Raw genomic sequence first — 72,089 nt, 5'->3', positions numbered from 1 at the left:
ATTAACCAAGTTTCAAGCCCAAGCACCTATCATATCGCCCTTCAGAGAACTCCTGAAACATAACAGCAAGTTTTACTGCGACATTGGAACAACTCTTCCAGCAATCCAGGGAAACAATCCTAGAAAGCACCCGGGGTGGCAGTCGAACATTTGAAATAAATCGCCCAACATGTCTGACTACAGACTGGAGTCGAACAGGAACAGGATTTACCCTACTCCAAAAACATTGTGTATGGGCGTCCACAATGGACCACCTTTGTAGGGCAGGACATTGGAAAGTTGTATATGCTGGTTCCCGATTCACTAGACCTGCTGAAAACCGGTATGCACCAATTGAAGGGGAAGCTTTAGCTATAAAGTTTGGATTGGAAAGCTGCAAAATGTTTGTTTTAGGTTGCCTCCACCTGATACTTGCTATTGACCACAAACCCCTTGTGCCGATATTCAATGATCGTAGCTTGGACGAAATAAATTATCCCAGGATTTTAGATATCAGAGAGCAGACCCTGATGTACCAGTTAAGGGTCATATCAATACCAGGCAACGCCAATGGTGGAGCAAATGCCATGTCTCGTATCCCTACACCTACCACCAAAGTCGCAGCAGCTGAATCGGACAGCATGGGAGAAGCGTTGCAAGCTGGAATAGAATCCTGATACAACCAAGAAACATCTCCTATCAAGATGGAACGCATACAGCAAGAAGCCACGATGGATCACCAATATCTGAACCTCGTGGAAACAATAGAAAAGGGATTCCCTGAACACAAGGATCTTCTACAGCCAAATGTTAAAGATTCTGGAATATGCAAAGCGACCTATACACAGTTCAGTCGCTAGTATTCAAGGAAGGCCGCATATGAATTCCAAAAAGCCTACGTCGTGAAGTCATTAACTAACTCCATGTTGGCCACCAGGGGGTCAACAGTATGAGAAGCAATGCCAGACAACGTCCCCCCCCTGGTATGGGAGCACAATTGCAGGAAAAGTGCAATCAGTGCAAGCGCTGTAACGAAATCGCCCCATCAAACATTAAAGAACCCGCAATAGATCCTGTCCACACAGACTACCCTTTCCAGTCGACAGTAACAGATATTTTCAACATGGCTGGACGGAAATATTTTTGCATCAAATTTACTTTTTGTTTGGGGCTTTAACACAGCAACGGAAGTCGTCCACTGTGTTGTATTATGTTGATACAGGTGTATGTGACTCAATTGTACAGGGTTAGTGAGAACATTGAGAGAAGAGAGACATACGTGTGAGCGTAATAGAAACTTTATTAACACTGAGAAAGAGTAGTAGTTTTTACTACTACAATATACCACGTGATTCTGTTGTGGGAGGTTGCAGGCAATGGTGATGGTGGGAGTTATTCCAATCAAGGGGAAATAACTCGTATTACTCGATGTATATAACATCTTCGGTTTTTTACTAAAAATAAAAAAGTTTTTATTCTTATTTTTTTATATTTATTTCATTCGTATCTGTATCTGGCTGGAAGCCGAATTGTTCTTCCTTTCGTTGTGAAGATTGTTGTTGCTCTATTTTACGTGCCCGTTTGTGGTGCGGCTTGTCTTGGACTATTTTCTTGATTGAATATGTTTTCATAGTCGTATGTAACTTTGTGTGTTGGATTTTCATTTGTTTTTTTTTAAGGCGATGCCTGTTAAGTCTTAAAGATTTTCTTTGTTCTGTTTTTGCTAAATACGAACAAAGCTCTTTTAGTTTTTTTTAAAAATTACCCTTTCAAGTTCCATTTTCCTTGGGAGCAAATACGAACCGTGTCATCTTTGCTTAGTGTTGGTAGTTCTTTAAATTTTTTGTCTAACTTATGCCTTTTCATTGATTTATTATGCATGATGTTAGGAAGGTTTGTTCTAAGCGTTCTTTTTATTAGTTGTTGGGCTGACGACGACGATTTATCTTTTAATGGGGATGTCCGTTGTCGTAACATTAAAACTCTCGTGTTTTGTGTTTAATGTGTTGTTTAATTACCTTCCTTTGTTGTGTACTCTTTAGTATTTACTATTAGTTCAGTAAAACCTTTATTCAAGATAAACGTGTATTTTGTTCTCACCTTACAACAATTTAATGAACTAATCAAAAAAATAGATATATAGACAAATTTTTAGCTCCTAATCTTCTGAATATCTCTCCTAGATCGACCGGTGCAAACAAAACATTTAAACATTGGCTTCGGACTATATTGTCTCTCATATGAAGAACAACTACCGAGAACATAACCGATCTTGACAGTTTAGACATTTTGATAAATCATGTTTCTCCCGACGTATACGAATACATCGCAGAACAAATGACGTATGTCTCTGCTCTGAATCATCACAGTGATTCATATATAAAACCCACTAACGAAATTTTCGCTAGACAAATGTTGTCAACTCGAAGACAAAAAGACAATGAAAACATCGACGAATACGTAGAATCGCTATTGTTGTTAGCTAAAGATGGAAACTTTCAAGCAGTTGTGGGGGTCGTCAGGCCTTTTTCGGAACTAACTTCCTCCACAAATAAATAAAAATAAAAAGAAGACTTACATGCAAAACAGAGGTTTATTCACAGAAACCAACCATTAACAAATAAAGTATAATTCTCTTTATAATGAGTTCAGAAGTTATTTTTAAGTGTTCGTATATAAAAAAGGAGAATGTCTTTTTTGTTGAACTGTTCATATGTTAAAACATGGTAAGAGAGGCAATAGGTAATGTTCGCCTGTGAAATTGTATGAAGCGCGCGGAGCGGTGAAAATGGAAGAGTGATAGTAACACGCATTGAACGTCCGAATGAAAATGCAGATGAGAGAGAGATTTTATGTTTGTGTGTGCTTAAATACTATTTGGACCGGCTCCCAGCGAGCTTAAGAAGAAAAGTTTAGAAAAATGTCCTTGGAGAAATCCCATTGGACGGAAACATCACGTGGGGTGCCCTGTACTACGTCCGCTCGTTTTGAGTCGATTTAATATATAAGGCCATGCCGGAATTTGCGTGGGAGTTATTTTTTATATTTCATGCGCCAACATAATCATAATCATACTGCGCGCCTAAATTGTATTTATTTTTATAAAAAATATTTATCCGAATCTTAACCGTGTCAACTGGCACACAGTTAATGCTATTGGAAACAGAGACGCGTGCGTCACGGACGCCTTAATTACTGGTTTACATTCTAACTCTATCCAGCAGAGATTGCTTGAGAATAGAACAATTGATTTAAATATGACCGTCGACCAAGCTAGAGCTCTTTATTCAGCACAGAAAAATTCCTACACTCATTCAGAACCTTACACTCGTTCTTATGACACGGTGGCTACTGTTAACGACCAATAAAACTATGATAATAAATCCGAGGATGAATTTTGTGATACGTCTGCTTTTATAAAAACTAAATCTACTTGCTATATTTGCTAGTATTCCATACACGATCGGAAATTTTGTCCAGCGAGGTCCGCTATTTGTAAAAAAATGCCATGTTAAAGGTACAGTTCACGAGGGCGTGTCAAAATTCTCAGAAATCTACATCTGTTTCCATTCAATCTCAAGCCACCTCAGCATCTACACAATCACACAAGCTAATGCCCATATTGTCTGATCCTCCAACAAATACAAACAATTTTTTTGAAAATACATCTGCTTCTTCTTCGGGTAGTTTAGAACCAACTTCTGTATACATTCTAGTCGGGAAAACTGAACCCACAGCTATGACAGACACTGGGAGCTCTGGATTCTTAATCCCGGAAAACTTTGTTAAGAAAAATAAATTGAAAGTACAACCAGCTACTGGGAAGATACATATGGCCTCCTCGTCACTTAATGCTCCAGTGAAAGGACAGTGTACCGTCAATATCAATTTACAAAGTGAGCAGTACGCTAACACAAAATTTGAAATTTTATCGGATCTTTGCAGTGATGTCATTCTCCGCCAAGACTTCATGAGGCAGTATTCTAGTGCTTCTTTTAACTTTGGTGGTCATAAGGGAAGTCTCCAAATCCTTAGCTCTGTTTCCTGCAATGTACAGTCTGCTGTAGTAGAAACACCATCCCTTTTCGCAAACCTTTCTCCGAACTGTAAAACTATTACCACTAAATCTAGGATGTTTGTAAATTAAGATAAACAATTTATACGGTCAGAATGAGAGAATGCTCCGGGAAAGAGTAATTGAAGAAAGTACCTCACCTTGGAGGGCCCAAGTTTTAATAGTTACTTGTGAGCGTCACAGAAAAAGATTGGTTGTTGATTACAGTCGAACAATCAATAGATTCACATCATTAGACGTTTAAACTCTTCCAAGGATGGATGATCTTGCTGCTGAAATTTCCAAATATAAAATTTACAGCTCTCTGGATTTAAAGAGTGCATATCACCAGATATCCATTCGAGAGGAAGAGAAGATCTACACTGTCTTTGAGGGGAACGGAAAATGATACCAGTTTTATAGAATTCCGTTTGGCATCACTAATGGTGTCGCTTGTTTCCAAAGAGTGATGGACAACATCATCAAGCAACATAAGCTGCAGGGAGTTCATGCATATGTTGACAATATAGTTATGGTCGGGAATACCTAAAAGGAGCATGACGAAAATTTTGCAAAATTTGGAAAGTTGCTCAGGTCTATAACCTGACTTTGAACGAAGCAAAGTCCAAATTGTCAACTACCTCAATAGATTTCCTTGGTTACAAAATAACTTACGGAACAATTAAACCAGATGGTGAACGACTACAACAACTCAAGGAACTACCTTTTCCGAAAGACAAGGCTGCTATGTGGCGAGTCATTCGATTATTTTCATATTATTTGCAATGGAGGTCAAAATGCTCAGAGAAAATAAAACCTCTTATTAACAATGATTCTTTTCCCAATCAACACAGAATCTAATATAACATCTGGGAGCAAATACCACAAACACCATATCTTGAACTGTAGGTATCTCCAACGCGCGCCACAGTTTTAGCCCCCCCCCATATGTAACACGATGTAACTGTAATTGTAATTCAATATTATCATCCTAACCTTTTTACCATTGAAAACAAAAAGCTGCAAATAAACTGCTAATAGTTTAAAAAAAAATTCACAGCACACAAAAATAATGGAAATGCGAAACAAAAATCGTGTTTACATTATCGACGCTTTAAAACAACGTTCCTATGAAGTGACGTTTTTTTTTACCCATGTCTTAAAATTCTAGTAAAAATCAAATAATATTCAAATTTTCCTGAAATTTTCGATATTTATTCATTATTAAATAAACTTACTTAATAAAAGTAGGTTTCGTTAAATATATTAGAGGAAATATATATTTTTAGGTGTTCTACCCCCCCCTCTATTTCAGTGTCCGAAAACTAAACAAAATAAATGTGGGTCGATAAAATTTTCATCACTTTTTAAAGCTGGAAAATCAATTAATTAAAAAAATACTAATATATATATATATATATATATATATATATATATATATATATATATATATATATATATATATATATATATATATATATATATATATATTATATATATATATATATATATATATTATATATATATATATATATATATATTATATATATATATATATATATTATATATATATATATATATATATTATATATATATATATATATATTATATATATATATATATATATATATATATATATATATATATATATAATCATGTTATTTATCTTACTTACCTCAATGTTTTAAATAAAATTGGACATAAATTCAATATTATGTTAAAAAAAAAAAACACTTTTTCTTGATATTTTTTCTCTGTAATATAATTTTTTTCGAATTACAACAACAGCAAAAAAATAAAATTCTAAAAAATAATTATTTTTAAAAGGCTTTAAATGATATTAAATTCAAATATTACGTGATATGAAGTTTAAAAGTATTTTTTAAATAACAGGTTTCCAATAATAAAAAAAATATATCTATATAAGAGAATATAAGACTATTGAGATAATAAAAATTGTAAATCCAAAATCGGCTTAAAAAAAATTCATTTTAACTTTATTATTTAAATTGATAGAGGGTGGCCCTTATGTTTTGCGCGTTCTTTTTTTTTTTTTTTTCAAAAATGCGCGGGGGCTTGTAAGGAAAATTATCTTAAAATACATGTGTCAGCAGAAGACGTTAAAATTCATTTTATTTTATTAGTCTGTGTAGTTCGTTAATAAAAATGTATTTGTTTTACAAAAGGAAAGTTTTATATTATTATTTATCGATAGCAAGAAAAAAAAAATTACTCCCATTAACAATTATAACGCGAACGCTTATCCATAGAAATTGACACAAACACGCGAAATGATAGCAGTATCAGAATTTTTGTAGGAATTTTTGACACCCCTAACACGAAACTGCGAATACAATATAAAAATCTCGGAATTTCTCTGTTAAAAGTGGGTTATTTATTTTCTTTATGGATTATACTTCCAAAATAAACTATTACAGTTGTTTTAAAAGTAATAGAAATATTTTTTTTTTAAACAGTAATGAATTTTCCGAACTCAATATTTTTCAATTTTTAAACTCAATATTTTTCAATTTTTAAATTTTAAAAATCTATCAAAATTTTTCTATTGATTCTATTTTTACGATATTTTCAGGGTCAATGTGAAATTTTATGTTCTTTCCAATAAATCGAATATAATATTTTAGACAAACGTTTTTTTTTTTAATTCACGAACCCCCCCATACCAATTTTTAAGTGTCTATTAAAAAGTAAATACTTAATTTAGTAACCCGATGAGTACATAATTATTTACTCACAAATTGAAGAGAAAAGGTCAATACATAATATATTCAAATTTAAAAAAAAAAAAACATAGTGTTCTTTTAGAATTTTACCTGTAAAGTTTGAAGTTTAAAATCTTTTTTTTTTAAACCACGTTATTTGTTTTTTCTTCTTTTTTTTTTTAATGGAACCTTGGTCCTTGCTCCTTTAATTGAAAAAAAAAATTAGGGCTTGAATTACATTTTTCGAGGAGTTATAAGCTTGGAAAGACAGGGGGTCGAATAATTCACGCCTCCCATTTTGTAAATGTCTAATAATAATTAATTTAGAACCCGATGAGTACATAATTATTTACTCACAAATTGAAGAGAAAAGGTCAATACATAATATATTCAAATTTAAAACAAAAAAAACATAGTGTTCTTATAGAATTTTACCTGTAAAGTCCGAAGTTTAAAACCTTTTAAAAAAAAAAACACGTTTTTTTTTGTTTGTTTTTTTTTTAATGAAATCTTGGTCCTTGCTCCTTTAATTGAAAAAAAAATTAGGGCTTGAATTGCATTTTTCGAGGAGTTATAAGCTTGGAAAGATGGGGTGGAATTATTCGCTATTTTCACGAAATTTCTGACACTGCTAAAATGATAACGTCAGTATTAATGTGTGCAATACTGACGTTTTACACATCGCCAAGGAGATACCTATTAAATTGTTGTCTGCTTTAAGTTAATATCAATTTAACGAAGATGAAGCCTGTAATCTTTTTTCCCCTCATGTAAATATTAAAATGTCGAGATGAATAAAATAGTACTAATTTTATCCGTGATATTCACCAAAGATATGTGTTCTATTTCGAAATAATTTTCTTTTTAATTTTCCTCTTAAATTTATTTCTGCGAACTTGTTCTTCCGTTCGCCATCTTGAATTTTAATTTCAGTTAGCAAAGTCATTCACTTCCTTTATGAAAGCAGTTAAGGTCAGTTGAAAGCACATTATAAAACAAAAAGTAAGTATTACTATATGAATTTAGTATCGAATTTTTTTTTTTTTTTTTTTTTTTGCGCATTTGCAGAATATGTTAAAAAATGTAAGGGAGATAATTACATTTACTAAACGAATAATCATAACCTACACATCTTTTTTTTTCTTGGAAATTTATAGTTTTCGATTGTTTTTAATGTTTTTCTTTTTTTAAATAATGATTAAAAAATTAGAAAACAATAACTATTTTATCATTTACTTAAAAAATATATTTAAAATCTTTAAATGAAGTAACTAGATTTCCCACTGTTTATTGTCGAAAATTCTCCGACGCCAAAGGAAAGTAGGTAGATTAGAGTAGGGCCGGGGATAACGGTGGCGAAATTTTGCAAGATCACGACACGACCCCCAAAACACAAGGCCTGTGTGTCGGTACTCTTATTATTGGTAACACATGACGTCTACTGAACGTTTCCATCATTTAAGCCGCGCTGTCCCAATGGAAGTAATACTTTAAATAGTAAGTAACAAGCGTTCCTATGCAAATACTTTCATCAGGAGCAGCACTCAGCAGTAGATATAACAAGAGTCTAACGTTCACTGGTTTTGTTTAACCCAAAACGAACCCGACCCCCCTCCGCTCACCAACCCCTTCTAGTCCCATAAGTTTTACTTATTTTTCTCACATTGTGATTTAAAGTAATTTTTAATAGTAAAAGAAACAAAGCAATCGACAGCATCAAACCTCAAATTAAATAATAATAATAATAATAATAATAATAATAATAAAACATTTAAATCTGGTGCTTCTACACTTTATTGCCGAAATTGGAGACACCATTTTATTTTACGCACCTGCTGTGCAAATGTAAGGGAGACGCCGTTATTTTAAACTATGGCCGAAGCATGAAATAAATAACAAAAAAAATTAAACTTACGGAAAGAACTATGAAAAAAGTGAATACATTACTGAAAACGGGAAATGAAAAGAAAAACATTTATCAAAATATAATTGTAAAAACATTTATTGAAAAGTTTTCGTAAGAAAATATAATTTTAATATAATATTGTAATGAAAGCAACATTGGATTTTTATAAAATAGCTGTTGTTTTGTTTTTTTTCGAACAAATAAATAATTTTAAACGTTCCTGAATTAAAGCAAGTTTGAAGGGTTAACAACAAATTAATCAATAACATGTTTAAAATTATTTATTTGTTCGAAAAAAAAAAACAAAAAAAAAATTATTTTATAAAAATCAAATGTTGCTTTCATTACAATATTATATAAAAAATTTTCTTACGGAAACTTTTTAATAACGTTTTGACAATCATATTTTGATAAATTTTTATACAATAAATGTTTTTGTTTTCATTTCCCGTTTTCAGTAATTTATTCACTTTTTTCCATAGTTGTTTCCGGAAGTTTAATTTTTTTGTTATTTATTTCATGCTTCGGCCATAGTTTAAAATAATGGTGTCTCCCTTACATTTGCACAGCGGGTGCGTGAAATAAAATAGCGTCTCCAATTTCGGCAATAAAGTGTAGAAGCCCTTAAATCTTCCCAAGCTATTTTTTTTTCAGAGCAAAACAAACTCGTCAACAGTGGAAACAAAAACAAGAAAAAGGAAGTGAGAGGGAGATTCTAAATAAATAAATAATTTTTTAAACTAAATAGATTTAAAAGAATAATTTAATAATTTGTGTACTTTTTCAGCGTTCAAAATTGTACTTACCTTAAAATCTTAAAAAAGAAAATGTACTTATATTATCATTGCGTATTTAAATATTTATGCTAACGGGCCTTTTGTTTTTAGGGTTTTTTTTTTTTGTTTTGTTTTTTTTCTAAACATTTGGTAAATGTGCGCTAGTTGACCACCTTTAAGAAGTTGGGTATTTGTTGTCAAATGTATTCTGTTTTTTTTTTTTTTGTTTTTTTTTTTTTTTTTGTGAATTATTTAAAACCTGCTATTTAACACGAAGAGGAGGAGGGTTGTTTTGTAACTATTCTGTACTCTAATCTAACAATTTAATCCCAAATTTTTAAAGGTAAATCTCCCAGTGGTTAACTAGCGTTTTTGTCGTGATTCTAATTCTTTAAAAGAAACGAATGTTCCTTACAATTGCTATAGAAGGAAATAAACACCCAGAACCTATGTTAACAATGGCGGCTTCTAGTCTCCTCAACTAGATAGCAAATTTTATGTTATTTGACTTTTGTCAGGTTCGAGGTCACCAAAGCCATTATATGAAGGAATGTTTTCGCTTGTTTGACTTTTATGTATTTCATTTGTTTTAAATTGAGTCTGCAAGCTAGAATTTATGTCCGTTTTAACTTGGCAGAAACAAGATCTAAGATTCATTTTTTAGCCCATCTCAAGTGCCTTTGCTCGTCATCAAGAGTTAGTTTGTACTTTTTGGGGACTCATGCACTTATTGATCAGTGCTGAAAGAATAACGTTATTATTTAAAAAGCCATTCTTAACATGGGAAGGGGGGGTTGTTTGTATCTATTCTGTAATTTAACCTTACAATTGAATAAAAAATATATCAAAAAACTTTAATTAAACTTCGAAATACGATTTATAAAATAGCGCAGATCAGTAAGTGCATTATCACCTTTTTCGGTATATTTTTTTAGAGTTTTTTTATATTTTGCTCTATAGCTTAGCGATAGAAACAATTAAATTATATTTTTATATGTTGTTACTATAATACTCACCAGAGTAGCAAGCGTCCGCATATTTGGGCATTGTGTGGATGTGCGTGCAAACGGTGGTGTGACGGAGGAAGGGTGGATTTGCCGCAAGGAAGTGTTGGGTGAGAAAAGAGAAAAAAGATGGCGCCTGGTGTTTTATAAACTGTGGTCTTGCGAGATCATGAGAAAACAGAGGGCACACATGCAAATGAGACAAGGTGAAAAACTGCATAAAAAGCAAGCTTGAGTGAGAGGAGGGAACTGTGTCGTTTACAGTCACGAGGTTATTGTGTTACTATTGCGAGCATTGGTGACGATTGAAGTTGAATTCGATACAAGCTATCTCGGCTATTGCTGTGAAAAATGACCAACTCAAAGTTTGATCTGAAACTGATTCCAGAGTTTGATGGGTTCACATTTGTTGTTGACTGGGTTGAGAGGTTCGAGTTGACCTGCAATCTCTGTGAAGTAAAGCGAGTGCACACTGTGATTCCCCTGAGATTGGCTGGGGGCGCTCTGAGTGTGTATCATCAACTTAGTGCCACCGCGAGGGCTGGTGTGACCGCTATAAAAAATTTGCTGTACAAGGCATTTACAATGGATCCTTGCACAGCTTATGAAAGATTCACCTCCAGGAAGCTCATGCTGGGAGAAACCGTGGTTTTTTTCTTTTGCAGAATTGAAGAAACTTGCTGTGCTGTTTGGCAATGGAGTGTCGGAGAGGACATTGGCATATGCATTTGTGGCCGGCCTTCCAACCCGTGTTAAGCAATTGTTGAGAGCCTCTACCAGAGAGACATTCTTACTGGTTCTATGCAGATATAGGGTCCAGATCCCAAAAGGGCATCTTTGCTATAAACTTCAACAATAAAACAAAATAGTACTTGACGGTGAGACAACACCTATAATTAAATTTCTCAGAAATGCTGTGTGATCTGCATGCACAGAAACCCCCAAGACTTGTGTATCAGTGTCATTGTTAGGTCCAACTATGACAAAAGTGAGTTTATCCAAGGGCTACAAAAATACTACACCAGAGTCGTTCAGTGATTAACTATCAAGATCCTTCTAGTAATAAGTTGAGTTGTATTGATGGAGTTGTTCACATTGTGTCAGATCCTGTCAACAATGCAGCTGCTAGTCCATACAATGACATAGACGCTGTTTTGGTGAAGAATCCACAGGGAGATAGAAAATGTAGTTCAGTATATGTACAGTAAGGAAACTCCATAATCCAAGCTTAGTTTCAATTAATTTAATACCATGCCAAATAAAAAATGTTCATCCAGCATGCCAAAATGATGAGTCTATCCATCACGACATTGCCTCTTTAGATGATAAAGCCCCATCTAAAGAGGCAATGTCATGATGGATAGACTCATTATTTGTACAAACGACCATATGCAAAAAGTTCCTTACTGATACAGTAAGTATTTAGGGCAGGAGGAGTTCAATGATGAGGAAGTTTTTTAAACTACACTGTTAATTTGTCCAAAGGTTAGTAAAAGATAACACCAGAGTTTTTCAGTGATGAACTACCAGTGTTCCTCTGGCACTGTGTCAAGTAATATTGACTGAATTATTTGCAGCATGCTGAGTTGTGTCGACAGAGTTGTTCTGGATTATACCAGATGGTATCGAGGGAGTTCAGGATCGTGAGAGGTAGCATCTAAAAAGGTGTTTGAGATTGTGTTGGGTCACATCGATAGAATTGGTTGGGACTATGCTGGGTCATATTGACAGAATTGTCTATATCGGGTTGTGGGTGACAAAGTTGTTATGATTGTGATGGGCTGTATCAATGAAAGCGTTTGCTGCCATGTTGGGTTGCATCAATAGTATTGTTCGGTTTACATTCGTTGTTCAGTTTACTTGAGGTTGTCACAGTCATACTGCTGCCTGTGATAATGTATATACTTTTTTGAATTGGGTCCGTCTATCTTCCCTCAAAAGTTATATGCTAAAACAATAGAGTTTGAGAAAATTTCCAACTCAACTGCATAACTTCTACTCACTTTCTGATATAGTCTGAAATTCCTTCTCCTCCCTCCCTCTTTCTGCAGCAAATCATTCCTGCATAGAGAAAGAAAAGTGAAAGATTTCTTTTAGCAAGGGAGGTTTTCAATATTTCTGTTTACCAGAAGAAAATCTGTCTCACACAATCAAAAATTAAAATGTAAAACTACTGCCTATGTGGAAGGTCAATCATATGGCAACAGAGTTACCCACTTAACTTCCTGGAAGCTGGAAAATTTATTATTGCGGTGAGGTTATAGTTGAAGTCCTAGAGAAGATGCTCGAGGAGACAGATGCTGTTAGCTTTTAATATTTCACCTTCTATGGAGATCTGCGCATATGATTAAAAAACAAAAATGTATCAAGACACTTCAAAGTTAAATACATGACTCTTCTTACAGAAAAAAACTTTAAAAATGACATCCCATGTAGATTTAATTGTTTGTTTGCAGATGGTCTGATCACTTTATTTTCATTCATTAATTCTGATGGTCACATGAATCTCAATTGATCCCTCTGAATTATGAGGCAAAGTTGAATTCTCATCATTCGGTTTTTATACTGAAAGGAAAGTAAGTTTTGTCTTCAATTCAATGATGACATATCTCCAAATTTCTTTTAAAATTTTTATGTTGGTTCTTTATTTTTAATGTAAGAGTAAGTATTATTTCTTAATGACGTCATCACTTAATAGGAGGAAAATCTTTGAAAAAATAATATTTAGCATGAGTTATAGCTTCGCCACTACTAATTGTCAGTATACTTAAAATTCTAAGTGAATCTTAAAACCACAGAAGCAGATTGTTCTTATTCTGTAAGCCATGAGATGTTTTCTTTGTTGTTATCGTCTGTCATTATTGACTGAACATTCAATGTTCATTTATTTTGTTATACATAACAATAATTAAATGTCAGTAAATATTATTCGAGTAAGATAGTCTCAGAAATAATATAAGATACATACTTATGATTTTTTCATTCAGTTGTCTCATATTTTTACTCATTTTAAACTCTAGAGCCAAAACTGAAGAGCCAGTGCTCAAAACAACGAGATATTATAAAAAGGCTGACTGGGAAGCCATCAGAGATCTTATCAGAGATGCCCCATGGGGGAATATTTTTTCTCTTCCTGCTGAACAGTGTGCAAACAAGACCACTGAATGGTTCAAAACTGCAATCGAAGTGCATGTTCCCATGCGGAAATTCTATAGCACGCCCCACTCTCCCCAATGGTTTACTTCGACTTGCACAACTGCCATTGCTCAAAGGCAGCATGCATACCGCAGATTTAACTGACATAAGTCCAGTTCAAACAGACAGAAGTACATAGAAGCTAGCAGTAACGTTAAGAAAGAAATAGCGACAGCTAAGAGAGAATTTACGGAAACCACTAAAAAATGCATCAAAGCACAAAAACTAGGAACTCGTGACTTCTGGAAAATCCACAATGGTGTAGTTAATAATGGGCAATCAACAATTCCCCCACTAACCAACAATCGCGAGGTTGTTTGCTCAGCAACCGAAAAGGCTAACATGCTTGCCAGTCGGTTTGCCTCAAACTCCACACTGAACCCTTCCAACCACCCCCTACCTGAACTTCCTATGCGGACAGACGCCACGCTAGACGATCTGGAAATCACCCCTGCTCAGGTGCATGCTATCATAAAAAACCTTGACACTTCAAAAGCATGTGGACCCGATCTCATCCCAGCTGTGCTATAAAAAAAGTGGTCAGCCGAAGTAGCTCCAGTTCTCTCCAAACTCTACAACAAATGCCTTAATGAATCTTGCTTTCCGGCTGTTGGAAAACTGCTTCTGTGGTACAAGTATTCAAGAATTCTGGCGAAAGAACTGACCCATTAAATAATCGCCTCATTGGCCTCCTCCCACTTTTTGCCAAAATATTTGAGACCTTAATTAACCATGCTCTAGTCCATCACCTTACAGATGCTAAACTTCTAACTGACCAACAATATGGATTTAGACAAGCCCGTTCCACAGCAGACATCCTAACTGTAATCTCTGAACGTATATACCATTCACTGGACAAAGCGGGAGAGGGCAGAGCGGTAGCTCTAGATATATCTAAGGCTTTGGCAGGGTATGGCATGAGGGTCTCCTCAGGAAGATTAGATCATACGGTATCACTCGTAGAATACTTAACATAATTAAATCCTTCTTAGATAAGACAAAAATCCAGGTTGTCCTCGACGGTCGTACATCTAAACAATATGATATAAATGCGGGAGTGCCCCAGAGGTCTATCCTTGGACCTCTACTGTTCCTGATATTCATAAATGACCTCCCCGACAAAATTGTCTCTGAGATGGGTATATATGCTGATGACACCACACTCTATAACAGGCACGACAGGAAAACAAATGAACATATATCTAAAGAAATGGCAGAAACACTAGAGGGTAACCTCCAATCAGTAGTGGAATGGAGACAAAAATGGATGGTCACGTTCAATGCCGCCAAGACTAAACTAGTTTCCTTCAATAATTACAAGAAACCTTCTCTACCACCTATAGCAATGGCCAACGACTCTTTATCTGAGAGTACGTCTTTCAAACTCCTTGGCCTAACGTTCACAGGAAACATGAGTTGGAACAATTACATCGAGGGCATTGCCAGGGCCGCTGCAAGGAAGGTGGGCTCTCTCTACCGTGCTAGAAAACTACTAACACCCGAAAGTATCCTGTACCTCTATAAGGCAACCATTCGCCCATGTATGGAGTATTGCTGTCATATTTGGGCTGGTGCATCAGCTACTAATCTCTCGCTCCTTGACAAGGTTCAAAAGAGAGTCGCAAATCTGATAGGCCCTAAACTGGCATCTAAGCTTCAGCCTCTGTCCCATCGACGAAGCGTTGCATCCCTCTGCCTGTTCTACAAGTATTTTAATGGTTAATGCTCTGATGAACTGCAAGCATTTGTGCCCCCACGATGTGAACACCCTCGACAGACCCGACAAGTTGCAAAATCCCACCCCCACACTGAAGAGATCCCTAGATGTAAAAGATCTTTCTACTCCAGTAGTTTCTTCCCCAGAACTGATAGACTTTGGAATTCTATTCCAGGTCACTGCTTTCCCAACTGTACTGACATGCAGAAGTTCAAGTGCAACGTTAATCAACATCTTGCTGCCCAAATCCCTACATAGTACCCCAGTAGTTGTTGCCCCTGATAGTAGCCCCCTACACCAAAGTGGCAATGTGCCTTGTTTGGGGTGAAAATGTGATAAAAAATTAAATAAGTAAATAAAAAATTGTGTAGTGGAATTGGCAATAATCGAAATGGTGGGAAATAAAGAGCTTATCTCGGATACGCCTGTTGTAGTGTTGCAGGCCGAGGGGAAGAGAGTGGAAAAGAGTTCCAAGATGGCGTCCGTGGGTTTTTATTGGCGTTGCCCCCATGCAATTCTCGCAGAATCGCGTGTGCTCTTGCACGAGTATGCAAATATATAATTCCCGGTCGCTATAAAGGCAGGATGCTGCGAAGCAGTCAGGCAGTGTCCTGCAGATTGTGTGTAAGTGATACTGGCGGTCGAATTGTTCTTTGTGACGAACCACAAATCTGCGAGGAGCAAGTTTTCTTCTGCCTTTTGTTCTGTCTCCTTTTTCTATGGTCATTACAGCCAAGAAATCCCTCTTTTCATAGAGGTGGGCGTTGCAGGGCGAAACTGACTATTTTCTATCTTTGTTCCTGATTTTTGCCTACTACATTTTGCTACAAATTGATATTTAATTGAGTTTTTAATTCAGTTTTTCAATCTATTAATCCAATCAAATTATCTAATTATTTTTTTTATTTTTAAAGTTTTTTCTACTTTTACATTTATTTTCTTTTATTACTTATTCACTTTCCTTTAGTTATTCTTTAATTTTCATTGATAGTTTTATTCGTGTCTCTTAATTAATTTTGTCATTCATATTTTTATTCATTTCATTGATTCATTTTTGCAATCATTCAATTTTTATATTTTAGTCATTTTTTATTTATGTTTTCATTCTTGTTTTAAAATTCATTTCTCCATTCGGTGGTTTTTATTCATTTTTCTGTTAAGAGTTTTCCTTTATTTTCTTCTGCCGAGATAAAGAACTTTGTTGTTATTTATGAGATTGTATACAAGAAAAAGTATTAGCGTTGTTGGGGAGTCATAAAAATATGACATTATTACCACTATTTACATTACACTTGATAGAGCAGTGTTTAATATTTAGATTGCCCAGGCTATAGAACATTATAGTATTTTTTAATACAAGAAAATATATTTAGTGTTGTCCGGGAAACAGGAGGATAATACACTATTATTTCTGGTTAGTGATATATCTTAATATGTTGAGATTCAGAGAAAAGTAGATATTATGAATTTATTGAGATCTTTTGTTCTATTTGGCATAGTTTAGGATAAATAATTCTAAGATTATAGCTTTACGTTTGTTAACTTATATATATAATAAATTCCCTTTGGAATAATATCTACATTTACGTTATATATCTTAAGATTTTGTGATGGAGGAAGAATTGTATTCTACTTTGTAGGATTTATTAATTATCATCATTGTTGAAATTTTTATTTTAACCAAACTTTTTTCAGCCCATTAAATCAGTAGAATAGATTGGGCTGAAGATAAAGTCATTGTTAAACAAGGCAGAACAATAGAGGGGAATGAAAATAAAATATAGACAGAGGGATGGAGAGAGCAGGAAAAATAGAAATTTTAATATAGATATTACATGTATGACCTACTTTGTTTGATATTACCCGAAAAACACTGTGTAGCCCTGCTAGTCTATAATAAAATCAATAATCCTTTATGTAGAAAACTTCGATTTAATCGTTTTCTTTTAGCAATTTATTTGTTTTTATCTGTGGATTAGTGATCAAAATTCGAAAAAATTATATTGCAACTGATACTGAGTAATACAAACTACAATTTGTTTAAGAAGTAAACGATAAAAATGTTATATTCTGATTGTTTTGCAAAGAGTTATTAATTAGAAATGTTGCATGTGTAATAATTTCACATGTTTGTGTTAAAAATATAAATTATATTTTACAGCTGATACTTAGTGATACAAACTACATTTTGTTTAGAAAGTAAATGATAAAATGTTATATATTGTCTTACAATCTTATCAACACTAATGTAATGATACACATAGTCTTTTAAGTTAACATTTGGACAGATACAGAAAAAGAAGCTGTAAATAATAGCACAATTGAGTATAAGTAGAAAAATGGCCAGCAATATAAATTAAATTCGAAATGGCAATAAGTAGAGAAGTTGAATATTAAGCAAGATTTTTTATGACAAGTTATTATGGAAAAATATAAAACAGAAATAGAATACAAAAGATTATTCTTTACATAGGCGATTATTTGAGAGTAAAGCCTATAAGTAGAAACGATAAAAGATTGTAAATATTAGAATAACTTATTTTAATCAAGAACAAATTAGTGAAATTTTAATAAGTATATACATTATAATTGACTCGTTCTATATGAAATACATTTAAAAAAATATTTTCTATTTGCAGAATCTGCATTAACGAAAATAAATTCACTATTTGAGTTGATTGCATCTACATCCCATTAATGATTATGAACGTCTAAAAAGATTTGGAAAATTTTCTGAAAGCTCCTGAAGCAGGTGACTTTTTGTTTATTAAACCAATATGATAGAAAATATAAAAAATTAATCTCCTTACATGTTTGTTTTCTTTAGTCATTTTAAAAATATAGTTGGAATGTGAAAACTGCATGCACACATTAAAAGTCCAAAAATTGTATACCTACAAGGTGAGGAAAAAGAAAATCCTGTTAAATATCTTAAAAGAATAGACATTTTGCTAAGTAGAAAAACTGCCATCCGAGTCATATAAATGATAATAAACTTTGATAAAAAATGATTAAAAAATATTCTTGCCATGATTATGGTTTATGCAAGAAATATGTTACATATCAAAGTAAAAGAAGAACTTGAAATCTGAGGCTAAAGAAAAGCCATATTACTGGGACTAATGTGGTTTTTCTGTTTCAAAAAACCAAGAGTGAAGTAAAAACAAATATATTTAAAAAAATCAATTTTCTTCTAGTATATGTTTTTTTACCTCATATTGACAAGTAAATTTTTGGTATATTACAAATATACATAAGACTAAATATGGGAGACAAACCTCATTCCTGTGAAGTATGTGGTTCTTCTTTTATATGGAATTCAACTTTGGTGAATCATATGCGAACACACACGGGAGAAAAACCATATTCTTGTGAAATATGTGGTTTTTCTTTTACACTGAAGTCAAATTTAGTGCACCATATGCGAACACATACGGGAGACAAGCCACATTCTTGTGAAGTATGTGGTTCTTCCTTTTCACGAAAATCAACTTTGTTGCGCCATATACGAACACATACAGGGGAGAAACCACATGCTTGTGATATATGCGGTGATTCTTTTTCACAAAAGCCACATTTGTTGAAGCATATTCGAACACATACAGGCGAAAAACCACATTCTTGTGAAGTATGTGGTTGTTCTTTTAGAGGGAAGTCAACTTTGTTGCAGCATATGCGAACTCATACAGGAGAGAAACCACATTCATGTGAAGTATGTGGTTCTTCCTTTACCCAGAAAGGCAATTTACTGCAGCATATGCGAACACATACAGGAGAAAAACCACATTCTTGTGAAGTATGTGGTATTTCCTTTTCACAAAAGCCACATTTGTTGCGTCATATGCGAATACATACAGGAGAGAAACCACATTCTTGTGAATTATGTGGTTCTTCTTTTACATGGAAGTCAACTTTGTTGTGTCATGTACAAAAACATATGGAAAACAAAAATATATGAAATATAAGAATAATTTAGTATTCAAAAATAAGCTTTATGCAAACATATACATACGCATGTCTCTGAAAATATAAATATTATGCCGGTTGTGGTAGGAGTTACTGACTTAAGAAAAACATTCCAAGAAAAGCTTAGACATAATAACTTGCAGACCAGGGTGTAGTGAAGTACAGATAGCAGATATAAAATGGAAACCTCTATCTTAATTATAGGTCATCAGATATTAAGCTGCATCATAAAGAAATCGAGGTTTTTTTTTCCAGGAGGTCTTGTTTTACTTAACTAAAATAAGAACAATCTGTGATTGTCGGTTATACATGGAATAAAAGACATGTTCTTGTGAAATGTGTTGCTTTTTTTTCAGAAAAATCAAGTTCAGTCAAATACATTTAAAGAAAACTGCTATTAATCAAGTAACCCTCTAGTTTGGAAAATAAGACACTGACAGGTTAGGCATTGAAACAAGAAAGATGTTGACATGACAGAATAACGTAAAAAACAATCTTTTTTTTGTAAATTGTGTTAATAAAATATCAAAGCAAATTGAGTTTTGTAGTCTGTTGAAAATAAAAGAATATTGCATAAATACAGTATCATACATGAAAGACATATTTTTCAAATATAAAGAAAATATTGATTTTATTTGCTGCTTATCAAAATTGTAAAAGCAAGTAAATAAATTTTTTTTATTAATAAATGTTCAAGAACGATGTTTGTGATTTATTTCATTACGGACGTTCACACAGATACTTGTTGAGGATAGGATGGCCTGATTATGTTATAGACGATCTCATCCTCATATAGATAATGAATCGTAGAGTGATTGAGAAGCAAGGGTCGCATAAGGAAGAGACGAATTACCAATATACGGTACAAAATATATGTAGATTTATTTACATAAAAGTATATGAGGTAGAGATAGAAAGAATAAGAGCTTGTTGAGAAGAGAGTGGCGTTATTTGCGGTTAGTATTTGATGATAGGCTGACAGGTTAGTCAGGAGTATTGGTTGGGCAGGCCAACCTGAGCGTGTTATCATCACATGTTGACTGGTTGAGGGTCCAGCGAAAAAGAGATAGACATCTATAAAATAGGAAGCGACGTATGACTTGCCCTCTGGTGGCCAGGCATGTGTTACAAGAGTTAAAGAGCGAAAATTGGCTGGGAATTTCAATGCCCACATACTCGATTATGAATGATCTAATAAATTTTATAGGCGTTTTTTGATGATTGTTATGAATCTGATTAGAGATATTTCACATTCCATCAACTACAATCATGTTTTTACTATTACAATAAATGAGACTGGTGACCGTTTATAAGTGTCATATTCATTAGAAATATTCCACAATGGCAGCTGCTGTTACGCATTCAGAGGAAAATCTGCTCGAAAACCCATGTTGAATACCTTGCAAAATATAAGATATGTTCTGCTAGGTGTGTCAGAATTTTTGTGAAAATAGTGAATAATTCCACCCCATCTTTCCAAGCTTATAACTCCTCGAAAAATGTAATTCAAGCCCTAATTTATTTTTTCAATTAAAAGAGCAAGGGCCAAGGTTTCATTAAAAAACAAAACAAAAAAAACGTTTTTTTTTAAAGGTTTTAAACTTCGGACTTTACAGGTAAATTTCTAAAAAACAGTTCTTTTTTTTTGTTTTAAATTTGAATATATTATTTATTGACCTTTTCTCTTCAATTTGTGATATATAAGACTTTGGTACATAAATGAATTATTTACTTTTTAATAGACATTTCAAATTGGGAGGCGTGAATTCTTCGACACCCTGTCTTTCCAAGCTTATAACTCCTCGAAAAATGTAATTCAAGCCCTAATTGTTTTTCAATTAAAGGAGCAAGGACCAAGGTTCCATTAAAAAAAAAAAAAAACAAATAACGTGGTTTAAAAAAAGGTTTTAAACTTCAAACTTTACAGGTAAATTTCTAAAAACACTACGTTGTTTTTGTTTTAAATTTGAATATATTATTTATTGAACTTTTCTCTTCAATTTGTGAGTAAATTAATTATTTTTCGGTGAGTAAATTAATTATTTACTTTTTAATAGACACTTGAAAATGAGAGGGGGCGTGAATTTAAAAAAAACAACGTTTATCTAAAATATTATATTCGGTTTATTAGAAAGAACATAAAATTTCACATTGATCCTGAAAATATTGTAAAAAATAGAATCAATAGAAAAATTTTGATAGATTTTTAAATTTTAAAAATTGAAAAATATTGAATTCGGAAAATTCATTACTGTTTAAAAAAAATATTTCTATTACTTTTAAAACAACTTTAATAGTTTATTTTGGAAGTATAATCCATAAAGAAAATAAATAACCCGCTTTTAACAGAGAAATTACGAGATTTTTATATTTTATTCGCAGTTTCGTGTTAGGGGTGTCAAAAATTCCCACAAAAATTCTGATACACCTAATGTTCTGCATGTATCCATGTCAAATGAGCACGATCAACATCATTCAAGCCATACCAGACCAATAGCAGACCCACAAAATACAATAAAATGCTACTTATGTATGACAGGCAATAAATTATTCTTTCACTGTTTGGACCCCCATAATGACTCAAATTTATTACGCTCATACGAAAATCATTAGAAGCAGACAAAAAGTTCGCGAATAAAAATTGTAATGAGCGGTCGGTTTCAAGAAAAAGAGTGACGCCTTAACTGATGTTATGATTTTATTAAACACAATAAAAAAAATTTCACTTCCCTCCTGTGTTCTAAAATCTTAATCAGTTCTTCCAATGTATCTTTTGAGCATTCTGATTTAAGCTTTATCCTAGTAAAACGCACATCTTCTTTAAATCTCGAACAAACGCTAATTAGCTTTCGTCCAGAAGCCTTACTTTTTGAGATTGTGTCTTTTGAGGATCTGTATTATTGGCTTCAGACAGTTTTGGATGTCCCATACGTTGATAATTATGCTCCTCTTGTTTTAAGGAACCACGTGTCCATTTATTATTGTTCTATTGATAATAACAATTATTCGATAATCAAAAAGAAGGGGGGATTATTGAACTTGATGGGGCTACTATAGAAATATTAAATATTCAAATTTATTTTAAGGTTTTCTAGACACAAGGCGGACGTTTAAAATGGTGATACATTAAAAATATATATTTGCATGAATAATTCAAGAAACCATAACACTTGTATAAATGATTCAAATCACTTGAAAACACAAGTAAATAAATTGTTCATGATTACCTGTTCAACATCGACGTTTGTGATTTATTTTGTATGCAATTCATATTCCATATTAGAAAATATTATGGACGTTTACACGGATACTCGATCATGAATGATTTAATCATTTTTATTAAGCGATAATTGATGATTGTTACGAATATGATTGGAAATATTTCGCATTCCATCAAATACCATCATGTTTTTACCACTACAATACATGGCATATCCACTAGAAATATAATGTTTTGTAGGTAGCCATTAACCTTCATGCCGAGTAAATGCCGATTGGAAAACGTGTCATCATGCTGATTTATATCTTACAAAAAAAATTTATTCTGTATATTACCAAGCCTAGTTAACAATTATGCAAGGAAATGCCTTAGAAAAATATATTATTGTAATTTTTTAAAGGTTTGGGGACACTGTTTTTACAATTTGTCATTGCTGTGAAGGATGTTATATAATGCTAATACAGGTGTATGTGAGTGAATCAGTAACAGGTTAGTGAGAATATTAAGAGAAGAATGACATACGTGTGAACGTAATAGAAACTTGATTAACACTGGAAAAATGAGTAGTTTTTACTACTACAATATACCATGTGAATGTGTGGTGGGAGGTTACAGGCAATAGTGATGATGGGAGCAATCACAATCAAGGGGAAGTAACTCGTATTATTCGATGTATACGACATCTTCGGTTTTTTACTAAACAAAAAAGTATTTATTTTTTATCCTTTTATATGTATTTAATTAGTGTCGGTATATGACTGGAAGTCTAATTGTTCCTCCCCTCGTTGTGAAGTTTGTTGTTGTTGTTGTTGTTGTTGTTGTTCTCTTTTCCATGCCCGGTTGTGGTATGGCTTTTCTTGGACTATTTTCTTGATTGAATATATTTTCATAGTCGTATGTAACTTTGTGTGTTGGATTTTCACTTGTTTTCGAGAGGTGACGCCTATTACGTCTTAAATATTTTCCTTGTTTTGTTTTTGCTAAATACGAACAAGGCTCATTTAGTTTTTGTGGTCAGAAGCTAAGAAATACCGAAGTCTTACCGTGGGTGTGCAGCGAGTGAGTTCAGGCCAAGGAAAGGAAAAACAAAGATGGCGCCCAGCATTTTATTACGTGCGTTCTCGCAAAATCTTGTGTGCGTGTGAAGCTGGAAACTACAAAATGAGCTTCATTTTTTGGTGCTGCAGAAATTTCCAGATATGGCAGGAGAGTAGGTGCAACGGGAGTGGAGATTCTACTTTCTCAGATTTATTCCCTTTTGTGTGTTTGAGGTGAACCTGCCCCTCGGGGGCGCAGTTTTTTTTAACAAGTTTACCTTTCAAGATCCCTTTTCCTTGGGAGCGAATACGAACAGTGTTGTCTTCGCTTGGTGCAAGTAGTTCTTTAGACTTTTTGTCTACTTCATGCCTTTTCATTGATTTATTATGCATGATGTAAGGAAGGTTTGTCCTAAGCAATCTTTTCATTAGTTGTTGGGTTGGCGACGACGATTTATTTTTTAATGGGCATGTCCGTAGTGTTTCGTCGGGTCCCTGTAATTTCTATGCAACCACGTGGTGACCGCTGCTACTACATTTAAGAGGAGGAAGGAAAGAACCAGAAATGCGTCCATTCACATCAAATACTTTATTTAGACTCCCCCTGATATTAACCAAGGGCAAGTAACTCTTTATTATTACACATCTCCGTTTGTCGAGATCCTTTTTTTTCCTTTTTATCCATCTTTATTTACAAACAGTTTTAACCTTTATTTACAAACGGTAACATTTATTATCTTTGCAAACAAAGTCTTTCAAGTACTTCGTTTTTTTTATAATCGTCCTCTGCTTGATACAGTTGTCTCCTGTTTTTGCTTAACTTCGCTTCTTCTGGAGGAGTTGTCTACGTTTTCCAAAATAGGTAGTAAATGTTTTCTGTTCCTTTTTAGATTTTCTCCAGGGTTCAACTTTACTGTATATGTCCTATTTTTCTTATTTGTTGCTGTGACTATACCAGTATTCCTCCACATTTTCTCTTCATCCGTTTTCTCTCGGATTCTGTCTCCCACTATTAGTGGTTTCAAGTCTTTATTCCATGTCTTTTTATCGTAATTTATTTTACTTTTTGTTTTGTAAACCCCATCTTTTACTTTTCGTAAATTTGGCCATTTGGGTTTTAATTTATTTGGATGACTGGGTAAAGTTGTTTTAATTTTTCTACCCATCAAGAGTTCTGCTGGGCTAACTCCCGTAGCAGTTATTGGTGTACTACGGTAAGCCATTAATGCGAGAAATATGTCTGGCTGTCGTAATATTCTTTTCGCAATTTTCACTGCACTTTCGGCAGCTCCATTCGCCTGTACATGCGCCAAGTACATAGCTGCTCGCATCCGCACTAATCGTGATGGGCTTTTTTGGATCATAATAAGTCAATATCGGTGCCTGTGTCAATAGTTTTTTAACGCTTTGGAATGACTTTTCTTGAGATTCATTCCAAGTCCAAACCGTATCTTTTTTCAATAATTCCAGCATTGGTTGTAATGCCGCTGCTAAGTTAGGCACGAATTTCCCTAGATACTGACTCATTCCCAAAAATCTTCTGAGCTCTGTGACTGATGTAGGGGCAGACAACTTTTTTTTATCGCTTCTAACCGTTCTTCAGTGGGTTGTATCCCCTTAGCTGATATGCTGTGTCCGAAGTATTTTATAATACTTTTCCTGAATTCGCACTTCTCTTTGTTTAATTTTATTCCTGCTTGCTCTATTATTTTTAGTGCTACTGTAAGCCTTCTATCATGTTCCTCCATCGTTTTCCCATGAATTAATATGTCATCTATTATGATGTGAACACCTTCCACATTTTCTAGAAGCTTGAACATTTTCCGTTGAAAATTTTCCAGTGCTGATGATATTCCAAAGGGCAATCTTTTAAAACGATATCTCCCGAATGGGGTTATGAAAGTCGTAAGCAACCGACTCTCTTTTGCCAATGGAATTTGGTGAAACCCACTGGCTGCATCCAGTTTCGAAAATATCACTGAGCCGTTCAATTTGGATGATATATCATCCAGATTCGGCAGCATATAATATTCGCGTTTTACTGCTGAATTTATTTTTTTTAGATCGACACACAACTGTACTTCTCCATTTTGTTTTCTCACCGGAACGATTGGACTGCACCAATCCGTTGGTTGTGTGACTTTCTCGATCACACCATCGCTCTCGAAACGCCGAAGTTCCTTCTTTACTTTTGGCATAATGGGAAATGCTATACGTCTTGCTGTCGGGGTACAATACGGTTTCACACCGTCTTTTTACGCTATTTTAACTGGGTCTGTTTTCATTACTCCAGTTACCTCCCCTTTGTTTACATTAGACACGAATTTAACCAAATTCATTCGATACGCTGTTTCTCTCGATAGCAAGTTGTCCGTACTGCTATCAATAACATGTATTTCGAATGAGTATCTGCTATCCTTATGTCTTGTATCAACCGTAAACTTCCCTATACAGTTCAATATACCTCCGGGGCTTTTGTATATGCAATATGCTGGTTTCAAAACAGGGGTTTTTCTCAAGCTACGAAACGTTTCGTAACTGATAACATTTATGTCTGCTCCGGTGTCGATTTTAAAAATTAAATTATTTCCACATACCTTTAACCGCACGTGCCATGGGTCTATTGCATTTTCTCTGAATTCTTTTCTTTTATAAATCGCCCCAAGAAAGTATTCCTCTATCGTATGTTTTTCCACTTGTCTGACATTATGGGATTTGAATCTGCAACATATCGCGAAGTGATTTATTTTGTCACAGTTTCGACATCGTTTTCCGTTCGCTGGACAATAATCTTGCCGTTTGTGTTTTTTTGTTACATTTTCCACATCTCTGTTGCTGCGTTTCTTTTTGTGGATAATTTTGTTTCTATTCGTTTTGTTTTACTGCGTCAACCGATTTTTCCTTCATTTCAGCCATTTGCTGTCTCACTTGTTCGTAGCTGTGTGCTATTTCTATAGCCTTTTCCAAGCTTAGGTCGTCTCTAAGTTGTAGTTTTTCGGATAGCTCTCCACTTCTTAACCTGATGACCAGCCCGTCTCTTATTTGGTCATTTTTTTGTGGAAAATCAGTTTTCCGATAGTTCGTGAAGTACCCGAATAAATTGTTTTATCGATTCGCTTTCCCTTTGTGTTCTGAGGTGAAATTTTGCGCGCTCGTGCATAATATTTTTTTTCGGCATGAAGTGGCCGTCAAATTTGTTCAGTATCACGTCGAAACTCTTTTCATCTGCCTTTTTCTTGAAAGAGAACGACTTATATGTCTGTTCGGCGTCCGGTCCCATACAATACACAAGCGTGCTAATTTGTGTATCGGGCGACTCTTCATATAATTTTGTCGCACTCCGAAAACGTTGAAATCGCTCTCGCCATGTCCTCCACTGGTTCGGTTGCGTAAAGTCAAAACGCTCTGGGGGCTGAAGTCTAAACATATTTCTTTTTGAAATAGTTGACGTTAATCCTTTTTTTTCCTCGTTATAAGGTTTCCTTACCCAAAGAAAAAAATTTATCCCAATCTGACACCATGTTTCGTCGGGTCCCTGTAATTTCTATGCCACCACGTGGTGACCGCTGCTACTACATTTAAGAGGAGGAAGGAAAGAACCAGAAACGCGTCCGTTCACATCAAATACTTTATTTAGACCCCCCCCTGATATTAACCAAGGGCAAGTAACTCTTTATTATTATACACGTAGTGCTAATATTGCTAGATATGGGTCTTGGTTGCTTTCAAATGACTTTATTAGTGTCCTGTTTATAGTTTGTATATTTCTTTCCAGTAGTCCATTATATTTTGAATAGTTCGGACTTGTGATGTGTTTGAAATCTTAATCTTTAACAAATTGTCTAAATTCTGATGATGCGTACTTAGCCCATTGTCGCTGATCACTATTTGTGGAATACCAAATTTTGCGAAAGTGTTTTTTTTTTATTTTATTGATGACTGCGCATGATTTACAGTCATCAAGTTGTTGGATATCGATGTGTCTGATTGTGTAGTCTATTATTACTACATATGCTTCATAGTATAAATAAAAAATGTCTGTCGAAACTTTCATCCATGGTATTACTGGTATTTCATGGTTAATTAGAGGTTCTGACGGTTGTTGGCTTCTACGATTTAAACACTGTGTGCATGTGCCTTTGGGCCAATATATGATTTCCTTGGCTCGTGTAATACATTCTCTATCCCTAAGTGTCCAGTATAGATCTTTTGTAGGGCTTCTCTTCTTAAAGAGGTTGGGACTACTATTCGTGCACCTTTTAGTACTAGTTCTTTGACGACCGTTATTTCATTTCGAACTGGAATGTACCACGCTATTGTGAGTGGTAAGTCTTTATTTTCTGGCTAAGTTGGTGTTGCATATTTTATAAGCATTTGTAATGTTGGGTCTGCCCAGTCTCTTCTCAGTAGACAAGTTTTTGGTCGCTCATAAGGTATTGTTTTAAGATCGTATGGATATATTTGTCCATCGCCATATCAGTCATCTCTTGTGTGCTGTCCGATATATATGCACGCGATAATTTATCACCAATTACGGATTCTCAGCCTGAAATATATGATACTTCAAATTCATATTTTTGGAGTGCCATGAGGGATCTTTGTAGTCTCAGAGGGCTTTTGGTGATTGATTTTTTAAAAATCTGCCTTAATGGTTTATGATCGTTTTCAATATAAAATTTTCTTCTATAGATGAATTGGTGAAACTTGTTACAGCCAAACGTTATGCTAAGTATTTAAAATTCAATAGGACTAACTTTGTTCAGCAGCAGTTGTTGAGCGTGATGCGTATGATAGGGGAACAATTTTTCTTTATGTTTTTGTTGTAGAAATGCGCCTAGGCCATGTTTGCTAGCATCAGTGGTGATTGTTGTTCTTTAAAACGATTGTTATTATTTGTTTTCATTTCTCTACAGCCTCTATTTAAGGTTTATCATATGATCAGAATGTATTGTTGTGTAGGAGTTTTCTTAGCAGTGTAACTACCTCCGAATATTACGGTATAAATTTACATAGGTAGTTCGTCATTCTCAAAATCGTTGTATGTCTTTTTTATTACTGGGAAGAGGCATGCCTATTATAGCCTTTGTTTTGGAAAGATCCGGTTTTATTCCTTCATGAGTGATAAGATTACCTAAGTATGTAAGTTGTTTTGTTGCAAACTCGCATTTTGCTTTATTTAGTTTCAATCGAGCTTTGTACAGCTGGCGAAATACCTTGTCTAGTATTTTCGCATGTTCCTCAATGGTTTCTGACCATATTATTATGTAATCCTGGGAGTTCTCCGTTCCTTTTATGCTTTCTATTATCTTGGCTACTTGTGCTTGAAAAATTTAAGAAGCACTATGTATTGCATATGTTATACGTGTGAAGGAATATCGACCAAATGGAGAATTGAAAGTTAATAGTTTGGAACTTTCTTCATCAACATGTATCTGCCAATATACATTCGACGCATCTAGTTTAGTAAAATACTTTGGGTTTTTTATTTCCTCGGCAGTAAGGAGCCGGTGGTGTTCCTTTTTTATGGCTTTGTTTAGATCTCTGGGATCTAAAAACAATCTTAGTTTTCCATTTTGTTTCTCCACTATTACTAGAGAGTTTACTCAATCTGTCAATTCTTCAGTGGGTTTTATTATTCCAATTTTTGTCATTTTCTTTAGTTCTTTTATTAATGAGGGTTTCATGCAAAATGGGATTTTCTTGGGGGATTTATAACAGGTTTTCTGTCTAGGTTTATAGTTATGTGATGAGTGACTGGTAATTTTGCGATGGCACCAACGCAATCGTTGTATCTTCATGTCAGGGCTTCTATATAAGTCTTATTTATCGCATATATTCTTATATCAATCCAAGATTTTTCGCTGTGTTTGCACTAATTACTGCATTTGTATTAGCATATGCTACAATGAACTTGGTAGTTATTGTTATTTCTATTTTTTGTACCCGTATCATGCAGCTTCCTATCATGGGACTTTTTATACTATTGTATACAGTTAGTGTTATCGTTGTTTTCGTTAATTTAGGTTTGGGTTTTATTGCTTTGAAAATCTTTACTGATTTTTTATTCACTTCGGCTTCTGTTTCAATTTTAAAATCAATAAATATTTCATTACCTTGTAGTTTATTTTCCACTTGTCAGTGCATATCTTTTTCAATATGGCGTCCAAGTTGAACTGGTCTGGCGCCTCGTGGTCTGAGTTGTATGATTGTCCGCATTGTATAATTTTTTCTTTTTTGTTCGACACATTTCTGCATAATGCTTTTTTTCCACAGTTTGTACAAGTTTTGTTGTATACGGGACAGTTGTTTTTTCTGGTGCGAGCCGGAGCAATAGGTACATTTTTCGATCCAATACTGTGTTTTTACGGGCTTTTTGTCTTCTTGTTTAAATATTGCATGGGCAGACATCTTGTATTTTGTTATTTTGTTTTTCTTCATGCCCCGAATTAGCGATATATTTTGTGTGTCAAATGTCCATTATTTTAGAGTGTCTCTTTGTTTCTTTAGCACTGAGCCCTGCTTGGATTGCTTTTTCTAAATCAAACGACGGTTCTCTTAGCATAGTATGTTGTCATTAATGCCACGGATGAGGATGTCTTTTATTAGTCTCTCGGTAAGCTCTCCAAATTCACATTTGTTTGCTTTTTATCGCAGTTCGGTAACATATTCGTCAAATCTCTGCGTTTCTTTTTGTTTGCAAGTCAAGAATTGGTATGTGAGAAAAGTTAGTTTTTTTATTGGTTGGCAGTGCAAGTTGAATTTTTCTATCACATTTTCCAAATTGTATTTGTGTTCTTCGTTCTCGAAATTGAAAGTGTAGTAAATTTTTATTCCTTCATTTCCTATACAGATCAATAGTATCGATGTTCTAACTTCTCCGTTTTTTATCTGACTGTTGCTTGTAAAAATAACTGGAATTTGTTTTTCCATGTTATCTATTCTTGTCCGAGATTGTCGGATGAAAAGTTTAGTTCTTTGGGGTGCAGCAGAAATTCCATAGTTTTTTTTGCTTTTTTTTAGCTGACGTTTCTAAGTGTTTAGGTTCGCAATTATTTTCTGACACCATGTTATATTATGTTGATACAGGTGTATGTGACTGAATAAGAAAAGGGTTAGTGAGAACATTAAGAGAAGAGAGACATACGTGTGAGCGTAATAGAAACTTTAATAACACTGGAAAAAAGGAGTAGTTTTTACTACTACAATATACCACGTGATTGTGTGGTGAAGGCTGCAGGCAATGATGATGGTGGGAGTAATTAAAATCAAAGGGAAGTAACTCGTATTATTCGATGTATACAACAAAGGAGAAAACTCTTTTTTCATCTCATAAATTTAGAACGATAATAATGCTGTTAATAAGTTTTCACGAGCAGTTTACAAAAACATATTTTATGTTTTTCCTTCTTTTTGGAAGGGGGTAATCAGTTATAAAACTTGTATAGTATTTTATCAGGTGCTTCTGAATCAGTCTTTTTCAGTCTCGTAAATGCATGTTAAAAAGGTATCTGCGCTGTGGACAAAAATCCTGACCTGATAAATAAAAAATAAATAGCATAACTGAAAGGTAAAACAGTAAGATTAAGCAAACATCAATATTCTAAACGTTAAAAAAGTTAATTGCACTGTAGACAAAAATCCTGATCTGATAGGAAAAAATGAATATCATATATGAATTTTACGTTCTAAAATTAGCCTGAAACGACCTATTTCGTCTAGGATACAAAATACTTGTTATGCAGTGTTATTTATTTGCATACAATTTTTTCGACTAGAATTTGTGTTAGTTCACTTTCCCTCACAATTTTTTTTTTTTTTTACATACACAGAATTTTAATCTTTATCTAGTGATGCATTGATACTAATTACAACACTATAATATAATTTATTAAGCTTTTATCAGACTACCAGAAGACATTTCTTGCTTCCTTTCGGATAAAATGTCAAAACGTCATTTCGAGTCTGGTGCAAATCGGCTAATTTGCAGGAAGCATAAACACGGTCATAAAAATGGTGATGCAGGTTAATGTTATGCAGATAGGAGCCAGCATATCGACTTCGATTGGAATGATCCAGGTTTATGTCCACAAATAAAGAACATCTTTACTGGGTCGAAAGGGGACCATTTCGTGAATCTGGAAATAGAATAAACTAAGAATTATTTAAATATTTAAATTGTGAAGTTTCTTGCAGGATGACATCTAGCAGTTCGTAGCACTGTGGATCGATTGTTTCAACCGAACAATGGAATTTGAGGAGGGTTGGGCGAATTGTTAGGAAAGTACAATTCATACCAAGAAGATTATTTACAACGAATAAAAAACGAAGAAATTCATGATCATTACTTGGGCAAAAAAATTCAAAATGAGGTAATTAATCTAATCTGTGATGTGATCTTGAAAGAAATTATAAATAATGTACAAAATTCGAAATATTATTCTAACACTTTGGACTGCACATCTGATACTGATCATCAAGAGCAAATGACTCTGATTTTGAGAATATGCAACATTGTGAATACACCAGTAGAAATCAATAAATATTTTGGGTACTCATAGCTAGTGTAAGGGATTGGTCGATATTCACCGATGCCTGGTATCACAGCCATGGCGTGAGCATAGATAAATATCTCCCAACTCTTAACAAAAAAAAGTGTCAGTAATTAGTAATATGAAGATCGGTTTCAATATTTAATATAGTAATTTATTGAGGGATGCATCATTTTTATGCATGTGTGCTCTGTCGTCGTCCGAGAGGAGAAATGTTAAAGTTTGTTTTTGATTTTGGAATTAAATGAGAGAGTTTTTCTGGACTGAGGAAGTAATGTTCCTTAAAAGATAAATAAGGCAAAAAGAAATTAAATTTCTTCTTAGAATAAATCAGATCCAATTTATGTCAATGCTGTCCATGTAAATATGTCCGAGTCGATTGTCAGATAGTAATCCTGCTTGGTTCAAAAAAGTAAATTTGAGCGGCGAAAACACATTTTTCCTTTTAGATAGGTCGTACGTGTTTGCGCCATGTTGCTTGAACGACAAGAAAAGAGAGAAAAAAGGCAGTTGATTTTCGTGTGGTGTCTTTTATACCCCTTGGGTCGCTCTAGTGAGGCTGTCAAAAAAGATTTGGTAAATGTACTTTTCTTTGAGCGCTGATTGAGTAGAAAGTCGATACCCTCTGTCACATGGTATGTTTTGTTTTACCTCCGCACGAAAAGACAAAGTTTTACTTTTTATCTCCACAGAATTTGCGTGCGTGTATACGGCAAATGTGCGCGTAACTGACATGCTATTTATTTATTTTAATGTCTCTGGCGTACCGCTGCTACACTGGTTTAGGTCTCGCAGAAGCATGCTTAAAAGGCTTTAAGATCTGTATTTATGTTTCCAGAACTGAAGAGGCCAAGGGTATGATAACGAAGTGAATATGAAAGGCTACAATCCAAGTCAAACAATTTCCAAATTTACCCCGCAAAAACAATATAAAACACGAGACCTCGGCACGATACTCACCTCACCAGAACATAACAGCCGAGAGAAATTAGCGAACACTATTTTAAATGGTAAAATGAATAATCGTAAAAAGTGACTTATTAAAAATATTATGGGCTTATCATTATGGTTAAGACAACAGCATATTATTTTCATTGTTTTGACTCTCAATCTCTATCTTATATGCTTTTATATAGAGTGATATGGTTCTCCGTTGAATAACTGTGCCTGTGTCGGATATATACTCGAAACAATGGAAATACAAAATAATGAAAAGAATATGCTGTTGTCATAGCCCTACTTATCATTATCATATCTTGGGTCGAAAACTTTTTAATTGCTACTGATAATATTAATGCACTAAACAATATTAAACCCATGCTTATGTCCGGGTTCGGTATGAAAGAACTGAGAAAACGCATTCATGTAAATATTAAATGTGATTAAATGATTTTATTTGTGAGAAACCTGTTTTCCATGGCGTGTAAGATCTCGTCAAGATAAAACGGGTGAAGAGAAAAAAGAGAAATGACTGCTTTTTATATGCTTGCTCAATATGCAAATGAGAAGCGTCCGCTTTGATATAAAAGAAGAGCCTGACTTTTTCAGAGGAAGTAGATTTTGGACTTGACTATTGAAGTGGCGAGTTGTGTCAGCTGTGCATTGTGTTTTACAGTTGGGGTTTGAGTTAGAATTTCTTGATAGCAGAATGTAGAGTGTTAGAAGTTTGACATCGTTGCGTCTTGATTTGTTTTTTAACACAAGGTATTTCGGCTAACTACTGGTTTGTAGACCAAAGAAATATAGAAAATATTGAAAGTAAGCGGGGACACGCTGAAAACTTTCAGTGGGTAAAGAGCTCTAATGGCCTGGTTGGCAAAACTGAAGCTGGGAGTAAAGCTACAGAGGATGTATGACATTGCACGGTTTATGCTCTTGTATCTCCAGCTAACAGAGGACGATAAGCGAGGTGCAGAGAAAACAGAGGTTAAACTGGCGGCTTTCACAGAAATAATATTTCTATATATACAAATCTGATGATGATACAGTGGAGGGGTGAGGCAATCGACGTGTATACAACCAATATGCAAAAGTTTAGCCAAATTAGTTGGATTCGAGAGAGCAGGACGAGAACAGGTGGTGAGGTTCACTATTGTTAATGCTTTCCCGAAAAATATTTTCGGGGCACTACAGCAGTTAACAAATGTGAGAAAATTGCCGATCATCGAACTAATTTCAATGGCCAGGGTGCTCACAGCCACACAGACTCCGAAAGTGGCATCAGTTGTTAAACGAGAACAAATTCGAGTACCTAAACATGGTGATGAAAGACTAAATATAAGGAAATCGTTAACTGGCGAGTGTTATAATTGTAAGGGTCATTACCTGGCAAGGGATTGTAACAATCTAAGTATGATAACTTGTTATGGATGTGGAGAACCAGGGCACTATGCAAAATACTGCTAACAAGAAAACAAAAATAGGGCAACCGATGCGTCAGCAGTTACCTCCTTACACGAGATAATATGAACGAATAGCATGAGCTACACAAAGTATGAGTAGAAAAAACAATTTATCTAGTGCAGAAAGAGTAAATTTGTAATTTAGCGGCGTAAATTATTATACAAACAAAAAATTATAAAAACTATTTATTTTTATTTAAAAAAAAAACATTATTAAACCCAAACGCTAAAATAAAACCAGAAAAAATCATTTTTATTTTATTTTCATCGTTTTTTTATTAGATTAAATATACGCCATTCTAGGCCGCTGTATTGCTTTTAAAAATTGGCCTTTCTAAAATTTAAGAGAGTGGCCTTTTTAAGGCCAAATTTGGTCTTTCTTACCCTTTTTCATTACAAAAAAATATTGCAGCCAAAAAAAATGCAACGGCCTCGAATATCGTACACGTTAATCGAATAAAATAAGCAAATAGATAAATAAAAATTAATTTTTTTCGGGTTTTATTTTAGTCTTAGGGTCTAATAATGTGTTTTATATAAAAATAAATAATTTTTATAAATTTTTGTCTGTCAAATAATTTACGTCACTAAACTAGACATTTGCCGCGGAAGGTCTACCTTGAGATGACGAGAGATGGTGTGCAAAAGATGGTCAGAAACTGTGAGCAGTGTCGGACGATCACCCCACCACCAACTATTCATGAACCAAGTGAGGTTCAAATAACCGCCGATTGGATGTGTTTGCCTATTGAGTTCAAACGCTATAGAAGAGTATACATATTTATTGCAGATTGGAATCCAGGGAGATTTGGCATTTGGAGAGATTCAAGCAGACAGTGGTCATCATCACAAGAGAATTAAAAAATATTTGTTGAGCATGGGCCAGTAGAAGTGCTGATGGACAATAGAGCGTCGCTATATTCAAAGATACTTCGGAAAATGTTGGATAGCTGGAATTTCAGAGAGTATTATAGAGTATTCAGCCGAGCAGAAACACTATCATGGAACGGAACCATAGACTTATAAAAACTAGCGTGGAGAGAGGGGAATATCACCTGCATAACCAGGATTTTGATTCAATAGAACTTCTCAATGTGGGCAGCTTGAGGAAACAGTACTGCATGGTGCGATATCTAAGTACCTATGGCGACACCCTATAGTTAGAGCATTTACAGAAAAATCTGACGAGAAAAAGTCTATACGAATTAGAAAGGTGTGGATTAAACTGCCTGGGGTCCACTGCACAACAAAATGGGCAAAACACAGTCCCATAACAATATCCAGGTGAACTGTGTCTTAAACATTTTTTTATATATTAGATTGATTGGGGGAGATTCAGAGAATGAGCGTGACAATCAACAAAAGGAAGCAGACAAGAAACCCAACGAAGATCTTAAAGAGAGCGACATGTGTTGAGATGATTGGTAGACTACATACCATGAGTGATTCAAAGGATCAAGGGACGTGTGATTAAATGCAAATGGATTCTGGACTTGTCTAGTCAGTGGTGAGTTGTGTCGGCTGTGCATCGTGTTTTGCAATTTGGAGGTACTTGATAGCAGAATGTTGAATGTTGGAAGTGTGATTTTGATTTTTGATTTCCTTTACCTCAAAATGTTAAGATTAATAAAATAATACTAATTTTATCTGTGATATTCACTAAAAATATCGGCTCTATTTCGAAATGATTTTGATATTAATTTTTTTCTTCAGTTTGTAACATCCACTATAGATGACCATAACAAATCTTTGGCACAGACATTCTAATAGCAATCACCGTTTGCAACACGCACACATATGAAGTATGTGCAAAAATACACCGTTGTAATGTGCCCATCCGCACACATGCGATAAACGAACTATGTTATGCCTTGCACGCAGTAATACAACAAATAGTCCAGAATGTTCTAGAACTCTGTTATATAAGCTTTTGCACATGTAAATCAAACCGGATGCAGTTTTACGAGTAAACTAAATTGCTGCCTGACTCCGTCCTTGTGTGACGTTAAATCACCAACATGACTTCATGCGTGTCATGCACCTAAATTATCAGCATAAAAACTACTTTATTGGACGAGGATTAATTCTTTTCAACAAGTTATTTCAAACTACTGTTTTCATATTTAATGAACACATACACGCACGCATTTTCTTTCCCCCAGAAAATAACCACGTGTGTTCCCTCTCAAAAATGAACATTCCTTAACATGAATTTAACACTGAGACATTCAGATAGCGAACCCTTTTCTATGAGCATTTCGTTACTTTGCAAACTTAACGTCGGGAACAGTTTGACTTAATATTCGTCAAACACGATCATAACTGTTGTTCAATTTATATAAATTCATCATGCAATCTCGACACTCCCCGTGCGGTTTTCATAAAATTTCTCATTATGAGTTTTGTAAAGAAAAAGAAAACAAAACAGGAAATACTTAATTTGAAAAAAATAACGTGTGAGCTAAAAAAAAAAAAAAAGGTCATATAACCTATATCTGGTGACCCTCCTGAGTTCAGAATCTGACAGACACTTTGATGAAATATGATTACACATTTTTGCCACATGCAAACTCTTTTCAAATCTGCATGTAAATCCGGAGACTGGGGACTACTGAGCACAACAGGATCGCTCATTTTGGAACAACCGTTCCGGAATACATAACCCCACTGGAATTCAGTAATCATAACTTCTGCAGAATACGGATTGCGATCAAGGAATTACCAAACGACAGTAGCGGACCAGAACACTCATGCATTTTCCCTCCAGAAAATAACCACGTGTGTTCCCTCTGTTCCTGAAAATCAGTGATTATAACTTTTTTCTCTTTTCTTTGCGACACACATTACCAAAGACTGTCTAATAGATATTTGTTACAAAAATCTTGACTTAAAAATGATTGAACTTACTTTTTCTAATACATGTTAATACAGCGATCTAAAGTTCTTATTTGAATGTCGTTATTTTTCTGAAGTTATTCACGCCTTTTAAATTTATATGGATGTGGATGTGACTCGGTAGCACCCTTCTGTTAGTCAGAGATCTCGCTAACTTTATCTTTAAAGGTCCCAGTGATACTGTACCTCTTTCGACTTATAGATATCCCTCCACCTGCAACCATGATCTCTAATATCGACAGATCCCGATTGCAAATTGGTCTTCCTACCGAGCCACATTTCCCTCAAGTTTATTTCTGAGAACTTATTCTTCGCCATTTTGAATCAGCTTGCAAAGTCATTCATATTTGAAAAAAATAATTTCCTGTATAAAAGCAATGAAAGTCAGTCGAAAGAAGATTATAAAACATAAAGTAAGTATCACTACAAGAATTTAGTATCGACTTTTTGTGCATTTGCAGAATACATTAAAAATGTAACGGGGATAATTATATTTGGCACTTCTGTACGACAGTGGCATAAGTCGACTGAGACGAGTTATCGACCCCTGTTCTTTGAATGAGAAACGTCCACTACCGGCGGTTCTTTGAACCTCAAATATAAACAAGTGTCTCCGAAAACGCAAAAATATATAATAACGAAATAAATAACACAAAATATAGGAAAAGCGAAACATTTATAGATTTTTTTTTTTTTTTTTTTTTTTTTTAGAATCATTTGGGGGGTTTTCCTGTTAGGTTGTATGAAATGTGGCAACATATAATTATTATTTTTTTTTTCACAATAAGATTGTATAAAAATATATAAATATATAATTTTAGTTTGTCAATGCAGCAAAATATAATTGTAAAAACATGAAAAATTAACAGAGGTTTTTGCACAAACTTTTAGAAAGGTACGAGTGATCGACCCCTGTTCTTTGAATGAGAAACGCCCTCTATCGGCCATTCTTGAAACTAAAATACACACATTCGCCTCATATCACTGTCGTAGAGAGGTGCCTTACATTTACTGAATATATAATAATGTAAATACTATAAACTAACACAACTGATTTTTTCTTGTAGGGTTTTAGTTGTCGATTGTGTTTTAAGTTTTATTTCGTTTTTAATAATCATTGTGGTAAATATTGTTAGAAATTTAATTCTCACAAACTCAATACTCTCTGGCAGAGGCAAAATAAATCGCAAATTACAAAAGCCATACCTTAAAACTCAAAATTTATTCAATAATAACAGAAAAGAAAAGTCATTGATCCTGGTACAGTCCATTGCAAAACGGTGAGGAAGTTTTGCCCCCTAAACAGAGAGTCATTAGTTATACTCCTTTTGGTGGAGTGGTAGTTCACATTTTCCTCGAAAAGATCCATGATAATTCATGGTGTTCTCGACAAGAATGTTGGCGCCTATAATTAGGCATCGAGTCGCTTGGGGCTCTAATTGAATTGAGATAAGTTCCAATATTTAGTAAATATAAACATGAAGAAAAGTTCAGAGGATGTCATTCTGTAACTAGGATATCTTCGGCAATATAAAGGTGTCTCTGCTTGTAGAGATGTAAGTCATTTGTTCACCAACAGTTTGGTGAAATAACATGAAGAAATAGTGGCGACTCCATTCATGGCAAGGTTTTTCCTGGGAGCCGCTCTTGTGAGTCCTTTTCCTGCCGAGTAATTCACGTGAATTGAAAAATAAAAGCATTATACAAAAAAGAGCGCCAAGCAATTCACTTGACTTATTCAAACTAACCAATCATTGGCCGTCTACTAAAACTGTGTAGACAGCTTAAGAAACAAGGCGGATGTAATGGAATTTTTTACAATATAACAATACACTACAACAGAACACGGACCACTCTAATTTGTTTTTTTTAGATGTAATCGAAGTTGCTGACAACGAATCTGATAATCACATGGTGTACGAATCTTTTGTGGAACATTTAAAATTATATGTGTGGTGAAATCAGAAGAACTCTCCCATCAACATCCGTTGATTATCTCCCTTTTCCTACTTCCTGTACAGCCCCCCTCCCTTTACCTGATTCCTCTTTTTTCGAGAGTCTCCTCGTGGTACGCACGCTTCTCTCATGGACTCCTCATGTGAGGATTTAGTTCAATAAAGCCCACTTGAGCAGTTACTCCACTCTTTGCCTTATTCTGTTCTCGTTGGTCTCTCTTTTCATCACAATTTATTGAACTAAATCCTCTCCTCACTATGGAGAAATATTTAAAACCAGAACGGCTACATCTAGATCCCAGCCAACCCGACGCCGCAGATATCTGGACACATTGGAAAAAATCGTTTGCCATCTTTCTCGACGTTGCCGGTGAAAGTCAACAAACTCCTCTGACTGACAGGCTTAAATTCAGCCTCCTCGTTAATCTCGTCTCACCAACTATCTTCAAGAATATTTCTGACGTGGACTGTTTCAATTCCGCGATGGACATACTGGACACCATTTTTATTCAGCCTAAAAATAGCATCTTTTGTAGGCATCTTTTGGCCACTCGCCGTCAACAAACGGACGAAAGCATCGACCAATATTTACAGTCGTTAAAAACCCTTGCCAAGGATTGTGAATTTTGTGCCGTCTCGGAGACGCAAGCGAGAGATGAATACGTTCGAGACGCATTTATAAATGGAATGTCATCGAACTATATTCGACAAAGACTTTTAGAGAATGGGTCGCTGGACTTAAAAGCCGCTTACAACCAGGCACTCGTTATGGAAACGGCTCAGAAACAATTAGCGTCCTATTCTCGAACGAATGCCGTAAGCGCGTCTACCCGAGCCGAAGAAACAAACATCACCGCAACCGCATCCTCCACACCCGAACGGATAGTAGCCGCTGTCGCATGCTGTTACTTCTGTGGAAGAGGGAAGCACAACAGATCTGAGTGTCCCGCGCGAAACGCCTTCTGTAAGAACTGTAATAAAAAAGGGCATTTCGCACGTGTTTGCAAATCGTCCGCCGTTGTCGCCGCCGCCGCTGCTACCAACCCCGGTAAGTCTATTATCGCTTCTCTCTCTACTCATAATTTTTCGGAAAGCCTGTCTCGTTCGACATTATGTGGGAGAATAAGGGGTAAAACGGTAAAAATACTCATAGACACTGGTAGCACTGAAAACTTTATACACCCGGACCAAGTTAAGAAGCTGGGGCTCGCTATCTCGCCAAGTACTGAACGAATCTTCATGGCTAGCAGTTCCCATTCATCCAGTACCTTAGGACATTGTATAGCATCCCTCCGTTTGAAAGATAGAGAATACCATAAGGTGAGGCTTTCTGTTATGCCAGACTTGTGCTGCGATGTCATTCTCGGGCATGATTTTCTATGTCGACTTTCTTCAATAGAAATACCTTTTGGGGGATCACTTACTCCCCTTACTGTGTGGAGAATCTCGCTCCTCCTTGTCCTCAATCAACCTTCCAAGACGATAATTCGAGGCCCTCTCCGATCCTATATGATGCAACCAATCCGCGACGCTCCTCTAGAATTCGTCGGAAACCTCGGTACCTAGAGGAAAATTACCAACATTGAACTCTTATATCTTTTCTCTTTGTTTCCTATTTCAGCCGAAATAGACTACTGCAGCGACCTGGTCCCTAAGAAGCTGACTGACCTGGACTTTCCCTGAGCGGCGGAAAATGTGGTGAAATCAGAAGAACTCTCCCATCAACATCCGTTGATTATCTCCCTTTTCCTACTTCCTGTACAGCCCCCCTCCCTTTACCTGATTCCTCCTTTTTCGAGAGTCTCCTCGTGGTACGCACGCTTCTCTCATGGACTCCTCATGTGAGGATTTAGTTCAATAAAGCCCACTTGAGCAGTTACTCCACTCTTTGCCTTATTCTGTTCTCGTTGGTCTCTCTTTTCATCACAATATGAAAAAGATTAAAAGCACTCCAAGTGTGAGGGGGGAGGATAATGTCGGAAAGACATTTTTTTTCATTTAAAATTTAAAGAAAAAATTGTCTAAAACAAATTTTAAAAAAATACATAGTACTTTTTGAGAGGACTTTTTTTCTTTTTTTTTTTTTTTTTTTTGCCTTACATAGTTTTTAATGCGGTTTACAAAAACATAAGCACCAAACATTTTTATGATTTTCGTCCTTTTTTTTTGGGGGGGGATTCAATTGCAGAAGCACCTGTTAAACCACACGAGTTCTATAATTGACCCTCCTCCCCCCCAAAAAAGAACGAAAAACATAAAAATGTTTGGTGCTTACGTTTTTGTAAACCGCTCGTGAAAACTTTGTTTGAAATGCATTAAAAACTACGTCAAAAAAAAAAAAAAATCCCCCCAAAAGTACTCTGTATTTTTTTTTCTTTTGTTTTAGACAACTTTTTCTTCGAATTTTAAATTATCCACCAATGAAAAAAACAAAAAATATTGAAAATTCTATGTTCTGAAAAAAAAATCTTTCCGACATTATTCCCGCCCCCACTTGGAGTGGGTTTCTTTCTTTTCATAGAATTTTAAATGTTCCACAAAAGATTCGTATGCTATGTGAAAACCAGTTTGCTACGTGAAGGCACATTCAACAGCCGTCGTTTTTGTTACCGCGCGCTCTCGCGTAGCATACAAAGCTGTAAAATGGCGGAAAATAGCCCCTGGGTTCAGGGGTTTATACCATGAAAACAGTACATTTGCGACGGGTTTGATTATCAGATTCGTCGTCAGCGACCTCGATTACATCTAAAAAACTAAATTAGAGTGGTCGGTGTTCTTGTTGTAGCGTTGTGTCTATACGAAAAAAATAAATAAATAAATAAAAAATAAAAAAAACTACCAATCAGAACCAATCTGAACCGATCTGTTCAAATCTAAAGAAGCTAATGAAGTGGGGCAACAGAAAGAAAGAGCATTCCTTCAACTACAAAGTAAAACCACTTCTATCATGTCACTCAGGATATGAGGTGCAAATAAAATCACATATTATATGTCCAAAACTGTAGAAGAAAGCCATTGTTGTGTGCAATATGACAAGTTGACGAGAGGAGCTGCATTCTGCAATCTGCATAAACAGAATCGGGTTGATTTCATGAAAACAAACAGACAAGCAAGTAAAAATAAATAAATAATAAAACAGCGAAAGCAACTCCATTGCTGTCATCCATTTTAAGATATGAGTTAACGCGTGGGAGCATGGCTTCCCTAGACTGAACATTGAACAAATACCAGCAATACCACATCTTTAACTACTGAAAACCTAAGTATGTCTAATTATCGTCTGCTTTAAGTTAATATTAATGTAATAAAAAATAAGGCCTTTTTTTCTCATGTAAATATTAAAATATTGAAATAAATAAAATAATACTAATTTTATCCGTGATCGAAACAATTTCCTTTTTAATTTTCCTCTTCAATTTATTTCTGCGAACTTGTTCTTCCGTTCGCCATCTTGAATTTTAATTTCACTTCGCATTTAAGAAATCATTTCCTTTATAAAAGCAGTTAAAGTCAGTCGAAAGCAGATTATAAAACAAAAAGTAAGTATTACTACATGAATTTAGTATCTATATTTTGTGCATTTGCAGAATACGTTTATAGGGTAATGGAGATAATTGCATTTACTAAACGCATAATCATAATGAAAATACTGGAAACTTACACAACTTTTTTCTTTGAGATCTTAAACTATCGATTTGCTTTTAATAATGATTAAAAAAATAAAGAAAACAACTTTTTATCGTTTACCTAAAAGTGTTTAAATTAAGTAAACAGATTTCTCACTGTTTAGGGTTTAAAGTATTTTTAATAGTAAAAGAAACAAAATAAACGACGGCTGTAAAATCAAAAAAATATGTAACATTTTCATCTTCCAAAATTCATTTTTCAGGGCAAAATAAATTCGGCAATTATCGTAATTGCGAAAGCAAAATCTTTAAGGGATTCAAAAATAAAGAAAGAAATTTGTTTAAATAAATAAATTTAAACGAAAATATAATGGTTTGTGTACGTTTCAGTATCCTAAATCCTCTGCCTTATTCTGAGTATTTGTTTAGTAAATGTATTATCTCCATTCCATTGTAATTATTTATTCAAACGTGCCTTTTGGTTTTAGTTATTTTTATGTTATTTATTTATTTTATTTTATTTATTTATTTTGTTAAATGTGTTTGCCGTAATTTCAATTTGTTAAAAGTAACAACTGTTCCTTACAGTTGCTAATGAAGGAAACGGGCACCCATAACCTATGTTTACTATTGCGGCTTCTAATCTCGGAACGTTATGTTTTTAAACACTTGACATCTTTTAGGTCATGAAAGTTATTATATGAAGGAAAGTTTTTTTTTTTTTTGTGCACAATCACGGCTCAATCCAGCTACTGCTGCTGTTGCTTCTGATGGAAGTGATTGCATATGTATGACTGTCACCGGCTATTTAAAGGATTGATTCCATTGGGGCAGGGTGCTTAGATAGGTGTATCAGAATTCTTTTAGGAATTTTTGACACCCCTAACATGAAATTGCGAATAAAATATAAAAAACTCATAATTTCTCTTTTAAAAGTCTTTATAGATTATAATTTCGAAATAAACTATTAAAGTTGTATAAAAAGTAAGAGAAATATTTTTTTTATTTTTTTAAAAAACAATAATGAAATTAATTGAATTTTACGAGTTCAGTATTTTTCAATTTTTAAACTTTAAAAATCTATCAAAATTTTTCTATTGATTCTGTTTTTACGATATTTTCAGGGTCAATGTGAAATTTTATGCTCTTTCCAATAAACTAAATAGAATATTTTAGACAAACGTTTTTTTCAAGTCATGCCCCCCCATTTTGAAATGTCCATTAAAAAGTAAATAATTAATTTACTCACCAAAGTTTTATATATCCCAAATTGAAGATAAAAGATCAATAAATAATTTATTCAAATTTAAAACAAAAAAAGAAGTGTTTTTTAGAAACTTTCCTGTAAAGTCCAAAGTTTAAAACCTTTTTTTTTAAAACCACGTTGTCTGTTTTTTTTTGTTTGTTTGTTTGTTTGTTTTTAAATGAAACCTTGGTCCTTGCTCCTTTAATTGAAAAAAATTACGGGTTGAATTACATTTTTCGAGTAATTATAAGCTTGGAAAGACAGGGGGTCGAATTAATTCACACCCCTTCCCATTTTGAAATGTCTATTAAAAAGTAAATAATTAATTTACTCACCAAAGTTTTATATATCCCAAATTGAAGATAAAAGATCAATAAATAATATATTCAAATTTAAAACAAAAAAGTAGTGTTTTTTAGAAAGTTACCTGTAAAGTCCGAAGTTTAAAACCTTTTTTTAAATCACGTTGTTTTTTTGTTTTTTAAAGTGAAACCTTGCTCCTTGCTCCTTTAATTGAAAAAAACATAGGGGTTGAATTACATTTTTCGAGTAGTTATAAGCTTGGAAAGACAGGGGGGTCGAGTTATTCAATATTTTTCACAAAGTTTCTGACACACCTAGTGCTTAGATGACGGATACTTTAAGTAAACGTTATTTTGTAAGTGATAACAAGACTACAGACGCACAGATTTGTTTTATAGCCTCATGTTCCTTGACTTTTAATCAGAGCTGGAGGTCATGATCTTGCAAAATTTCGTAACTATTGTACCAGATCCAACTGTGATCTATCTACTTTCTTTTAGTGTTGGAGAATTTTCGACATAATATGCTGTTTGAAATTGAAACTAAAAAAACAATCAACAGATTGACTGCTTAGGTACTTACGAAAAAATTTCAACAGGGTGTAACTTTTAAGAATTATGTTTTTCACATAAATAAATAATTTATAAATTTCCAAAGAATTTATAAGAACCTTTTTTTAATTTCTAAACATGTTTTCAACACTAGAATGCATGTTTACGCTTTTGTTTAGGCGATACAATAGCCAATGAGAATTTTCCAAGACACTATCTTCAAATGTATAAGGTATCTCTTTGCTGTGGTTTGTCAGCATAACCAGGCATGAGGATACTTTAGTGTCTAAGGTATCTTTGTACTAATGTTGGGACAATTAAATGGAATTGGAATCAGGAATTGGAAAAATCTGAACTTTTTGTGGGTATCAGTATCGGAACTGGAAAAATTTGTGCCTAATTTCCGATTCCAAAATCGATTCTTTTAATATTTTTCAAACTTAATTTTCCATTGCTTGTACTGATGCTTGTACTTTATTGTTTTTAAACTATTGGTAAAACTAAACTCTATAGATCATATTTACATCTAAATAAGATGTAATTTTTTCATATGCATAAAATAAACAAAACAAAACAAAACTTGAAACTTCATCAATTCTCTAGGTGAACTCTACAAGAATGCCCTTTGTTTACAAGATATCGAAAAAGTGTTTAAATTAAAGAAATATTTTGTCAAGAACAATAATATCAAGCATTATTGCTAATTAAATAAAAATAGAATATATAAAAAGTATTTTAATGTTTAATTTATCTATTTCATGGGTTTATGCTTTTGTACAGTTGGGTTTTCTCTGGTAGGTTTTTGTCTGCTCCATTGACAAATATAACAAGGAATGGACAAAACGTTGAAACGTTGAATTGAATTTGAAATGAATTTGTGAATTTTAATGCTCCCATATAAAAAACCTTTAACATCAAAGTTTCAAGGATTCGGCCATTATCATTTACTTATGCTTAGACTTGAAGATTCCTAGGCACCAGATGCTATCTGAAGCCTGATCAAATGTTCAAGTATTTTTTTTTTTTTTGCATCTACTTGCAAAATCTCTAGATGATGCTTCTCAGAGAGTTCACAGTTCAAATGAACGGGCAAGTTTTATTTTCTTGGAGCTGTTTTGTCTGATCACATTATCCTCTGAAATTGGTAATGTTTTAGCTAAATTAAAAAAGAAATTATATCTACATTTAAAAGTACCCTTCCCCATTGATAATATACTTTTTGAGGCGATATTTGTGAACCCACTAAAAACAAAATTATTTTAGAATTTAGGATGGAGTTAGTAGCGCATATAAATATAGGGAAATTATTGAATAAATATCGATTAAAAATAGCTCGTTGCGCAAGAGTCTTTTTAAAAAGCAGCTACCCCTCTCCCAAAATTATATTTTTAAAAATATCTAAAAATGTTAAGGGTTCTTTAAAATCAAATAAAATCGATTTTTATCCGTTATGAACACGCTTCATACTACTGTTGAGTGTTCCTATTTAGTTACCTTCCCTACAGGGTAAAGTTAAACGGAAGGTCGTTTTTTAATATAGGGAATATTCAGCTCCAAAAAAGGGAGACTCTTGGTCAGAATAAAAATGAAAATTATCTTCATTGAATGAAGAGAGGATAGATAAGTGTAGCACCACAGCAGATACTTCATTTTGTTAACGTTTCGATCGATGTAACCTCTAACTGAAATTCTATGCAGATTCTTGAGTTCAACAGGAAAATTCCCAAGTTGGAGAACACAAAACAGAGAATTAGTATATTAATATTGTTTTTAATTAGAGTGAGGGATGGGGACCCTCTTATTAAAACAATATCTCCCACAAGAACTCTTCTAAAACTTATTTTCAATTGATATTTATTCAATAATTGCCCTTTTTTCCAAAGTGGGCAAAATGGCCGTTTTTCCATTGCCCTTTCTCCTGTGGCCTTTTTCTGGTACCCAATTTCCCTAAATTCATAAATTTAACGTAAAATGATACCTGTTTCTGGGCCATTCTAATTGTTTTAAAGCAATTAACTAAATTTTTTACCCCTGACCCCAAAGTCCAATCGGCAAAATCATAAAATCACAAGAAACCACTATTTTTCATATTATCATCAAGACTTAGGGTTAGTAGTAACAAGGGGCTGTGTTTTTTATGACTTTAGACAATAAAATATTTTATACTAGAGTTTGACCAGGAACATGAACATGGCCAAAATTAAAAACAAAAAAAATCCATTACCTGTTCTTAAAATACTGTCTGGTTCAAAAGAGATGATCATTTTATGTGAAATATTTTTTCAGATTGATTACATGCAATAGTCTAAACTGGTGGTTCCCAACCTATTTTGGGCCATGCCCCACCTAGGCATTTCTAAAATCCTGATGCCTCCCCTTTGTGATATTTAATTTTTGTTATTAAAAATCCCTCTGTTATTCAGTGAAGTAAGCTTAAAGGCCATTAATTTGTATCTAAACACGGTTCCATAGAACATGGCATCAACGAAAGGACATTTAAATAAAGTTTTCAATTTAAAACATAATAGAGAATTGAGATGCGAAAATATCAAATTTTTTAAATGAAAAATTATTTTATAATACTTTTATCATTTTAATTATTGAATAATAATAATAATAAAAAAATTAAATTTAGCTTACATGAAAATGTCTGTTAGTGAGATCCTTTAGCATCATGTCTGCGACAGAGAGATTTTATGTCAGGCTCTAATTTAGTGAGCTTAAGTATCAAGTCTCCTCGTCTAGTGGTATCTAGTCGATTTCTTTTCTTCATTAATAAATCATTGACAGCACTAAAGCCACATTCAGCTAAATATGAAGATGGGAAGGCTAACAACAATTTTCTTGCTAAGTTGGTTGAATGTGGGTATTTAGTTTCTGTCTCATCACAAAGCCATGACATCACTCCTTTTATATTGAATAAAGTTTTAACTGACTCATCATTTTGCATTTCCTAGAGTTCTTCTTGGTACTGCATCGAAATATCATATATATCCACTAGCATTGGCTGCATCACCCGTGTTGGAAAATCAATTTGTTTTAAATCAGAAAAATATTCTTTAAAATATGAGGCCATTATTTTCAGATGACCCACAATGACAAGTACAGCAGCATCAGTCATTTCACATTTTTTTAGCCAATGAAACTGGTCAAATATTTTGTTAGAAATGTTTTTTTGACATACCTCAATAAATGAAACGAAGCCAAATATCTTTGTCTTTGCATCCAAAAGAGTTTTATTCGATCCTTGAAGTTGTTTATTTAACAGATTCAGTTTTTCAAAAATATCTGTTAAATAACTTACAAATGCTTTACCATCAACAGTTTGCAGGTGCTTCATTTCAGGTTTGTCACTTAAAAAGTCACTAAGAACATTATATAGGTCCATGAATCTTTTCAGGTAATTCCCCTTTGAGAGCCACCTCACCTCAGTGTGAAGTAAAAGTCTCACATAGTCTGCATCTTCATTTTCACAAAATTGCTTGCAGAGATGCTCACATTTTGCATTAGCTTTGATAGAATTGATACATTTTATAACTGAGCATAGTCCCTCATTAAGAACAGGAGTAATATTTTGGCCACTAAGATCTCTCTATGAATAACACAGTTCACAACAATCATTTCTGGATTCTCATCTTTCATCAATTTTAAGCAGCCTTTTTTCTTGCCCATCATAACAGGAGCACCATCTGCAGCACAAGATGTTATATTTTCTATTGGGATATTATTGACATGTAAGTAATTGTTTAGCTTATCATTATATATCAGCAGCGGAAGTGGTGGTTTCTAACCATTTGCAGAACACCATTTCTTCGGCAAATTCACCTTTATCAATATATCTTGCATATGCTAACAATATTGTCTCACTATCTCTCAGAGTCGTCTCATCCATTTGTAGTGAGAAAGGTGTGGATTTCAACTTTTCAACAAGTTGAATTTCAATATCTGCACTCATTTCATCTATTCTTCTACTAACAGTATTGTTACTGAGTGGCATGGCTTTAACAGCCTTGTCATCCTTTTCCAGGACTGTTTTAAGAAATGCTGATATTGATGGTTTTATTAAATCCTCTCCTATAGTATGATTTTTTCCACATTTAGCAATAAGTAAAGATATCTCATAACTAGCCTCAAGAGTACGACTGACACTAACAGCTTGTGTAGTAAACAGAGACTTTATTGTTGATCTTTTTGCAAACTTCTCCTTTAAAGACTTAAAGTAATTTAAATCTGAATTTGCATATGCACTATGTTTCATCTTTAAATGCAATGCAAGACGACCTGGTTTCATTGATTCGTTGGTCAAGCATTGTTGGCATAAGAGGCAGAAAGGTGACCGTTCATCATGGATAGCGGGTATGAATCCATATTTTAAATATTCCTTTGAATATTGACGAGCTTTATTTTTACTTGCACTACTCATTTTATGCATATGTGACTGAAATAAATAAAATTATAAGTTAAAGAAATAAGCTATTCCAAACAAAAGTTTCGGAATAAGGAATATAAATGTCAACAAAAACAAAATATTATAGAAACAGTGTTTTGGTGGCGCGGTATAAATGCAAGATACTGCATTTTGAATTGCTGAGTTCGATTGATATATAAGGAAATAAAAATAATAACATATTACTTTTCTTTGCCAAATTGTAATATAACACATTAATTTGCACAAGTCACATATTATTATGAACAAATACATAGCAACACAGTATTGTGGTGGACATACGGCCAAACATATCCACAAGGACAAGATCATCCACTTCTTCCGAGTTTTCTGAATCAATTTGGCTAATTCTCTTTTTAGCACCCTTTGTATCTTTACCTAATTTTAAGAGAAAGAAAGAAAATAATACTACTGAGAAAGAGATGCATAGTATATTGTGATAACATTTAACTCTTTAAGTATATAATATTAAGACATTTAACTCTATCTTTAGGGATTATACATCTGAGCGTTTACATTTAGGCACTGAAGGGATCAATAAAGCTCCTGTCAGGGTGAACAGGGAAAAAAAAAAAAAAATTAGAAATCGCTCCAGCGATCTAAATTATTCTTAACTTTATGGAAAATTTTCAGTTCTTGAGATTTGAGACCCGCCCATTGTTTGGAGGAAAAAGTGCAGCAGTAGCAGTGTCAGAATTTTGGCGGAATATTTTACACCACCCAACAAAAAACTGCAAATAAAATATAAAAAAACTCGTAATTTCTGCTTTTAAAGTGCGTTGTTTATTTTCTTTATGGAATATACTTCCAAAATAAACTATTAAAGTTATTTAAAACAAAATAAAAATATTTTTTATTTGTTAAAAGACTGTGTACACAAAATGTCCGCGTGTTCAATCACCGCGAGCGGATATTTTGTCAACATGGTTTTTTAACAAATAAGAAATAATATTTTTATTATGTTTGAAACAACTTTAATAGTTTATTTTCGAAGTATATTCCATAAAGAAAATAAACAACCCACTTTAAAAACAGAAATTACGAGTTTTTTTATATTTTATTTGCAGTTTTGTCTTAGGGGTGTCAAATTTTCAATGGCGATTTTCTCAAAGATTCTGACACTGCTAGTGCAGAAGCAGCAGTAGTAGTAGTAGTAGCAATAGTAGTAGCAGAACTACTAATACTACTACTACTACTGCTACTACTACTACTTGCATATATATAATTATATATATATATATATATATATATATATATATATATATGCGCACACACATACACATTCGCTGGTCTTAAAAAAAAAGTTTATCTTCTACCGCATGTAGAAACAAAACTAATAACAGTAATGAGTTCAATTTGGTTTCATTCTTTTGTCAAGTGATTTTATTTTACCACAGAATGTTTCAAAATGTTATAAAGTCAACATAAAATTTCGATAACTTGAGATAATTGTGAAAAAAAAAGTAAATAAAATTACACCTTCCTGTAAATAAATATTTGCCTAAAAAAAGTAAACGTAATAGAAAAAATATTTTTATTCCATGACATAATGGAATAAATTAAATTTTCAGTAATATATTACTCTTTGCAGTCTTCTCAGTATGAGCGTTGTAAACAGAAATGGAATTGAACGTAAATGTTTCATTTATCACACAGGCGCTCAAGAGACGGAGAGAGAGAGAGGATAATGTTGTAGTAGTAGTAGTAGTAGTACTACTACTACTACGTGCATATATATATATATATATATATACACATGCGTACAGAAGCAGCATCAATAGTAGTAGTAATAGTAGTAGCAGAACTACTACTACTACTACTTCTACTACTTGCATATATATATATATATATATATATATATATATATATATATATCGCACACACATGCACGGCCGGACGCTCTCCTTAATACAAAGATTCACTATGTTTTGGTATAGTAAGCCCAAGGGTGCACGTCCTGCCCATGCCCCACCAAAATATTGCCATGCCCCACCGGTGGGGCATGCGCCCCAGTTTGGGAATGACTGGTCTAAACAATGGCAAATCAAATTTTTATTACAATAAAAAGTTATAATTGCGGTTGGAAAACAATGAAACGGAAGAAAAAACAACAATAATTTTATGAGAATACAGTATTTACATGTACTGTTTTACATGTAACTGTTTAAAATTAAATAAAAACATTACCTATAAACACTCATAATTATAAAAAAATAAATATAAAACGATTTAGTGAGGAATTTAAGGTGCAGGATCATTTTCACACATAAATTTCATGTAAAATGCCTTTTTCTGAAACATTCTAGTGTGTTAGGGCAGTTAACCAAAAGCAAATTCTTTTTTTCTCTTAATGATAAATTATTCGCGTTTATTTGGGGATGTCTATTTTTTTAAGCGATTACGCATAGTTTTACGACGTCAAAAGAACTTCAGTTAGTGGTAAACAATTTAGCAAACATCTATAACATATCAAAATTACCCAGAGAGGATGATTATTTTACGTTAAAATTATATTCTAAACTGAGCTCCCACTCTAAATACTAAAATGATTGCTTTTCTTTCCATCAAGTTCTTTTAAGGGCTTCACACCTAATAACCTATAGAAGTAACATTTCATTTTGGAATCATGATTAAGCTGAGAGTGTTAATCTACAATTATTATTATTATTATTGTTATCATTTGCATCACGATTTTGTTTTTGTTTTACAGCAAAGCAAATCAATTTAATAACCCACCAAGTCTTTCATAATTAAAATAAAATTTTCACTTCATTCATAGAGAGAAGGCACTAAATAGTTAACAAAACTCACCCCCTCTCCATAACAATGGAAGGGGGCATTGTTAAATATTTTTGTTTTTACATCGTTTTCTTATTTTTCCTTCCAATCGTTGGCTATTTTCAACTGTTTATGAAAACTTTCAAATATGTGGTATACTAACGACGAACTGATACAATCTGATCTGGCTTTGTTTTAAATCAAAATAAATCGTTCCTTGTTTTTACAATTTTCAATCAATCATATTTTTTAAAAAATATATGAAATAATTTTAAAATTTACAAAAAACAACAAATCTCTATTTAAATGTTTATAAGTTTGAAAGAATCGAATCAGGGATCACATCAGAATCGGAAATTTAGAATGGAATCGGTAATTGTATCGGAATCGTGAAAAGTTTTTAATCATCCCATTACTATGTTGTACAATGATTTGTTAGAGGATACGTTTCTCTACAAGTAAACACTAACTAAATATGTTCCTAACTTTTGTACTAACTTAATGTTTGAGAGTTAAGGAACTTCATTGGAAGGAATATTCAATATTTATATATCTCATATAAAGATCAAATATTAGTCCCAGATTCAATTTTCATGCATATTTTATTCATGTTTTTATTCGGAAATCACATTTGTTGCAGAATATGTGAAGAGCTTAAATGCCTACTAGATACTATCTTCGAGTGTCTAAGGTATCTCTGTTCAGTGGTTTGTCAGGTTAATCTGGCATGAGGATGCTTTTCCCTAAAAGTAAACACTAACTAAATACCTAAAATCACATTATTTGTGACCCAAACAAAATCTGCTCGGTATGGCTTTCACAAAGAATGGTGCACCTTCAAGTGATGTTACCTCAAGTAACATTACAAAGCTGGATACTTCACCAGACTAAATGAATTCTTGTCCCAGAGTCCAATAAGACCGACAGACGACAAGAAAATTATGCAATAACATACTTAAATATTCAAGTAAGGAGAGGAAAATTATGTTTCCAAGTTCTGTACTAACAGTGCTTGAGAGTTAAAGGTGGAGTCTATTAGAATATTCCATTATTTATATATCTCATATAAACATCAAGTATTAGTCCCAGATTAATTTCGGAGAACATTGACTGAAATAAAATGAAACAAAAAAAAAGAGCCAAGATGAGAGAAAAATTTGGCAGTGAATATATGTGTCATATAAAAGAAAATCTGTAAAAACTAACCATGACTGTAATGTCATACAGCTTTTGCATTGTCGACTGGTTAGAAAAGGACAGAAATAGACTAGACACTAAAATGTGGAACATTTTGACACTGTACAGGATACCATACAGAAACCAGTGTCTGCCTTGGCTGTATCTGCCCAGAGGAGCAGGAGGTATGTGCCTCTCAGAAATTGACCATCAGCATCATACCACTATTGTGACACCAGCAATATCTGATGAGTTCCCAAAATTTAAATCTTTAAAAAAACATCAGCATTACAAAACAAGCACCAGCAGAACAACGTCCATCACAAACCTAGATAAAGAGTTAAGACAATATTCTTTTACAAATGAGACTAAATTAGAAAATAAGTTTTCTACAGAAATAGATCAAACAAGTCGCCAAAAATGCAGCAAGAACTACCATTGCAAAAAACTGAAGGAATAGGCTAATAGAGTGCTAAGTATTTTCTGGGTGAATTTACGCTGAACTTTATACATATATAAAGAAGGTACAAAAATACACTATTTTGTTAAGATAGAGATTCAAATTTGGTTAAAAACTTTTTTGAATTCTATCTTGTAGTGAAAGTCTAGTGGCAGATGAACCAGCACAGATGTAGCTGCAATATTCTATGCACGGATGTCAGTAACTTTCTAGTTGGGAGAAAGAGCCTACATTCACAGCTGCCTTGGCAATTCTCTCAATTTATTTGTTCCAATTAAATTCATGTTGTCTGAGAAAGTGAGACCTAGGAATTTGAACGAAAACTTTCAGTTGGTGTATCATTAGCAATCATTATCAGTGGTTTAGGATGTTTCTTGTAATTATTAAAAGAAAGGAGCTCTCTTGATGGCATTAAATGTTACCATCCATTTATGTCCCTATTCAACTACAGACTGGAATCCTTCCTCTAAGGTTTTATCCATTTCCTTAGATGTGTGTTCATTGGTTTTCACTTTGTTTCATTAATGGAGCATATTGTCATCAGCAAATATATACATATTTTATCAAGGAGGAGTTGATAAAGAGCCAAGGATTGACCTTTGTGGCATACCTACCTTTATGTCATGTTTTTTGACGTACGACTATCATAAATAACCTTGATTTGTCTCTTATTTAAGAAGGATTTATGTCATGTATTCGTCTAGTAATATCATATGATTTGATTTTTATGTGAAGACCAACATGCAATACCTTGTCAAATACCTTAGATACATCAAGAGCGACAGCCGAGTATCCCCTGCCTTATCAGGAGTGCAGTATATATATCTAGATATCTGGAATAGAAGAGGCTTTTCTAAATCTATACTGTCAGTTAGTAAGAAATTTGGAATCTATGGGGTAGTAGACTAGTGAGAGATTGATTAGTCTAAAAGATTTTGGCAAAGTAGGGGAGAAGGCTAATGGGGACAATAATTTAGTTGGAAACTGGTATCACAGAAGCAATTTTTCACCAGTCAGGAAAGCAAGATTCGGGAAGGCATTTGTTTATAAGTTCGAAGAGAATGTAGGCAACATCAGCAGAGCATGTTTTTAATCATATAGCTGGGACGAGATTGCAGCTACATGCCTTTGAGATGTCTAGGATTCTTATGATATCAGCAACTTGGGAAAGAGTGATTTTCAGATCATGGAGGGTGGCTTCTATCCACAGAGGGAAATATGGGATAATGATTTGCTGTGTCAACTGAAGTGTGAGGCAAACTGTCGGAAAACCAGGTTAGCCTTCTCAGGTTGATGAATAGTGGCAGAATTTTTGATTGTCCATGACTTATTAAACTATTATAAATTTTCCAGGAATCTCAAGTTCAAAACATCTCGGGTTCCTAATTTCTGAAATTCGATACATTTTTTTGGTGGTTCATATTACCTATAGAGCATCTCTGATATGATTCATGATATCTTCCCAGTTAGCCATCTTGAAGAAACTTGTCGTTTTTAGCAATGCATATTTTACTTGTTGAGATTTTACAATGATGTCTATCAGTATCACATGATGATCATTTCCGAGTGGTCAATGGGCATTTGTTTAACAGTCCCCATGAACTGTGATCAGAAATAGATCTAGAATGATGCTTGCTAGTCCTGTCGGTCTGAGAGACGGGTCAGGAATGTAATTCTCTGTGACAGAGAATGGGATATACAAAAGGCTATGTGTAATCGTACCACCAATAATATAGAAACCAAGTAAATTGTTGTGCTGGATATTTAAGTCACCAAATACCTGTATTTAGGCACTAGTATCTAGGGAGAGTTCGGCATTAGAGATGTGGCTGATTAAAGTTTTGAAATGAGGGGAAACAATAGATAACATATAAGTAACTAACATGTTGGAGGTTTAGTCTAAGGCACATGAAGGCCTGGTCGTCTGATTCATTTAGATTCTCTAATCATAAGGAAAGTGCTACAAGTATAGGCTCCAAGCCCGTTCATGTGTCTGTCTGAGTCCTTACGGCAAAATATGAAATCATCAGACATGCTAAAATAGTTACTTCTGAGTGTGAACCTTAAGAAAGAGGCGAATTGATTTTGTTTGAGTGTGCACTTGGTATGATCTTATGTTTTTCTATCGATATCATGCTTTGATAAAAATAAAAATTAATGATATCTTTCAATTACATTGCATTCATATTATTTAGATTCATCGGACTACTGTTCTTATTTTGAGTGTGATTTTCTCAACGCTTCAGTCAATATAACCTACCTTCAGGTGTATCTTATGGAACTAATAAATGTTTCTGTCGAACTTGGGAATTTAGACATAATTTTGAACAGAACTTTTATTTACTTCACGATGGTAGAATGCTCTTGTTCTGTGTTACATGACTGGATAGAGGTCCTCAGTAATTTTTAATTGTATTTTGGGATCCAGTCTATACCAAAGAGGTTGTTAGTGTTTCTTAACAAATCTGAACCACTGTCAAATTGAAGTCTAATATACTTGTCCTTGATTTTTACCATAATATACTTCAATACATTTTCATCCTCTGCTTGAGTCCTTGTTGCTATTGTGGTGTCCTTTTGGTCTGCAATGTGAGTCTTTGTGTCCATGGTGTATGCAAAGATCACATTTCCGGAACCAGTGTAGACAATTGTTCTTCCAGTGAAGTTCTCATCTTCTGCATGGGTAACGCGGCAAATCTGTCTTCTTTTGTGATTTTTTTTCTGTAAAGTTATGTTCGCCTTTTGCTTAACTGTTGGGAAAGTGAGATCTTTTGTTACTTTGCCGTTTCAATCCTTCGTTGGATTAATATACTTTTTTATTTTTCTGCTTGTTTTACTGGGGGAAAATCATACAGATTATCAATAGCAATTTTTTTAAGGTCACAGTAATTAATTTTGTCTTCTCACGGTTTTTGAAAAAGATACTTTTCCAATGCTGTTTTTCGTCTTGTTGAAAAACTGCTGTGGAGCCAATCTTTGTATTTTCAAAGAATATACAAAAAATACAAGTTTCTTGAATAAAAGTTGTCCATTTTATCTAAAAAAATCCTTGTGGATGGATTATTTATTGAAATCCTTTCATTGCCAATCTTGTGCTCCGGTGTAAGGGGTAGCAATTATCAGGTAAAAGTGTTGTGTGGTTCACTGCGAGCAGTTAAACTATGAATATACTTTCTGTTTGAAGGTAGAATTGTATGGCATTATATAAGCCAGACATATCCACATTGTCCATGGATATAGGAGTGTTAACTACCCAAAACATATACCACATGAACCAAGTTCAAAAGAGATTCAGATAATTGCACTTAAAGGGATGGTCGAAAATGTAGAAAAAATTACTCGGTTGGAGTATGTGAGTTAGCGGGTGAATGTTTGGCATTCCTAGAATGCACCATTTCCAGTTTGGACAAGTTGATAAGAGAAATAACAGAAAATCCACTCTTGTTAAGTATGTGGTTCTATTGCAAAGGAATGCATGTATTGCATCATATATTGAAAACAAAATTTGTTGCAGCATATGCGAACCCATATGGAAGAGAAACCACATTCTTGTGAAGTATGTGGTTCTTCTCTTACATGGAAGATAACTTTTTTGCATCACATACAAAAACATAGAAAACAAAAAACTGAAGTAGAAAAATTATTTAGTGCCCACAAATATATTTAGTCCAAAATATTCGTTCAATTGTCCTTGAAAGATATAAACATTATACCAGATTTTATATAGATAACTGGTCAAAGAAAAACATTTTTGACACAATTTCTTGAAGACCTAGCTTTAGCAAAGTATAGATAACAGAAAAACTATATCTCTACAAAGGTCTTTAGAATATTAATTTTTAATTATAATGAAAGCAAGTGTTGTTCCTATGGGGAAGCTCAATGATCTCTGTTACTTGAAGTAAAACAAGTAAAGTCTATATTAGTCTGTCATGCAAACACATATGGTCGAAAAGATATATACTTGTTAAATGTTTTGCTATTCTTTTTCAGGAAAATCAAGTTTATGCAAACATTATAAAGCACAACTTATGCAAATCATATAGTTTGACACTATTGACTCGACTTAAAAGTACACTAACAGATTTTGCACTAAAACAAAAAAGATTTTTACACTACAGAATAAACTCTTGAAAGAGGCTGGTTTCTATACAAGAAACTAGTCTCTTTCGAGAGTTTATTTCCCCAGATTAAAAGAAGGATGAAATATGGTTGTCTCATAAATTTACCATCACCATTCTAAACAAAACAAAATGATAAGAAAATTGTACAGAAAAAAGAGCAGGAACCAACATTCTTTACAAATATATGGTTGTTGTTTCACATGCAAGGGAAAAAGGGCTTTCAGATATAAATTTTGATTATAATGAAATCAAGTTTTTTACATGGAGAAACCCAATGATCTATTTTATCTAAATTAAAATAAGAAAAAATTACGTTAGTCTGTCATGCAAACACAATGTAAAATCTCTCTAAAAATTATTTCTATATTTTATATTACATAAAAAAATATTACATCTTTATTTCTTTAAGTAAGAATTCTTAGAAAAATACTTGAAAAGTGAAGTCATTTTAACAGTCCAGTATTGCATAAAAATGTACTTATATTTTGAATTTAATCATTAATGAATTTGTGATTTTTATATAAGTATTTACATAACACGTCAATTGTTCCATATGAAATGTATCTTTTAAAATTTACTTTATATTTTCAGAATCTGCAAAACGAAAATAAATCAACTATTTGATTTGAAGCGATTTTAATTAAATCTGTAAAGAACGTTCAAAAATCTACACAGAAATAAACATTGTATCATATGCAAACATATACAGCAGTAGAACTGCATTTTGTGAAGTACATTGTTCTTCTTTTACACATAAATCAACTTTATAGTGTCATACGCAAACACTTATGAAAGACACAATGCATCCTTGTAATATATGTGGTCATTCCTTTACACGAAAATCAAATTTGTTGCGACATACGAAAACACATACAAGAAAAAAACTGCCTTCTTGTAAAATATGCTGTTTATCTTTCAAATGTAAGGCTCTTTTGTTGAAACATATGTGGAAACATACTGGAGAAAAACCACATTCTTGTGAAACATGCGGTTCTTCTTTTACACAAAAGATTCATTTGTTGGAGCATATGAGAACACATACAGGAGAAAAACCATATTCTTGTGAAGTATGTGGTTCTTTTTTTACACAGAAGGCAACATTGACTCAGCATATGCGAACACACACTGGAGAAAAACCATTTTCTTGTGGACTATGTGATTCTTCTTTTAGACAGAAAGCCCATTTGTCCCAACATATACGAACACATACGGGAGAAAAACCACATTCTTGTGAAATATGTGGCTCTGCTTTTGCACATCAGTCAACTTTAATGCAGCATATGAGAACACATACAGGAGAAAAACCACATTCTTGTAAAGAGTGTGGGTCTTCTTTTACACATAAGGCAACTTTGTCGAAACATATGGTACTACATACAGGAGAAAAACCCCATTCTTGTGAAGTATGTGGTTCTTCTTTTACACAGAAAGGAACTTTGCTGCAGCATATGCGAAAACATACTGGAGAAAAACCACATTCTTGTGAGGTATGCGGTTCTTGTTTTACACAAAAGAATCATTTGTTGCAGCATATGCGAAAACATACTGGAGAAAAACCATATTCTTGTGAAATATGTGGTTCTTCTTTTCCAAGGAAACACAATTTGTTGCTACATATGCGGACGCATACTGGGGAAAAACCACATTCTTGTGAAGTATGTGGTGCTTCTTTTACACAAAAGTCAAATTTCTTGCAGCATATGCAGAAACATACTGGAGAAAAACAACATCCTTGTGAAGTATGTGGTTTTTCCTTTACACAGAAGTCAACTTTGTTGCAGCATATGCGAAAACATACTGGAGAAAAACCATATTCTTGTGAAGTATGTGGATCTGCTTTTGCACAGAAGGCAACTCTCTTGCAGCATATGTGGAAACATACTGGAGAAAAACCACATTCGTGTGAAGTATGTGGTGCTTCTTTTACACGGAAGCAACATTTGTTGCTGCATATGCGAACACATACAGGAGAAAAACCACATTCTTGTAAAGTTTGTGGTTCTTCTTTTACACAAAAGTCAACTTTGTCACAGCATATGCGGAAACATACTGGAGAAAAACCTCATTCTTGTGAAGTATGTGGTTCTTCTTTTACACAGAAGTCACACTTGTCGCAACATATGCGGAAACATACAGGAGAAAAACCGTTTGCTTGTGAATTATGTGATACTGCTTTTAAACGAAAGGTAAGTTTGTTCCGTCATGTGCAAAAACATACTGGAGAAAAACGATATTCTTGTGACGTATGTGGTTATTTTTTTACACAAAGGCGACATATGTTGGAGCATATGCAAACCCATACAAAAGAAGAAGTACATTGTTGTGAACTGTGTGGATCTTCTTTTACATCGAAGATAGCTTTGTTGCATCACATGCAAACACATATGGAAAATTTAACTATATGAAGTGTAAGGATATTTTACTACTCACAAATATCTTTAGTCTGATATATTTGAACATGTCCATAAAAAAGATAAACATTATAAAACTTGTTATTGGGATAACTGTAGAAAACATCTTTAACAATAATTTGGCACAATTACTTATAAAAGAAAACGATGTATCTACAAAGGAATTTTGCACATTAATTTTTGATTATAATAAAATCAAGTGTTTTTTCCATTAGAAAGCTCAATGAATTCTTTGCCCTCAAATAAAATAAGATAAAAATCAATGCTAATCTGTCATGTAAACATAAATGGTAGAAAAGATATATACTTCTTAAATAAGTTGGTATTCTTTTTTTTAAAAAAAAAAGTTCAGGCAAACACATTCTAAAGGCCACTGACCAAAAATAACTAACCATGCCACTCATATAGTTTAGTATAATTGACTGGTCTGAAAAGTATTCTAACAAAATTGATATTAAAACAAGAAAGATTTTTACACCCTACATAATACCTTACACAAACTTGTGTCTTCTGAGGGATTATTTTCTCAGAGTAAAGAAGATTTAAGTATGGGTGTCTCAGAAATTGACCATCACAATTCTAAAGAAAAAACAAAATGATAAGTAAAATTGAAAAAAAAGAGCGAGAACAAACATTTTTCATAAATCTGTGGTTGTTTCACATGCAAGTAGATTTTATCTTTATAAAAAATATAGGTGACTTCATATTCAAAAAGTAAAGTATAACAAAATTACCAGTGTTACTAAACAGTACTATTATATGTGCTGGCTGTTTGTTGTATTTACTGGATTGTACATTTTCTATATTCGCAATTAAGATAGAGTTATATGATTAAAACGACTGAAATAAGATATGACGAAAAAAGTAATAAAATAGATATAAATAAATTTGTATTGCTGTTATAATTTAACAAGGTATCTGAAAATTTAATTTTTTGATACCTTGTTAAAATATAACTTCAACATATAGAATATTTCGTTGATAATTCTTTGATGTGTTAAGCCATTCTATATGATAACACTAAATGGAAGTATGCAAGCGTTAGAGTAGGTATATGCTTTAGACATGCATTCATTTACTTTTAATGAACTTAATTTAAAGTTACAATGGATAATTATTCATATTTTTCGTAAAGTTTTATAATGAGCCATAGAAATTTCAAAACAATTCCTAAGGTAAATTGTGTTAATGTTAGAATATGTTAAGATTAATATTGTAATATGCATTTTTAGCATTAAATTAAGCCAAATAAAATTATTCTGGTCAACAAAAATAACTACACTAGAATAGTGAACTGTAACAGAAATATAAATCTGATTATTACTTCAAGTAAATATTGAGTTTAAGGGTCCTTCAGTAGGAACATTTATTAATGCAAAAGATCGTATAAATGTTTTTCTCCATGTTGTTTCTATATGTATATATAGTCTGTTTATTACACAAACGTTATTTGTTACATATGTACATACATTTTAAACCTGACAAATTCTCCTAAGAATGAAATGCGGAATGTTCTGTGTAGCTTAATTGCCATATATATATTTTCATAAGTTTATATGCGTGTGTGTGTTTCATGCATTTCGACCATTTACTATAAGGAAACACGAAATCTTAGAGTGAAAATCATTCTTTATAAAATGTATATTCAAGCATCCAAAATTAGGAAATTGGTGGAAAAATAATTTTCATGTTGTTTACATGGCATTCTAAATGAATAGTTTTCATGCAATTATATATTTGTTTCCTTTCACTAGTGCCTACTGTTATTGAGTTAAATATAAGAAATTAAAACTTACAGTCTGAAAATGAATGGAGACAAAAGTTTGAATACCGTATCAACATGAAAGACTTATTTTTCAAATGTAAATATTAAAATTCATTTGATTCTTTTCTAGACACCCAGCTGAGATTTAAGATGGTGATCTAACTAGTGACATAAATAAAATAAATTTGCATAAATAATTCCAACCACTTGTAAACGCAAGTAAATAAATTGTTTTGAATGTTTGCATTTTCAACATTGCCTTTTGTGATTTTTTTTCATCTGCAAGTAACATTTTGTACTATCCAACATTATATATCAAACATTCATATGATACTAAATCAAGAATCAGCTAATAAATTTCTATAGGCTATATTAGACGATTGTAACGAATGTGGTTTGAGATATTTCACATCCCATAAAATGAGACTTGTGACTGATTATGAATACTATATTAACTAGAAATGTCATTCTTTGGTGGCAGCTGTTGTAACCTGCCTTGAATAAATACTACTTAAAACATGTATAATCGTGCTCATTTTTATATAACAAAAAAATTAAGATCCATACTTCATACCAGCATGCCTGGGTTACTTATGTAGGAAATGTCTTAGAAAAATATATTATAGTCATTCTTAATGCCAAATGAAATGGACAAGGTTGTTGAGAATATTGCGACAAAATTCCTGTAATGACTCAATGTTTTCCTGCTAGTCAAGTTTCAGAGACGTCACTAAACCTATCCCTTCTGCCCACCATCAAAAGACATTTCAAAATCTTTTCCTGCTAATCATGACATTTTCTAGTACCATCACCTTTTTATTCTGATATTTCCTTTTGTACTCTTGAGGCAATAAACACGCTCTCAACATTTTACAGTGTTCATTTGCATTTGCCATCTAGTTTTTACATTCTGTCTTAGTAAATGGAAACATGTTGGAATAGCCTCCATATTACGCTTTCATGTTCTACAGAACAAGGGTGAAAAGAATACTCCAACGCAATGGACAGCTCATATTTTATCGATTGAAACATAAACGACAATACTTTTGTGCCAAAACATTATAAGTGACTGTTAATGTACAATGTGCAGATTGTACATTAACAGCCACTTATAACGTTTTGGCAGAGTCCTACAAACACATTCATCCCCAAGAGAGAAAACAGAGAACTTAACATGTCTCGCCTTGACTTCTCGAGATATCACGACAACCAGTCTTAAAAGGAAGTTGAGATCCTCCACCCAACTAGACTTTTCTATATATAACAAAGACAGATATAAACTGCACACTAAAGGACAAAATCCTCAGTAAAAAGGAAAATCTTATGTTAGGAGAAATGATGTGGTTACAATTTCATAAAATATCCTTGGGACCAAGACAGTACCAACAAAGAATTTTGTTGTACAGCCTATCAACACCAAGTGACTGTTGATTGGTCCAAAAATATTTTCTAACACAATCATATTAGTCTATTTCGAAATACAAGGAAAAATTCATCACCATGAAAAATGGAGGTAAGTATATCGAATAAGCAGCATCACAAGATTGACAGTACAATAAACCTTCCTATTCTTCAATAACGAATCATAATGGCAGAGATGGGCTCAAATGATTTTCAAGCGAGAAAGAGAATATGCAAAGTATATTTTGAAAAGTAAACGCAAATAAGTAACACTTTATTATACTTGTTCTAAATTTGTAGTGCATGAAGAAAAATGTTGGGACCCAGCATATAAGAGATACGAAAACATGTAGCTGGCATAAGGCCGTTAATTTTTCAATGTGTCGAAAATAAGTTATTAAAATTTCAATGCTGAGATATCATAATTATGCAATTATGAAATATCTGGCGAAATAGCCGATACAATAAAAACGGAGTTTTTGCATTGTACATTGTGAATTAACACATTGAATATGTATTATCTGTTCAAATGTTTACTTCTAAAGATGAGAGAATTCAAATAAAATAATTCAGGCGTTCGGTAAATATGCAACAGCAAAAAGAAATGGAACATACAAACGTTACATTTTCTATACGAAAAAACAGAGATTAGGAAACTGGAAGCATTTATTATGGTGCTTACATTTGAACAGACATCTTGATTCAGAAGCATGTTTCGAAGAATACTATCTGTGGAGCTATGGCGGGAAAATTCCAATCCGATAAGAGACGTAATATAAGGATAGATTGTATGAAGTCGAAAATAGTGGCTATGTCCAAATTCATGAGTGCAGTCTTATTTTTGGTGTTAATTAGTACCATGAGTCAAATTTGAAAATAATTTCTGAAAAATGTCAATACATGGCGAGGAGGTTAAATGAAGAAATATTGGTGATTTCTGTAGAAAATGATATTCTGTGTGCTTGGAATTGATCTATTTTCTTTTCTCATTAAAATTGTGTTCATGGATATTACTTATGGGATATTTACTTAAGAAATTAAATTTTGCGAGGAGTTTTTCGGGGGTTTTAGGGGTATTTGGATCCAAATTTGTCTGTAGCATACAGAAAATCTTATAATTTATCCCTCTCTACCACTCAAATCGCCCTCGGCGTTTAGGATTGCTTTTAATAGACCACAGTAGAGTAGATTAGTCAAAGAAAACAACAAATTCAATTAAGATAAGTGAAAGCATGAAGCAAGAAAGCAGTAATCATTGGAAATCGACAAAAATGCGAAGATGAAAACTCTGAAAATTAATATAAGTGTAGTTAAATTTCTGAAAATAAAAAAACTTGCAAAGCTTTCCTGCCCATAGTTGGGCAGATTGCTGAAACAATCTTTCACTTGTTAATACAAGCACCAAAATTGGCACACAGGTGCTTCAGAACTCCTTCTTTCAGAAAAGCACGTTAGTCAAAATGGCCGCCATTTTTCAGGATGGTCGTAATTCGTACCAGTACGAAATAGTATTTGCACAAAATATTGTCAAAGTAATGACATTTTGATAATCTGCACATCAAAATATATGTTTTCTGACACGTGGAATCGAATGCTGCAACCAAAATTTCACTATTATTAAGCGTTAGATATAGTGACAATTATGAATTAGCACTCTCCCGGTGAAGTTACCGATGTGGTATCTCAACTTGCTGTGACAGAAGCACAATATGCCATAACAGACTGAAGTGACTTGCTTGAATTTAACCTGGACATTGTTTTACTCTTTGCATTTACAGCTACACATTAGTGTGCGTTTCAGGGCGTAGGGATCACATTTGCATGGTTCCCGATATTCACCTGTTTTGTCATTCATTTTGTCATTCATTATTCATTTTGTCAGCTGCTAGCAGGACTGAGCAATGGGTTGGAGAGTTGACCAGAGAACTTTGCAGGTTTTACCTTTTTTGCCAGCCCAAGTTGCCAGGACTTTCATGTTGCATTTTACTTTCTGTTGACTGGCTTCATATGCAGGCAGCTTAGAATGCAGATCGTCAAAGAATGAGAGATGCATTAGTTGGTGGAATGGGGTCATAGGGTCTTTGCTTCCAAGCAAACAAATGCAGTCTTGCCTAATCAACTTTGGTAGTGTTGCTGTGTTTGTCATAAACAGTCAACAAATTTCTCGAAAATTTTGAGATCACCATCTTCTATGGTAGGTGGGTACTGACTTAGTTTGCTGAACATTGGTCCGACTTCAGGACAAACTGCCCATGACTGCATGCAGTTTTCTTCTCTCTACCTCGAAAGGTCGAAACCACGTCCAAACCAGTGAAGGCATGAAAGAAGAGCATACCACTACATTTCTCTTGGCCGAGGTTCATCGCGAAGTCCTGAACTGGGAACCATCTAACAGACTGTCCATGGCCGAATACTAGCCAAAGTATTTCTAAGCCAACATTCTGAAACTCGAAAAGACACCAACTGCTATGACAATGTCTGTGTCATATGCCTTGATCAACACGGAATTTGTTTTCTGTGTGGCTGCATGAATTGCGTGTGTGAAAATCCTGGAGTCAGCTTCTTCATGATTGCAAGGTTTTAGACCTTCAGAGTTGATAGATTTGTTTTACAAGACCTTTCCTTTGGTCACAACTACGACATTGCCGGGACACATGAATAAAATTTTGTCTGCTAGATACTCCACAAGTTCTGTCTTATTGTCACTGTCTCTCAGAAAACTGGACCGGATGGGTGGCAGTTTTATTTTTTCTGTCACTCTATGCCGAGTTCCATTGCCTCGCTTTGATCTCGTTTCAGACTCGAGGCTTGAAGGCTTGAAGACATCAAACACAATGTCTGTTCGCTCATTCTTTGATGAGTAACTCCGAATCTCTGGCATTACATCACAAACAGCATATTACTCAAATGTCTTTGAGGTCTTTGGCAAGGCAGTCTCTTTTTTGGCCAAACATGAACAAACAAAGGACATGACAAAAAAATTGCGATTCATGTCAACGCTATAGCAATCGACAAAGTTCAGAGCCAGAAATATGGCATAGCATTCCTGAACAACCATGGTATAAGGTTGATACAGGCCTCTTCAGGCTGCGGGGTAAAGATTACCTCATGGTAGTGGATTACCACTCAAAATTTTTTGTATTCAGCTATCTCACTAATACAACTGCATCAACAGTAATAACCTGTACAAAACATATCTTCTCGAGCCATGATATATCCAAACAGGTAATATCCGATAATGGCCCCCAATTAAAGGCTCAACAATACAAGGAATTTGCTACAAAATGGAATTTTTTCCATATAACTAGCAGTCCAGAATACGCACAATCTAATGGACTAGTCGAGAGAACCATTCAAACAGTGAAGAAAACACTGCATAAATGTTTCTAGACTGGAAACGATCCATATCTTGCAATAACCATGTGCTGCCTTCACTAAAGATAGGGGAACACATCAGAGTACATGATGGAAAAACTTGGTTCAGAATAGGCAAAGTGATTGAATACTGCTCTCAACCAAGGTCATACTTGGTACTGATAGATATTGGCAGAACTGTACACCGAAACTGCCGAGATCTATTACTAGTACCTCGTTCAAAGATACCAGCAGCACAACCTTACCCTGACACAATATTTGGTTTACCCAAGCAAGTTCATCAACCAAGATAAGGAGCACCAAACCCAGCAACTCCAGAGTTAGGAGTTTGATCAAGGTTAGGATGACCAATACATCAACCTAGATGGATGCAAGATTATATATATAGGTGAACTGGCATTTCAATAGAAAAGGACCTTGGGAGGGGGATGTTATAGCTGTATATATATACATACATATACAAAAGACATTTACTGCGGGTTGATAGTTGAGGACACTTCCGGTAGCTAGGGCTTCCGGTAAGATGGCATTCTGGAAATAAAACGTGTTTTAAACTACTCGGAGTCAATCTCCTTCCTCATATCTCATCCACAGGAATCCTGATTACTACTCATTCATAATGATATTAAATAAGTATCTGCACGGTAAGACAAACTTATTTTATTGTCAGACTACAAAAATAGATAAAATTTGCTTATATAAATCACATACATAATGATGTATGTATACAACAACTACTATAACATGTGCGCGTATGAACACTGAACTCTTTTACTAATTTGTTTCTCTTCTACCAAATCTATTAACGAAAATGACAAATAAAGTTTGTTTATTAAAATGTCAAAATGAGACTTGCTTTTTTTGTCCTCATCTATATACTTATAAAACTCCAATGATCTTGTAACGAGTGATATAACTCACTTTCCGGTTTACAACATCCGGTTGTGCATGCGTGCATAAACCTTAACTCATAACAACGTAAACAAATAAACACAAATCGCTTCTTTTGCAGATTTTGACCTGCGCACTGAAATATTAACGTTATTATTTCGAAATTATTATTTAACTTGGGAAGAGTGGGGGTGTTTTGCAACTATTCTTGATTACAACTATACTATCGCCATTTTCTTATAACTAAACAACTTTAACCCATTGACAAACATAAGAACAATTGCAGTAAAGCAAAGACTACTACTACTACTACTACTACTACTACTCTCTATCCGTCCCTTTTCCTTCCTTCCTTCCTTTCTTCTTTTTTATTTTTTGTTTACATTTCTAGATACAAAATAGTTGTGTGAGAATGGTGAATTTGTTGACACATTTACTAATCTGTTTCAATATTAGTTTTTATTTTATTTATTTAGATAACATGTGAAGCCGATCACATGTCAGTGACCGGCTGATCGTGTTATAGTAGATGTCTCACTGTGTTCCTGGTGCACTTTATGTACTGAACTTTTAGCATGACATCTATTGGAAAAATAGAAGATGAGATTACTTTTTCTTGAAAAAAAGGAGAGATCATGATGCCTTTACAACAGGTAAAAGGAAGAAGTTAGACATCAGAGAATGTTTACATAAGTTTTATTCCAAGAACACCATTACCAGAAGACCCTACCCCGGACTAGCAGGAAGTTCCAAAAAAGTAAGTCTGCAGTAAATTTCCTTTATACATAATGCAAGGGCGACAATGTTATTGTTTTACCCTGTAAATCCTCGATCTCGATAGTCGGAAATTGGCCAACCTCCACCTTTATTCTGCCATATCCTTAGTAATCCAATGTCTTTCCGAGAGCCCTCCTGTTGACTTCTGTTTTCTAAAGCGACAAAGCTTTACTCGCCAGAGTCTGGGAGAATACAGATTTCATCGATGCTGCTGTGCATATGCACTCTTGTTCATCTACATGTACTTTCATGGAGGGCAGTTTCTTAGTCTCTCTTGATGATTCTATAAATGGTCCTTTGCATTTTAGTTAGGGCTAATGCATCTGCAGCACGCTAATTTCCACCATCACTACATGCCTTTGATTCGGAAGGCGTTCTTCTGGTCGAGGTTACGGTGAATTCTACAGGGTCTTCATTATCAGCTGTTACAATTTGCGTTTGTGTTAACATGTGTTTTGCACTCATTGTTTCTATCCTAGGTGAAGAAGCACATAGTTTAAAGGCCAACAAAAAGCTTGTCTACCATTTTCTCTGGGCGTAGCTGTCGACTGCAGAACTGGTAATATGCACTAAATTCAGCAGCAGCAAATGCAGTTATGAGGGCGTAGCGATACGTCAGGGACATTAAAATGGATGGATAAGGAACATTTCAGTTACGCGAACATTTATCGTATGCACCCACGCAAATTTTGTAGAAGTAAAAACTAAAACAGTGCCTCTGCACACGACGTATTACAAGATAATACAACGTGGCAGGATGCCCACTTTATATCCAATCAACGCTGAAAGAAATTACTTTTCTATAATCTGTTTCTGACAACCTTCGCTGGGAGCCACCGAAAAACGTATAAAAGACACTGCTGCATGTGAAATCCCAATCAATTGCGGATGCAGTATGATCGACATTCGACTGAATCTTTGTGTGTGACGTTAAACCACCAGCATGACGTCGCGTGTCTTTTCCTCTTTGTCTGTTTTCTCCCTGAAAGCTGACAGCCAAAGGTCTGGGGAGTTTGGTCCCAGACTAAGCATATGGTGCAAACACAAAAGAAAAAAAAAAAGTTTTTGCAGCTAATATTAACGCTCAAATCTCACTGGATTAACCCCCCCCCCCGAGAAATAACCTTTTGTCACATCGGACACAAAATAGAGCAAAATTATCAAATTCTGAACTAACAAATTTAACAAATTTTAATCCCCTTTGTTTAAAAAAGAGGAAACATTTTTCTCTACAGAAAACATGATTTCCTCAGTCAGAAGAGGTTTTCTCTTTTATTTTTTGGTAGAGTTTTTACTCAAATTCTGTCTGACTCTATGTAAGAAATATACATTATGTCCTCACAACTATGAGTGATTCTAAAAATCTAATATTTATTTCCAAGGATTTATTTCTAAGAACTATACACTGATGTGATACATAGGGTGAAGAACATAGACGAAGACGGTTTATGAGGGAACGGAACACGCGTGTTTTATTCAGGATAATTACATAGAGAGTAAAGCTATAATTAGTTTCGTACTAAGTTTGTTTGTATGTAGTTGGTGTTAGTTTCGTATCATAACATACCCCCTGTTTAGTTATTTGTCAGTGTTTTTTTTTGTTTTTGTTTTTTTAGGAAGGAACGGAATACGTATCATAATATGCACATCTTGTAAATCATTTTATAACTAAATCTTTCTCTTGCCTGTCGACACCGCACACGTATATCAAACACAAAATAAAACAAAATGATTCATTTCATTGTTGAATAGCCCTCATTATAAATGTTAAAATTCGTTTTCGCCATTATGGTGGATCTGATACTTTTATTATTTTTGTTAATGGTGGGGTGTGAGTGATTTTTATCCATGTGCACGTCGCTGATATGACGCTAGCATTGACGAGGATCGGCCATTCCTCGTTATCACACATATTAACCATTACACTCACCTCTTATCATTATACTGGTGACTCCACTGTGTACTATTACGCTCACACCTGTGGAGATTAATGAAAGTGGCTGTAAATCGGAGGTGGACACGCATGGTCAGTGAGGGAAAAAGGGGCGTCTGGTGCGCACTGGAGAACGCAGGACTCCGGTTGAAAAAAGGAAGTTTTGTTTTGGCGCCCTTTTATTTATTTATTTATTTATTTATTTATTTTTATTTTTTTTGAGAGAGAGAAGAAAAAGGAACAAGGATGGTTGACTTCCACCGCTGCGGGAGGGGCCCCCAAAAGGGATGAAAGTCAAAATTAGGACGAACCCCAGAGAGCCGTATATGAACAACTTGTTATGTAAACAAAAAAAATAAGGAACTTATAGGTTACGAAAGTTAAAAAGACATACTGCTCCCATGTTATGGGCCGAACACCTTCAATGATTAAACGCTGCTTAATTAACACATAAACCAGAAAAAGAAGACACCGAAGTGAATTGAAACCAACTCTGCTCCCACATTACGGGCCGAGCCCCCCCCCTTTACTACCGTTGCCTGGTTCATACCTAAACTGATAAGTACAACCTAACGAACATTCTCTTTTTGTTGATTTCTCTCCACGCTGAATTTTCTCTCACAAATTCACGAACATTCTCTTCTGTGACTAAAACTCTCTCTCTCTCTCTCTCTCTCTCTCTCTCTCTCTCTCTCTCTCTCTCCATACCTCCCACCAATAAATAAAGTTGCTTTCCTTACCCTTAAAATATTATGTCTGTTTTATTTATTTCTATGAAGTCAGATAGTTACACGTTAAAAACACAAACCTGATAAACTCACTTCTATACCCCATACACCTTAACCAGTACAAGGCCTTGCTCGATTTTTTTCTGTGTAACCCTCATAATTCCAACTCGAACTCCCGTTATATCTACAGTTCATTTTATGCGTCTGGTATGGTCTCATTTGCATAGTGTTACTCACACATGATCTTTAAGTATAAAAGCTACATTTTTTTCTTTCTTTTTTATTTGTCAATCACTCAAACCCTACAACACACACACACACACACACACACACACACACACACACACACACACACACCACACACACACACACCAGTGGCGTAGCTAGAGGGGGCAAGCGGGAGAGGACAGGGTGGCGGTCTGCCCCGCGTGACAGAAAAAAAGGAGTGACACAATAGCACCCCAACAAATTTTTTTAGCCAGTCTAAGGTGCATATATTATGCAAAAATTTTACATTTTTAATCTTTTCTAAAATATTAAAACTCTTACAATGTTTTAAAATTAGTAACTGAAGACTATTTTTCTGATGTTTATTGAAAACTCTTAACCCTGTATTTTTTGTAGTTTTTAATTGGAAACAGGATTAAGTGTTTTACACACACACACACACACACACACACACACACACACACACACATATATATATATATATATATATA

At 34.0% G+C, this 72,089-nt stretch overlaps 3 protein-coding genes across 3 annotated transcripts; 2 read left to right on the top strand and 1 right to left on the bottom strand.

The window, feature by feature from the left end:
• The first annotated feature begins 39,822 nt into the window (after positions 1-39,822).
• On the top strand, positions 39,823-41,296 carry LOC145263017 (uncharacterized). The gene is made up of 2 exons (XM_080119850.1): positions 39,823-40,426; positions 41,000-41,296. Exons 1-2 carry the CDS (start codon positions 39,862-39,864, stop codon positions 41,059-41,061), a joined length of 627 nt encoding a protein of 208 aa, XP_079975976.1. The 5' UTR covers positions 39,823-39,861; the 3' UTR covers positions 41,062-41,296.
• A 1,509-nt stretch (positions 41,297-42,805) lies between these two features.
• LOC145263241 (uncharacterized) lies at positions 42,806-60,719 on the top strand. Its single transcript, XM_080120324.1, has 2 exons — positions 42,806-42,917; positions 58,681-60,719. Exon 2 carries the CDS (start codon positions 58,878-58,880, stop codon positions 60,492-60,494), a length of 1,617 nt encoding a protein of 538 aa, XP_079976450.1. The 5' UTR covers positions 42,806-42,917; positions 58,681-58,877; the 3' UTR covers positions 60,495-60,719.
• LOC145263306 (zinc finger BED domain-containing protein 5-like) lies at positions 48,862-56,572 on the bottom strand. Its single transcript, XM_080120387.1, has 2 exons — positions 56,480-56,572; positions 48,862-49,542 (listed from the first exon to the last, which is right to left on the bottom strand). The coding sequence occupies exons 1-2, from the start codon at positions 56,570-56,572 to the stop codon at positions 48,862-48,864; spliced, it is 774 nt and encodes a 257-aa protein (XP_079976513.1).
• Positions 60,720-72,089: the final 11,370 nt, after the last annotated feature.

Source organism: Euprymna scolopes, chromosome 38, assembly GCF_053919585.1.
Source record: "Euprymna scolopes isolate OS-2025 chromosome 38, ASM5391958v1, whole genome shotgun sequence".
Lineage (NCBI taxonomy): Eukaryota > Metazoa > Mollusca > Cephalopoda > Sepiida > Sepiolidae > Euprymna > Euprymna scolopes.
This window is presented reverse-complemented; position numbering and strand designations above follow the sequence as displayed.

What these genes read in the sequence shown, in the direction of transcription:
- LOC145263241 (XM_080120324.1), top strand. Translation starts at nt 58,878, where the DNA reads ATGAAAGACACAATGCATCCTTGTAATATATGTGGTCATTCCTTTACA.
- LOC145263306 (XM_080120387.1), bottom strand. Translation starts at nt 56,572, where the DNA reads ATGGACACAAAGACTCACATTGCAGACCAAAAGGACACCACAATAGCA. An exon ending in ATGTATTGAAGTATATTATG is followed by an intron (nt 49,543 to 56,479) that starts GTAAAAATCAAG and finishes TATTTATTTCAG; the next exon opens with TCACATATGCATAAAATGAG.
- LOC145263017 (XM_080119850.1), top strand. Translation starts at nt 39,862, where the DNA reads ATGGACATACTGGACACCATTTTTATTCAGCCTAAAAATAGCATCTTT. An exon ending in CGCCGCTGCTACCAACCCCG is followed by an intron (nt 40,427 to 40,999) that starts GTAAGTCTATTA and finishes TTCCTATTTCAG; the next exon opens with CCGAAATAGACTACTGCAGC.